Raw genomic sequence first — 72,089 nt, 5'->3', positions numbered from 1 at the left:
GACCCATATGACCCAATTATGATCAAAACTAAACACTGTGAGCACTTTTTTGATGTATATCCAATCCACTTTGTCATATGCTTTGGCTATATCCAGTTGCATGATCATGCCCGCTCTCTTGTTGCATGTTAACGAGTGAACCACCTCATGAGATTGAATTATGTTGTCCAGAATTTGTCTTCCTTCTACGTACCCTGTTTGTTCCCCAGAGATAAGCGTGGGTAGCAGGGGTTTGAGTCTGTTAGCCACAACCTTGGAAATTATCTTGTAGACAACATTGCATAAGGCGATGGGCCTATATTTCTCTGGTGTTTGAGCATTATCCTGTTTTGGAATAAGGGCAATAAAGGAGGTATTGAGAGCTTTCAAAATGGTCTTGTTCTGCCTGGAGTCTTCTACTATCTCTACAATATCCCTTTTAACAATATTCCAGCAGGCTTTGAAGAAATCCACATTAAATCCATCTGGACCTGGTGTCTTGTCATTTTGCATTTCCTTGAGGACCTCACTGATCTCCATTTTAGTTACAGGTCTATTGAGATTACAATTATCCTCTCTGGATACCAGTTTAGGTATGTGTTTAATTAAGTTCTTAATGAAAGGTTCTCTTCCTTAAAATTTTTCCTTGGCCATGTCCCGAAAATGCTTTACTTACACTACATCTATCTCCTCATGGGATTGATGAATTTGGCCATTCTCGTCCTTGATCGAAGAGATTCTATTGTGAGTTCTGTTGGTGATGGTAGATCTGTGGAAAAATTTAGTATTTCGTTCTCCTTCTTTTAACCATAGAACCCTAGATTTTTGTTTCCAAAAAATTTCTTCTTGTTTACACAACATTTCCCATTCTTGGTGATATTTCTCTGCTTGATCATTTTTGTCTTTATCAAAGCCATTCTTGATCAAAGCTTGATTGAGCTCTAGGATTTTGTTTTCCACAATTTTTTTACTTGTGAAAATATTGCCAAATTCCTTCTGGTTCCATTCCTTTAGCTACTGCTTGATGTATTTTAATCTTTTATGTAGCAGGAACATAGATGATCCCTGAATCTGCATGTCTTCAACCCACCATTTACCAATGTTTATGATGAAATTCGGGTGTGAAAGCCATATGTTTTCAAACCTGAACGGTTTGTTTCTTGGGGTGCCAATGCCCTTGATCTCCATTTGAATCGGCTAGTGATCTGAGCCTCCAAAAGGAAGAATATCTGCTATTATTTCCTTGTCTAGAAGCATGAGCTCTTCAGAGATCATGAATCTGTCTAGCTTGGAAGCTACCTGGGAATCCCCTCCTCTTTTGTTATTCCATGTGTAAAGACCATTGTTAGTCTCAATGTCCACCAGCTTCATGTTTTCATAAAAACATTGGAAATCTGAGGAATCTTTGTTTAGTGCTCTTGTACCCCCTTTTTTCTCCGAGAGAGATCTAATCATGTTGAAATCTCCTCCTATAACCCATGGTAGCCCTACAAATCTGTTTTGAAGGTCCACTAAGGAATCAATAAACTTGATTTTGTCATCTAACCTTTTAGGGCCATAAACATTCGTTACAAGATAAGTGTCCCTGTCTCCTACAGGCTGTATAACAACTGATAAATACTTTCTTGATGCCTCTGCATCAATAATACCTATTTTTTGGGGATTCCAGAGGATGAAGATACCCCCTGTTGTATTTTCTGCTTTGACTTCTATAAACTCATATTTGCTGAGCCACTTACTGTGGATTTGTCTTATCTTTTGAACAGAGCATTTCGTTTCTTGGACAAAAATTATATCCAGAGTTACCTGTTTTATTCTATTATTCATCATTCTTTGTTTTCTTTTGCTTCCTAGACCTCTGATGTTCCAAGTTGTAAACTTCATAATTACAGATTGGTAAAGGAGTAACTAGTTATATATTTCATCTTACCCGAGTCTATCATGAGCTTTCCACATTCCATTAATAGCTTGTTATGCTTTTTTCTGCCCCTTTTTTACCCTGGGTTTCTTGGAGCTAATCCTGGAGTTGATTTTATTTCTTTCATTCCATGGTTGCCCTGTCTTTCAATGCTGTTATCTTCTACCAAGCCCTTTGCCTGTGTTTTCCACAAGAATAACTGCTTTATACAGTTGCATTCTTCTTGTGGTAGAGATTCTACCCCACCCGTTGCTCCCTTACTAAAGAACCCTTCTAGATCTAGGTTTTCCCTATCAAGAATCTCTTGTAACTCATTGTCTTCCATTTCCATCTCGCTCTAGGTCATTTCCTGGTCCATATCCATCTCTGCTCCACTCATCATGATCCCTTTCTGTTTTTCCTTTACCTGTTCCTTTACCTGTTCTTATTCCTTCTCCTGCTTATCATATCCATCCTTCATTACTTGATTTTCAACTGCTGTATCTTCCTCTTCTTCAAGAACATGGAACTAATTCGACCTCACTTTTTGGTCTCCACTTTGGTGTTGTTTTGGCCCTTTTTTGTCGTTTTTACCTTTGTGAGATACTTTGTGAAAACCATCTGTTTCTTTCATTGTGTCAGGTTTGCTTTTGTTCTCTCCCTTACTGAGAGGGCAGTCTCGAAGAAGGTGCCCGTGTTCATGACATTTTCGACATCTAAATGGAATATGCTTGTAGTCAACCGTCTGCACCCATTCCTCATCATAAGCCTCCAATATGACCTCGTCCGGAAGTGCTCCAGATAGGTCCATCTCTACACAAATCCTAGCGAAGGAGGTATATTTTCCCCTTCTTGTGGCTTCAGAAGTTTTGACATACCTCCCTAATTTATTGCCTATGGCTGTTAGTGATTCTATTTGCCAATAATCCAGAGGTAGTGAATAGAGTCTTACCCACACCGGGACTAAGGTAAAGGTTTCCCGCTCCGGCACGAAGTTCATCATCCATGGCTGCATATAGAGCCCTGCTGTTGCATAGAAGTAGGGCCCACCTTCAAACACTCTGTCTTTGTCCGGGATGGCATGCTATAAATTCTCTTTCAATAAGTAAATGTAGATAAATTGAAAGGAAAATATTGGTGACCACCGCTAGAGGATGCTGTGAATATATAACAAGTCTGAGGTTTGATATTGCTATGAGTGTGGCAGTCAATTGTCTACAGGTGACTATTGTTTTTTTTTCATAATTGAGTGCGGCAGTCAAATGTTTACAGGTGACTGCAAAAAATATTTACATAATTTTATTTGTTAGGTCAATTGGCCAGGTTTGTCACAATTCAAAAACAATTTGCTCACGATACTTTATACAATTCTTATTTGATGTGGCCACATATTGACTTGCTCCTCCATGTGATATAACATTTTATATTGCTTGGGGTCCAAGCTCTCTTTATTTGTAGTCAAACAATTGAATCTTCATCATTAAGTAACAAGATAATGACTCAATGACTGTTTTTTCTGATAGAAGTTTTCGTGCGATTGAAAAGTTTTGATAAAAGTCTAGAACAATGACAATTTTCTAGGAGACCAAGGCATGATAATCACTATGTGATCTCAAATCCATTATGACAATAATTTTCTTGAAAACTGAAACATGATAATCACCACGTGAGGTAGATTTGTTAGGAAAATGATTTCCCACAAATAAAAATTAGATTTGACATTTAATATTGAGACTGTGCAAGTTGAATAAGGATGTCTATAATTTATTTTGTAGTTAGTATATATTGATTTTAAGCATTCATTTAATATATTAACACTAAATTGAAGATCTCAAGCTGCTGTGGTAGTTTTTTGGAGTAGCATGATCTGGATTATCCACAGTATTGTGTTTATTCTGTTGACGTTTCAAACCCCAAAGAGGGTCCATCATCAGGACTAAGATAGAATATGAATGATAGTTCCTTGAGAGAAGAATATTTTTGACCATAGTATAGAGAAGAACCTTTTTGACCATAGTATAAATAAACCTAGATGGAACTATCATTCATATTCTGTTATAGACATTTTTGTGCCTTACAGCATTGAGCATGAAATGTCCATAATCTAAGGGATCCAAAGTCCCTAAACATGTTGTTCCTACCCCTAGAGGAACAAGGCTAACAAACCACAGCAATTCACAGAAGTTCTCCACCAGAAACTGCTCAAAAACAAGTCAATTCAGGATCATTTCAGTGGCTACACTAGCTGTTTGCGCTGAATGTCAAAGCCAACACTGGCTACCTGCGCTGAATGTCAAAGGCAACACTGGCTACCTGTGCTGAGTGAGAGTGGACATGTGGCAAGTTCATTTCTCAAGGTGTCAGAACCTAGGAAGCTTCCAAAATGACACTTGCCTCAGGGAATTCAAGTGGTGATGAGTAAGAGGTTCCAAATCTCCAAGTGGAAGCAAGAACCTCCAAGTGGAATCAAGAACTGACAGAGGGAGAGGACACTAGTCAGATCTCAAGCTGACTCATCCTCTCTCCAAACATCTATATATGGATCTCTCCTCCATGAGATCTGGGGGCTGGAATTTTGTTATTGCAAAGAATTGCTGTTGGTTTGAGACTGGAACTATTGGGTGCTTAATGCTTTGAAGGGGGTGAAGATAGGAATTCCATTTGCTGGGAAGGAGATGCTGGATTGGAGCCCTCTGGGTTGTATCTCTTCCTGAACCTTGTTATTCATCAATAAAGCTATCTTGGTTTCTTCTATATGCTGATGTATTCTTGATGTATGATTGCATTAGTATGTTTAGTTTATTTCTAATCCTGAACTAGTTATGAATATGAATCCATGTCTTGTGTAGTGTTCTCTTCTTGTGATCTTGCAGAAACCTCTTGAAGCTGGGCGAGCGAGAAGGCAAGTAGCTGGGAACACTCAAAGAGAAGAGAGGCCGGATCGAGGGACAAACGGAAGACACCGGTTAGTCCATCTATCTCTCTTCATTCTTAATTCATAAAGGAAGAATACTAGAATAACTGTCTCTGTTTGTTGCTAAGGCACTGTCACACCTTAGGTGGATAGGATCGTCCTGCATAGGCATTTTTCCCCACAACATATTCTATCTTAGTCCTGATGATGGACCCTCTTTGGGGTTTGAAATGTCCACAGAATAAACACAATACTGTGGATAATCCGGATCATGCTACTCCACTAAATTGAAGATCAAGTTAAAAAGTTAAATGTATCTTCTGACTTTTAAATTTTGAAATTGAGATGAATTTATGCAATTTTTTTCATATATTTATTTAAATTTTTTAAATTGTTTTGAAAAAGTTATATAATTTTTTAATTATAGATTTTATCATTATTTTAATTTTAAGCTAGAGTAATGTGAAAGTGGTTTAGTATTAAGTTTTTTGGATGCCCTTTTAAATTTTTTTTTTTTTTTGTATTCTTAAAAAGTTATATATTAGAGATTTATCATGATATGGGGGCATATTCTCCCAAATCAACATTGTTGATTGTATTTTAGAGGGGTTTTGACATTTCTTAAAGTAAATGATTTCATTGCAAACATTGTAGTTTTCTAGAAGAGTCTAGATAATGATTTATTAAGTAATGTAATTGGATCTGTATCTGTTTGTAAGATTCAGAGAGATCTCATTGAGATATTAGGAATAGGTTATACCTAAAAGAGACATTCTAGGGTTATTTAAGCAAGTATTTTGGATCTTAGTCCAACATTAGGTTTATTCTTGGTTCATAAATTGTAAATTTTGAGCAGATGGGGATCAACCTTCTAACGTTAAATACCTATAGAGGCAAATGGCCCGGATTGTCTATATTTTCGTGAAATTATTAACAACTTACCTATATGTTTTCAAATGTTTTCTATATATACTCGAGGGGTCAAACAATCTGTATTTTCGTGAAATTATTAACAACTTACCTATATGTTTTCAAATGTTTTCTATATATACTCAGGGGTCAAACAACCCAAAACACTATGGATGCGCCCTTTGCACCTCCTCATGCAAATGCTAGTATTACTATTATTGTTAAACCTTGGAATTTACGAATAAATATTTGATAAACCTTAAATCTTATAAATAATATTTATTAAATATAAATCTTATTAACATTTTTAAATATTGTTAATAAAGTTGATTTAAAACATAATAATAAATACTAATATAATATTGTTATTCTCGTGATATAATCATATAAATTTTATCGTACTTATCTTATAAATCCCAAATTATTAAATTTTATTAATAAATAATAGTATGGTTATTTTAATGTTATTAGTAAATTTAAATATTATTTTGTAAGCTTGGTAGTTCCTCTATATTCATTCATTTGCAAAAGCAGGTTACAACCATGAAAGATGTTCGGTGGCCTCAACCTACCCAGAAGGGAAACCAGGTCTGTTGGCCACCGAAACGCATTGTAAGCCATCCAAAATCTGAAAGTCTTAAGTCTGTCACACAAGGCCTTATAGGCCTGAATGTATAACCAACAGTTTTTGTCTACTAAGCTACAATATTCAGTACTAGTCGACATATACAACAGGAAAAAAAACATCCAAAACTAAACTGAAATAACATCTAGTCCTAGGAGGACTTTGGTAGTTGGGTCCTTTGCACTGGACCCTGAAGTTCTGACTACAGGAGGCACACAATGTGTTTCTCTATACATCCCAGACGCATGTTCTGCTATTGAATTTGGAATTGAATCATGTGAAATTCCTTCTGAATTTCCTTGAAGCCAGGATCAGGTTTACCAACATCAACCGGTAAGTTTGTAATATCCCTCCTTTGCACTAAAACCACTCTGGTTAGACTGAGTTGGGTTAGAAAGAATGGTGGAAAAGCCAAAGAAGAATATTGCATTAATTATGTAAATGTTTTTTTATTAATAAATAAATTTATGAGATATATGTACTTGGGAATGAGACACCCAGAAACGAGATTCTTGCCAAAAAAATATAATAAAGATAAATCTCATTAATAAATGAGATTTGATATTTATTTCATGATAAGTAATCTAGAATAAAATTCTAGATAAGCTTAATGGATGGGAGAGAAAGATCCATTAAGTTGCTTAGCTGGAGAAAGATACTAAGCTTAGAAAATCCTAAAAGCACCGCGGGAGAGAAAGGTAGGCTTTTATGGAAAAGCCTAAGAAAGTGGATAAAAAGATCCACAAAAGCGAGACGCTGCTAAAAGAAACCTTGTCATGAAAGAAGTGAACTAAATACCCATTGAAGGGATCAACAAGAGGTTGTTGAATCCTGAGCACTCTCAACTCGAGGGTGGAATGGAGGAAGTCAGTTCTTCGTTGGGTGGAGGTGCTCGATTCCAAAGTGTCTCTCTATTGGCTACTCTAGTTTGATTATTCATGTTATACTATGTCATTCATGTGACTCTAAATGTTAGTATGTATTCTAGTAAATACCCTAGGATTTCTAGTAATAAATTAGAGAAAGTTGCGGTTCCGAATTGATAGTGGTGTACAGTGGAGGGAAAAATATTAAGAAAAATATATGAATGATTATTCTAGTCTGTGAATTTAATAATGGGTGAGCATGGGACTCTGCAGATGAACTGTTATTAGTGGTTGAATGTTATTAACATAGGCTAATAGTGGTTAATTGTTATTAACTCTTATGTTAGAAGCTTAAGCTATGAGTAATGGGGCGAGGTGTAATACTTATCACTAATAGAGCTCTCATTAGTCATTATGGGAAAAATCAGATATATATACTGAGTTGAATAATTACATCACTAGGAACAATAAGTACTTCTATATTCGTTAGAAACAGGGAAAATTTCTGGGTCCTAGTAATTGTAATCATTCCCTATATGCAGAATATTTCCTATGGTTATATTATAAATATTTTCATCTCGGATGCATCTACATTTTCAGTAGTAAAATGATGAAAATTACCAGCCATCAGTATTATACTATGAATTGGGTTGCATGTGTAAATATATAGACAAGTTATGAGAACTATATGTTTGGATATCTTCTAGGATTAATTACCAACTCGCCCTGCCACACCTGCATGGCTGGCTTAGTTCTTACTAACAATTTAGGATTTGTAAATTCACAAATTTATCTTGATTTCAAGGTTGATACGATATATAAATTTTGGTTAAATGGTGTGAACAGGGACATCTGTACAAATTATGTTTAAAGGAAAAGAGGATGGAATTTAGCATGTAATATGGTTATATGGTAAGAAATAAAGATTCTAGAATTTAGAAGCAGGAGGTAGCAAGAACGGTAATTAGATTGAATTCAAGATTTCACCGTGGGGTTAGAGTTTATAACTCACATTGTGTTTGGATGATAATGATAAGTGAATGGCTAGGTAGAGTAGTAAGGCTTACTAGGTTCGAACCCTAGAGGAGGTTCAAAAAAGATCCTGTGCAATGTACGAGAATAGTCCTGAAAATACTTATTAGACATAGTGGAGTACTGTTGGGACTCAGAAATGTCATATTTTCATCCACCTTTTTCTTCACCATTTTTTATATTTCATCATCCCATTAACCTTTTATCATATCATTTTCATACATACATTTGGGTTTCACCTTCCTATTTTCCATTTTATTCATTTTTGTATTACAAGTGAATTTATGATTAATTATTAGAAAATACACATATTTTTATATGTATCTCAAGAATATGTGAGTTTTGTGATGTGTAGGAAATATGTGAAGAATTAATATCTCCTCCACCATATTAAGGAGATAATTATGCAAGCCTTTTCCTAAGGAGAAAATCATGGAGGATTTGGTTGGCATATATCTTATCCAATTCCTAAGGAGAAAATCATGGAGGATTTGGTTGGCATATCTTATCCAAGATATGTGAGAGATTTATGGAGGATTCAAAGGGATCATATTTTGTAATAATGGGAAAGTAGTTAAAAATGCTTGAGAGATTTGTGGGATCATATCTTGTAATAATGGGAAATTAGTTGAGAGTGCTTGAGAGAATATTGGATATGTAATTATGAGAAGGTTATCTTCCTCATGTATATAAGAGAGTGCTCTCTCTTCATAATGAATAATGGAAAGAATGGAGATTAGCTTTAAGAGATAGTTTTGTAATCATGATTTGTAATTTGACTCTTGTAATATAATTTGAGATAGTTTTATTGTTGTGAGCTCACATATGTTGTTTGTCATTCAATTCTTCACATGTTGTATTGCTTTTCCTTTATGCAATTTCCTGCTTTCATAGTTAATGTTTCAATGCCTTCTTAGATTAATTTAATTCCAGTAATTTAGATTAAATTAGTTCCACTTCAGTCCTGCATATATAGTGCATATGTCTCGTAAGTCTATATTGCCCTGATCCCCAAAACCGATGAACCCTCATCTTTTAATGATTTTCGTCCTATCTCCCTGTGTAATTGCCTATACAAAATCATTGCCAAGATCATCGCCAATCGTATTAAGCCTATTCTGTCCTCCCATATTTCAGCTGAACAATTTGCATTCCTCCGTAATCGTCATATCCAAGAAGCCATTGGCACTGCCCAGGAGACTCTTCATTCTATCAAGTTAAAGAACCTGAAAGGGGTATCCTTAAAAATAGACCTTGCTAAGGCTTTTGACAAAGTAAACTGGCTATATCTCAAAATGATCCTTATCCATCTGGGGTTTCCACATCAATTAATAAATTGGATTATGGGATGTGTTTCTTCTGTCTCCTTTGCCATCCTCATCAATGGCGCAGCTTCGGATCGTTTTAACATCAACAGGGGAATCAGACAAGGCTGCCCTCTCTCCCCACTACTCTTTCTCATTGTCATGGAAGGTCTAAGCAGACTTATTGCGGATGCAAAAAGGAATGGGGAGCTGAGTGGTCTCAAAATTTCTGATCAAATTTCCATTACCCACCTCTTGTTTGTTGATGACATTCTCATCTTCCTCAATGGTAGTGTCAGAGATAGCACTACTTTTAATAATATCCTTCTTCTCTTCAGTAAAGCTACGGGTATGGAAATCAATAGGAACAAATCCACCAGATCATTGACGAGATGTTCGCAGCAAGAAACTCTGTTGGCGGTTCAGTTCTTTCCATTTCTGGAAATCAATCTTCTGGAAGGTATTAAGTATCTTGGATTCAGATTAAGGCCGGATGGATACAAATCGGAACACTGGCTGTGGCTCATTAACAAAATTGAGAATAGGATCAACTGCTGGCACCACCGCCTCCTATCAAAAGCTGGTAGATTACAGCTGATCAAATCTGTGCTGGAGGCCACACCAGTATATTGGATGTCCCTCACATGGATTCCGAAGGGCATTTTACAAAGAATTCAACAAATCTGCAACAGGTTCCTGTGGAATGGCAACAAAAAGGGTAGGATTTTTGCATGGACAAGATGGTCCCTTGTCTCCCTGCCTAAAAAATGGGGTGGGTGGGGATTAAAATCCATCTCAGATTTCGCTCAAGCCTTAACAGCAAAGCAGGGCTGGTCTCTACTCAAGATGGATAGTCTGTGGGCCGAAGTCATACATAAAAAATACATTTGGCCTTCCAATATCACAGACTGGCTTCGCAGACCCACTTGGAACCATTAGGGCGTTTCTGTGATCTGGAGAGCTACGCTTAGAGCTATGCCTCTCATCAAGGATAACCTATTATGGAAAATAGGTAATGGCATACAAGTTCGCATAGGGCTGGACCCTTGGCTTGGGTCAGGGAATGCCCATCTCTTGCCAGAAGACATGATTCGACACCTCAACAATATGGGCATCAAACATCTTGCTTAGGTTGATGACCCACAACGATCAACCATTTTCACTCAGGCTTGGCTATCGGATCAACAGTGGTAGTTGACTGATGAATGGGCGGACCATTGGCAGCGATACACACAAGCACTTACTGAATCCCATATTAAGCTACATGAGCACGAAGATGAACTCATCTGGGCACCTGCTAAATCAGGCATATATACACCAAAGCTGGGTTACTTAAAGCTCATAGAGGACAAGAAGCCTGATATACTTAAAAATTGGTGGTCGGACATCTGGCAGCTTCAAGCTCAGCCAAGAACCAGACTCCTTATGTGGAACATATTGGCGAATAAAGTTCCAATTGGGGAAAACCTTAAAAGAAGAACTTTTGCAGGTCCCACCTGGTGTGTACTCTGCAATAAGGCGGAGGAAACTACTTCTCATCTTTTCCTTACCTGCGAAGTCACCAACTGGATCTGGCAGCAGGTCAAACACTCCCTTAACATCACTACATACTGGCAAGCAGATGATATCCTCACAGCTTGGGCACATTGGTGGTCTGCTGTGCCTGGGGAAAAAGCAAGAAATCTTCCATTAGTTGTTTCCGCGTACATCTGGTTCAAACACAACGACATCATCTTTTCGGCTGGCAGACGCAACTGGCAAATTATTCCGCCATCCATCTGTGCAGCCTACACAGAAATCCCTTTCGAAGACAAATCCAATGCACACAGGCACATTATACCTGAAAATATAGACAGGGATTTGCCCTGGGCCTACTTCGATGGTGCCGCTTCGGCACAGGGATGTGGAGGAGGAATACTTTTACACTTAACTGATACACATTTCTTCCATCTGCGACTGGGTCTTGGTCTGGGTACCAACAATTATGCAGAGATCATCACATTGAGACACCTTCTTTACTTTGCACTATCTAAAAATTGCCGTCAAATTCAAATTTTTGGGGATTCTAAGATAGTGATTGATTGGGCAAACAATAAATCAGTCTGTCATACTTATTCTTTGAAACATATCTTGGAAGAAATTGTTTTTTTCAAAACATTTTTTGACCGGATCACTGTTTCTCATATCTACAGGGAAAGAAATACAACTGCTGACCGGCTCTCGAAAGAAGCGGCGGATCGGCATCTAGGCGATTGGATGATTGATGAACATAGTCTGGATGGGGTCCACAGATACTACCACCGCCCCTACATCGATGGCCTACATCAAGGGGACATCCTCCCCTTATGATTTTTTGATACATTTTGTCTCTTATTGTATAATTCGGCATGGCTTTGATAGACGCTATCTTGTTTAGTACTTGAACAGAGTTCACCTCTATATTATGCATAATTTTGAACCTCTATGTAATACTGTTTATATATTGTAATGGATACAGCCCCATCGTATCCATAGAGACACCAACAGGACACATATTGTAACTTTCAGAACAGTGGTATACCACTCTATGGCATATGCCTTGGCATCTACAGCATGTAATACCTATTATACCTCTTAATAGAAATTACGAACTCTATTTTCCCCGGAAAAAAAAGTCTACGGACCTCAGATTGACAAATTAAATAGTTGGGAAAGTACTACAACAGAATTAAACGAACACATTTTCACCCAACATTTTGGCGCCGTTGCCGGGGAGGCACGATGGATTGAAGTTTAGTTTGATTTTTCATGCAAGTGTGTTTAGACATGTTCCTAACTCCGAGGTGTTAAGGCAGTAAGATGTGGGGAACAACCTACGCATCGCATTCGAGATACCGTAACGGGCTCGACCTCTTATGGATCAGGGCATGTAGGGTGTGTTTACATTTATGCAAGTGTGAATTTCAATTTCTGCAGGTGTGTTTTATTTTCGCAACTGTGAAGAATGTTTGATGAATTCATGGTTCATGGTTATAATTGAAGCATTTGATTACTCAATTAATGGGTAGTCCTTGTAAGAGGGTTTAATTCAGTATTGAATTCAAGATTATTTCTGTGGTCCTTTTGTTTTTAATTCAATTTTTAGTGTGATGATTTTTTTTGTTTTTTTCAACATGATTTAACAATGAGTTTCAGCTTGGAACTACTCACTCAGATCCTAGCAGAAGTCGGGATCTCTTCTTCCTTGGAAGAGGAGATCTTGACAAGAATTAAAGGTTTAACTACTCCCTAAGAAATAAATGTAGATTCAACATCTAAAGAATCCTGCGTATCTGATGGCGAACAATCATTCAAACAGGAGATCGAGGAAGAAGAGCAGCAGATCGGAGAAGAAGAACAGGAGTTACAACATGATCTGAGTGAAAGAAACTGTGCTTATCAAAGCTTTATCGAACAATGGTTCCAGGTAAGTACTAGATTAGATTCATCTTTTTATTTTTTAGTTGATTTGCAGTTACAGCAACTAGACTCATCCACTCTCGAATATTTTCATTTTTCATTTGAAAAATTGCTACTGAATCTATTGTTGTTACTGCTACGTGAGTGGCTTCATTGGAAGTTTAATTACACGTAACTAATTTTTTTTTAATTAGTATAGAGTAGGTAGGCTTTCATTTTCAGTTTTGCTTAGAATAAGTATGCTCTCCTCCGCACTTAGTGCGATCACGAGGATCAGAAAATAGGGATGATTTAGACTAATTTCAAGAATAAATAAATGTTTTGCAATATGCTTGATCAAAAACATCTTTCAATATGCAAATCATTGTGTCCATTTGTTAAAAAAAAATTAAGTCTAGAGAAAGTTTAGTTTCTTTCTAAATTTTAGTTTTTCATTGATTATTAAAAAAAAAAAAAAAAAAACTAACCATTTTTGTTGTTAAAGATAAGGTTAATTTTTTTTTAGAATTTTAAATACAAAAATAATAATAATAATAATAAATAATAACACAGTCAACCACCGCACTCATAAATAAACAAAAATCTGAAGCCATGGGGATCGGGTGCTTGCCTTCAAGCCCGCTAAGGCATCTAAGATTCAACAAACATCAAAAGCCACAGAGGATGAGAGCGAAGGTGAGGACATCTCTGATGACAGTGAGGATGACGATTTAAATGGGAGTGATGATGAACCAAAGGAGAAGCAGAGTGTTAAGGCTTCTACACCAAAGACGCCAGTAACTCCTGATCGAAGACACTTTTTGTAGGAAACCTGTCCTTTTCTATTGATCCAGACCTCATTATTGAATTTTTCCAAGATGCTGGAGAGGTGGATGATGTTCGACTGGCTACAAAGGATGATGGTTCCTACAGGGGTTATGGACATGTGGAATTTGTAAGCGAAGAAGCAGCTTTGAAGGCATTGGGGAAAAATGGGCAGGATTTGCTTGGGCATCCTGTCAGACTTGATTTTGCCACCGAGCGTGGTGCTCCTAGATTGAAACCGGATTTCAAGAGAAATCTGGCAGTACTGTATTTGTTAGGGGATTTGACAAGAATCAAGAGGAGGATGATATTCGAAATAGCTTGTCAGAGCATTTTGATGATTGTGGAATCATTGAGAATATTCAAATTCCTAAGGACTACGAGTCAGGAACCTTCAAGGGGTTCGCTTCATTATCAAAGGCACTGTCGTTGGGTTTTGACGAGTTGTCTATCGAAGAGGCAATGGCAAGAAGTGGGGGGCGTGATGGAGATGATCAAAGAGGAGGCAGAGGCGGTGGGCAGAGTGAGGAGGCGGCCATCTCGATAGCAACCCCAATTGGGCTCGAGATCCCGAACGCAAAAGCGTAGGCCATGCAAGAAAGGAAAGGGCGCTGCGGCATCATCCTTAGCAGAGCTATTCCCATGGCAATCGCAGTGAAAATCTTGTGTAGCCACACTGTCCACAGGGATCTCCATGCGTCGCCCTCGCTCTCTGCAACGCCGATCGCTATGCCCTCAAACACCGAGTGGAAGCAGAGCGCCGATATCAACAACAAGCTCTCTGCCAGACGGTACCTAGATGCAGATGGTGCTCCTTCCTCTTTCGGATTTCCGACTTTCTCCACATCCCCGCTGGTTTTCCGAGTCTGATTAACCCACATGATCAGGCAGTCTGCTGACATTGTCATAAGGTATCCGGCGGTGGACAACATGAATGCAAATGGGTACTCCTTGTCACTCAATTTCTCGAATGTCTCGTTGGAATCGCTCAGGAAATGCATCCCTCCTGCAAACTGAGTCCCCAATATCAGAAGACTCTCATTCCATTTGCAGAAATAGGGAGAAATTCCCCCTGCAAAAGTCCATCCCGCTTCTTTCAGGTAAAACCCACTTTCCTGACTCCAGGAATAGTATGGTTTACAATATTTACTGATTTTAATTTTTCCAATTGTCTTATATATACATGGTGCCTTTTGTAAATCATTCCTGCTATTTGGCATTTTCTGCTTTGGGTGGTCGATTGTTGATGGTTTTATAGAAATTTTTCAGGCATTTTTTGATTTGGGTGGCATGTTTTTTTTAGCCCTGTAAAAAAATAAATAAAAACTTAAAAAAAAAAGCAAATTGCCCTCATTCATACACCAACTACTTGTTCCCTAAGCAATACAAAAGCCTTTTCAAATGTTTTTAATCCATTTTCCTGCAAACCAATAAAAACATTTTGAAAACGTATTGCACACTCAATGAGTACATTGCATATTTCTAGTTGGGGGGGAAATAAAAGTATGTGGGCAAGAGTTAGGATGCATATAATAACAAGTGAAATAAGATTGGTGTTATGTGTAGGTCAACAAAAAGCTTATGCAGAAAGCTCAACATTACGATGCGACACCTTTTCATCCACAATTACTGTAACTTCAAAAAATAATTTAAAAATGGACATGAGCTAATTTGTTTTTGAAGTCACTTCATACAGGAATGATCGATGGAGATGGCACACAAAGGTGATGATTTTTATGCAGGAATGGTGCAAATTCTTCACTGCACATATCATGACTTTTTCCACTACACAAAAATCCTTTTGTGCCATGATTACTCACCTTTTTCCTTCCAAACGCCTAGACCATCCTTATGTTGCAACCCATCTTCCATTTCCTTATCTTTCATGACTTCATGCACGCCTATTTTTCTGAATCGCATACATCCCTTTATCCTTCCCAATTTATTTTTGCCTTCTAGTTTTCCTTCTGAATAAAACTCATTCCCTTTCCATGATTACATTGCCTTGATTTCCTAGCCATGCTGATCCACACTGCTTGTCAGTGGGTTCTTTCCATTTATAGTCCTACCAAATCTTTTTGTACAAACTCGGGCTGACTAATGTGGGATTCCTTAAGGCCCACCTTTCAACAAGTCTTGCCCCATCGACATCAACACCTTATCTGGGAAATAGACTAGAGTTCCTTTTGAGTACCTAGAGGCTTGCATGCCTTAATGGCAATTTCTCTTGCCGGCGATCATGGGAATACATCAATGTCCCTTGATCTTCAGATCTTGCAAGTGGCTCGACCTCGACACATCCACTCGCACTTCGCAAGATGTACTCCGGTACCTTGGCACTTATTGACATCAATGGTGAGTTGCCTCGCATTGGTTAACGGCATACATCAATGACCGTAATCCAATGATTTCTATTCATGCTCGAACAACACATTCATTTGCATGTTTAGAATTGTACCATCGGGTTTGTAGCGGGTGAAGACTATACACTTTTTCACGACTCCCTCAACAGTTACAGCAGTATGCATTCTGATCTATGAGAGTACCACAGTTCCACTTTCAGCATTTATCTTTTCCATGATTCAGCATCAGCAGTTCAGATTCCTTCATTTCCCAGGATCCAGTTACAACAACATCAGTCACATTTTCCTAATCCAGCAGTAGCAACAACTACATTCCTATTGCATAGTTCATCATTCTTGGGTAAGTAGAGGTATGCTGTTTTCTAATATTTAATCATGCAATTCCTTATATGCTAAATTGAATATTGTGGAAAATTCCCTCACCATGCTACATTTCCTTTCATGAGCCATGCAACCAATTCAGTTGGGGGGGGGGTGGGGAGAACTATATTCACTACATATTCACTTCCATGATTCCATTTCTTCACCACTATCACTCCATTTACCATTCACCAACATTTATTTTCCAATGATACTTTGTTGCACTTTGCTTCATATGCTATTGGCATGCTTCATTAATATTACAAAAGGGCTTTCTTATGCACATTATGATTTCCAGTGAGTGTTTACATTATTATTGAAGAAAAGAGAATAGAAAATGAAATGAATGTTGTTAATACAAGAACCAACATTCTTTGTATTCATGGTTGTCACACAAGAACCAACCATAAGAAAATGTAAATTGTTACTCATGTCTTTCACATATCTTGGAAACATTCATTATTAAAAGACATCATCATGTAAAGCCAAAGTTCAAGATGCCAAATGTCCTTGAAAGATACCCATGCATGGTTGCATGAGGACATGCAACAAGTTCAGTTGGGGAGGATGTTGGGACTCAGAAATGTCATATTTTCATCCACCTTTTTCTTCACCATTCCTTACATTTCATCATCCCATTAACCTTTTATCATATCATTTTCATACATACATTTGGGTTTCACCTTCTTATTTTCCATTTTATTCATTCTTGTATTACAAGTGAATTTATGATTAATTATTAGAAAATACACATATTTTTATATATATCTCAAGAATATGTGAGTTTTGTGATGTGTAGGAAATATGTGAAGAATTAACATCTCCTCCACCATATTAAGGAGATAATTATGCAAGCCTTTTCCTAAGGAGAAAATCATGGAGGATTTGGTTGGCATATCTTATCCAATTCCTAAGGAGAAAATCATGGAGGATTTGGTTGGCATATCATATCCAATTCCTAAGGAGAAAATCATGGAGGATTTGGTTGGCACATCTTATCCAAGATATGTGAGATATCTATGGAGGATTCAAAGGGATCATATTTTGTAATAATGGGAAAGTAGTTAAAAATGCTTGAGAGATTTGTGGGATCATATATTTTAATAATGGGAAATTAGTTGACAGTGCTTGAGAGAATATTGGATATGTAATTATGAGAAGGTTATCTTCCTCATGTATATAAGAGAGTGCTCTCTCTTCATAATGAATAATGGAAAGAATGGAGATTAGCTTTAAGAGATAGTTTTGTAATCATGATTTGTAATTTTACTCTTGTAATATAATTTGAGATAGTTTTATTGTTGTGAGCTCACATATGTTGTTTGTCATTCAATTCTTCACATGTTGTATTGCTTTTCCTTTATGCAATTTCCTGCTTTCATAGTTAATGTTTCAATGCCTTCTTAGATTAATTTAATTCCAGTAATTTAGATTAAATTAGTTCCACTTTAGTCCTGCATATATAGTGCATGTGTCTCGTAAGTCTACGGACCTCGGATTGACAAATTAAATAGTTGGGAAAGTACTACAACAGAATTAAACGAACACATTTTCACCCAACAAGTACATTAGGGTTCAACTGAGTACTCTTTTTGTAATTGACAGATTATGGACCAAGTGAAACTGTAGTAACTAAGAAAAGTGTTTAGTGGGATTTTTGAAGGAAAATTCGGCATGTCACTTTTAGAGGGTAGTAGAGCGGAGTAAGTTAATTAAATAAAACCTAGCAGGGGATGGAAGAAGAAGATTAGCTCAATTCAACAATGATTACCTTGTAAATCTCTAAAAGAATCACAAGCACTTTTGTATGTACTGTTATGGAAACTAACTTAGTCCATTGAACATTCAATTGAAGCTAACTACTGGAAATGCATTTCACATTCACGGTTATGCAAACATGAATATGCTTATAAATGTAAATATTGAAGTAAACATTGTAAACCATACCAGAGAGTAATGTCTGTGATTTAAATCTAGCTTTTACCAACCAGCAGTAGGTTCTACTGTGCATGCACCGAAAATTATTCTTCTTACAAAAGTGTCGTAAATTAATTCTACGGATCCACATGTAACTATAACCATACAAAAATCCCAGTAGCATTTTAATGGGGATGTGATTTGAAATAGAACTGTAAGAATAAGTACATCTTATTATTAGATGCACATAATCATTATTCTCTACCCATTCACATATTCTCGCATAGATAAATGACATTCACCATAACTATAATTACCCATTCACATCTTCTCACATAGATAAATGACATTCACCATAACTATAATTGTAAGCCTCTACTTGCACACAATGAAGTGAACGAAAATATCAATTCTAAAATCAAGCCAATACAACATTCATACTGAAACATAGCAGAAACATTAAATAAATTATTAAGTGTGTATTAAGTTAACCCATCCTGGATTGTTATCCAACTCCTAGTAAGACGATAGAATTACGAAGGGTATCAGGAAATAAATCGATCTTAATAACCCCGTAGCTCAAACTCCATCTGTGGTGAGGGTAAAAGAAGGAGATGACTCGCTGAATATATGTTTAATACAGAACAAAAATTACCATACGTGTCATATATTAAGTGTAGTTCGTAAAAGAAAAAAATAATTCTCGGCTCCAGGGCACGACATTCGGGGCTATTGAGCAAAGTGAGCTTCTGAGCAGGGAAGAAATCTTGTGGCTCAAAACTGAAAGTAGCGAGGATAGTTTAAGAAGGAATTCTAAAGTCTTTTCTCTACACAAGAGCAGTAACATTTCCATGAAGTTAAAACTTAGGTAGGTTGACCGACATGTAGAGGGAAAAGCACCAAAGCACCAATTAGCATTCGCTGGAGCTGAGGAAAGCCTTGTTTTGTAAGTAAGGAAGATGGTAAGCATACCTGTGACAGTAAACCATTTGGAAGCAATAAATATCAATTAGAAAATAAAATTAAATGTAAAATAGAGAAAAATACTCTGTTTTAGGATGATGATAAGGGGAAGAATAACATTACTTCTATAGGTGCTGTGAAACAGAGGATTTCAATTCCTGCACTGAACAAAAATGAAAAGTACATAAAAAGAAGGGAAACCAAGGAAAATCAAATTATGCTTGGTTGAACTATATAAGTATGAAAAGGGTAGACAGGATTAAAATCCAATTAGCTTAACCTGAGAATGGCCAAGTACTGGGAGGAAATTCATCCTAGTTTCCTACTGTTGAGGTCGTCCCTCTGTCACAATGTGCTCCTTCCATCTTGCACCTGTAGTTATCAAAACACTGAAAATGAAAACCTCTCCACATACCAAATGAATAAATAGGGGAAACAAAATCTGGGAAGTGAATGAAGTATTGAGGTTAGCAAGATACCTGAAAATTACCTGGTAAGCATGTTGAAGACATTTGTGGTGGTTATATTCCTCTGTGAATGTAAAAAAAAGGGGATTTAATTAAATCATCTCAACATTGAGTGTCTGTGAACCAGATGGAAGCGCACTACTGAAATGGAGCGCCATGAATTTAGACACATCGAAAGATGAGGGGACGCAGTGGCAAATGTTACAGAGGCCACATAGCACCATTGTAGAAACCTTGGCTCGGGTGGCATAACAACAAAATAAAATGAGGGTAAGATGGGTGGAAGGAAACCTTAGGGTTTGTGTGAATATTCTGAGTCGTTTATGGATAGCGAACAATCTGGATCATTGGTGTTTCCCACCTCGATATTAGTGAGTTCCATGAGCTCCATGTGGCAGAACACTCGAATTCGCAAGGCAAGTACCTGTGTATTGAGTGGGTTGGATGTGGAGAACAACTAGGTCAAGTATTAATAATTCTGAGCTCGGTGGGAGTTGCTCGTGACATCTCATTGGTTGGGAGGAACATGCTCTCTCCCATAGTTTTCCCAACAAGTGCATTTCTTGTCAGTTAAATTGTTGTTGTATCTATGCTTTTATGGAATTCTCTTGAATACTATGCTATTGTTTTATTTATTTGTTTAGATTAAAAGAATTAAATGTCTCTAATTCGAGTTGCATGAACAATTGGTATATATCTATAATAAAATCCTAGGCACTAGTAATAAAGACATATCTTTGAGGGAAGCTTATTGAAGCCAAAAAAGTTCAATAATCATTCAGGAGATTACTAGTCTGGGCGAGAGACAAAATAATGATAAACTATAAGTTGATTTCAATATTAAAGTCTTGGTAGGATAAGGGGACATGGAATAAGAAAACATATTAAGAAATTTAGTGATCGATTTCTAGTGGTAAATCTAACGATCACTAAATCCCATTCTTGTAGGTACTTAATGATAGGAACAAGTTATCACCCTGAGGTTGTTGATGTGTAACACCAGTCATAAATTAAGAAAGAGGGTAATAGTTAAGGTTAGAAGAATTTGATTTGATAGAGAAATTACACCATGCAGTTATCATCAATATTTGTGTTAACATAGTTAGCAATATTCTATATCTTACAAATGAGAAAGAGATTGTTAATGTAAAACAAAATTATTATCTCTTGAGTAATATTATGTCGTTGTTGACTACAATTATAGAGACAAGGGATACAAAAATACACACTGACAAGGAAGAATACTATAATTGTAATGAGAAGAAATTGAGTAAATATTCAAGCTAGATGGCACACAGGTAGTGACCCTTTGAAATCCCCAGTATGGGTCTATCTTAACGAAATATTAGAGCTAAATTTGAACCAAAACACTTAGCCATTAACTGGTGTAATGGCACTAGAAAGATCTGTACAAAATGGTCTCTTGAGGACCATCATGCTAAAAATGGAAATATCTTTCAATTGTCTCTAAATATGTGCAGATTTATATATCACTATTATGCATAAGGCTAACACATAAGCAATAAGGACATTTTAAGGAAACTTTGACAAAGAGTATGCAAGATATTGACAAAATATAACTAAATTATATTTACTTAATCAAAAGATGTTACCAAGTTTTCTTATAGTACACGGGGGTGCAGGGTTAAGGCCCACTCCCATGAAATTATGATAAATTTAAAATAGTTACAAATGGTCATGAAGGGGCTCAAAAACTAAATCCCTTAAGGGAACAATTGTCCATTAGCCTTAGAAAGTTCTAAAAGGAAAATACACGAGTATCCCATTATGGAAAATAGAACGATACAAATATCAGATAAGCCTACCATGTGGTGCTAGTCCTCTGAGTTGTGGTTGCATAAACCAGCTAGGAGGTCCGAAGCTACGTAGTGTCCGATGTAGAAGGCAAGCTAAAATGTAGAAGCCATCTGAAAATATCTCAACATACTTGTGACAAAGAAAGGGGCCCTATGTCAGCATAAAAAAAGAAAGAGATATATAAGAGACATATAGTCATTAGATGGAAAGAAGTGGTAACTCTCAAATAATAGGTGTAGAAAATCAAATATCCGAAAAACCATGCTACTAGCAGCGCTTTAGCCGCGTGCAAGATAGAGAAGCATGTATTAGTCAATTCCATTATTTGGTCAAAATTTTCCATGAACATGATATCAATAAAAAATTAAAGAAGAGACCTGTGTGGAACCCTTAAGTAGAGAATTTAAACCATCAAATTATTTTTCCTTAACAACTATATTGTGGCCACACACTCTGAGTATGTTGATCCTCTAGAGTAGATAATTTGTGAATTCCATCTTAGTTGTAGCTATTGGTCATGTTCATCGCACTTCATGGAAAAAAGACCAAAATCCTGGTGTTCCATGGACCGAAACAAAAACCCCATTTTGTAGTTCGAACCAAAGGAGAGAAAATTTACAACAAATATATTAGAGGGATTCATTAAGAACACAATATAAGCATAAAAAGGGGAAATTATGGGAGACTGGTAAAATCCTCAATGAGAGAGAGAGAGAGAGAGAGAGAGAGAGAGAGAGAGTTGGGAAAAGCCACTGTCTTGTTATAGAGAACCTGGAAACAAGAGAAGGTGGCCAATAAACTACTGTAAAAATATCACTTATTGAATTCGCAATGTGTGTGAAGAAAACCAAATTGTTTACCCGAGGAAGAGTGAAACTCATAGAAGTTAAATGAAATTAGGACTCACAAACAAATCTTGCACCAGGGGAGTAAACTCCAGCGAAAAACGGGGATGGAGGAGTCTCAACACTATTAGAAAGTAAATCTCCCACATCCAACTGCCATAATAACAACGTGACTTGTTAGATAAAAATTCCAAATAAAGTTGCCCCAAGGGATAGCTCAAATGGTCGAGTTCCCGTTGCTAAGCACTTTCCCAGTTGGGAGGTCACAGGGTCAAATCTCCTCGACGCCCTCGGGGTTAGGCTTGTTAAGATTGGCCGACGGGCGGATCCCTTCGGGTGGAACTGCCTCGATATTTACTATGGATGTAGCGGCCACTCAGTGACCGTGAACCACAGCTTAAAAAAAAAAAAATTCCAAATAAAGTTGAAGAAGAATTGTAGATATACCCTTAGAAAAGTTGACACAAGATTTTAATCACTATTTCTACCGTAGGGGTCAAGGTTACTTTCCACTACAAGAACCAGAGTGTACGCATGGAGAGAGAGTGGATTTATAATTGGTAAATCGAAAGGGTATGGCAGCAACAGGTAGAACCCTATATCAGAACCAAACTGCTACCTAGATATACTCAAATGAAAATGAGTGAGAAAAGTGGAGATAAGCATCCACTATAGGCCTCCATGGTCAACCATGGCCATCCACTATCGTTCAATATAATTTACCATGGTTTGCCTATGTTCAACCATAATTGAATATACAATAGTCAATCATAGCGAACCATAATCAACAATAATCAACCATAGTAAACATCTAGATTAATTTATAATTAAGACATTATAAATGTATCATTAATATTATATTAAATTCTTATTAATCTTATTTAAATGTTATAGTAGTGTTATTAATGCTATATTAATATGTTAATATATATATATGAAATAAATATTTATATATTACTTAAGCATTGAGTAAATATTATATGAATAAACTAATTATTGATAAATATTTATGACTATATTTGTTAATGAAGATTTCAATGTTAATAATAAACCTTGATATTACTATTATTGATAAACCTTGATATTACTATTATTGATAAACCTTGAACTTTGTGATAAACCTTAAATCTTATGAATATTCTTTATTAAATATAAATCTTATTAACATTTTTAAATATTGTTAATAAATTTTATTTATTTAAAACATAATAATAAATTATATTAATAAATATTAATATAATATTATTATTATCATGATATAATTATATAAATTTTATCGTACTTATCTTATAAATCTTAATTTATTAAATTTTATTAATAAATAATAATATGGATATTTTAATGTTATTAATAAACTTAAATATTATTGTGAATAATTAACTAATGAAATTTAATTTTATTAATAAAATCTATTAAATATAAAATTCAATAATTTTTTTAACTCAAAATTTATTAAAAAATTTATTTTAGTATAAATTAATATTTTAATTATTATAAAGTAATATTAACAAACATTATTAAATGTTAAATGGATAATGTTTATTATATTAAATTAATATATAATCAATATTATATGTTAAGAAGAGATTTTTAAGTAGAAATTACATAGGAGAAAATTTTGCCGACGGGTTTCAACAAGCTAGTGTGGTTTATCATCAGGACTAGATGAAAATGCATATCATGGTACATGCTTAAATAGAGGGCGATGTAGAGATCAAAAGATCCTATAACGGCTAGTTTCTGAAAAATAATATTTTAATAATAATAATTAAGATAAAATACTATGCCTATAACGGCTAATATAACGACTAGTTTAATAATATTATTATTATAATTTATAATAATTATTGAGATAAAAGAATATTAATTAAGAAACTTTCTAAAAACATAAACATTAATAAGAAACAAACCATCAAAGTCAAACAAAGACAGGGAACCGAGTCAAAAATTATGATTCATGACCTGATTAATGAGTCAAGATCCTATAACAAAAATAATAATTAATGGAGACTAAAATCAAACCAAAGTAATCAAAGAGGGAGGGTAAAACATTTTAAGGATGAGAAAAGTGATCAAATGAATATTAACATTAAATGAAAATGCCTATATAGAAATAAAACAAAAAATTCATAAATAGAAACATCAAACCCTAAAAAACAAAATAATCTGCAAACATAAACATGTAGGAGGACACAAGAGGGGCCCAACTTCTGCTAATATTCCAACCATCATCTCTATTTAAATTATTGGGCCTTTTTTCAATTTCCAGGTCCCCCCTGAATTTACGATGATGGAAATGACTAACCTTGGAAATGACGTGGGTCTCCTCAATGAAGATGTGATGCCTAGATTTTTCTACATGTTCTGCCAAAGCAGAGGATTTGGTCCTGCCATGCTTGATGTCAGTTGCATGCTCACGAATCCTTTGATTAATCGAGCGACCAGTCTCACCAATGTAGGGAGTCCCACATGAGCAAGGGATAATGTAAACGCCTTTCATATTTTTGGGGTCCACAGGGTATTTAACGGATCTTAGGGAGCTTCAGATGGTATTTAGAGGCCTAAAGGTTGAAGGAACCTTATGCTTCTTTAAGATCCTCACAATATTTTATGTAGCTCCTTGGATAAAAGGGAGATGAACTCTTGGAATAAAACAATCCCTAGTTTCTTTCTTAGCCTTAGGACCTTTCTCAGCTTTGAGGAAAGCCTTAGTACACTGGTGTCTACTATACCCATTATTAAAGAAAACACTAAGGAGGTGTGATTTCTCCTCATTGAGATGATTATCAACAGAAACCCTTAAAGCTCTAGTCACTAAAGTATTGAGAACACCAAGATTTTGAGACAGGAAAGGATGAGAATTAGCATGAAGATATTGCTCTGTGTGAGTTTTATTCCGAAAGACTCGATGAGGAAAAGATCCATCTTCATTCCTTGAGAGGAAGGCGTTAAGGAAGGGCAGACTATTATTACTTTCAAATTCCATGGTGAAATTTATGGAATTAGATTGATTACTAAGATGAAGGAAAAAAATGTCCAACTCTCCCTTGCCATGGGACCAAATGACACAAGTGTCATCCACAAACCTCTTCCACATCCTCGACAGAAGACGAGAAGAGGCCAAGGCCTTTGATTCGAAATCCTCCATGAATGGATTAACCACCACAAGGGAGAGGGGGGAACCCATGGCGACACCACAAGTTTGTTCATAGAATTCCCCATCGAAGGAAAAGAAAGTAGAGGTTAGAAAAATATCAACTAACTTAGCAGTATCAGGATCTGTAATATGCTTGATGACCTCGATGGCCTCGATGATAGGGATACTAGTGTAGAGGGATACCACATCGAAGCTCACAAGCTTGTCATCGGGATCAAGCCTGAAAGCCTTCAACTCATTGGCAAACGAAGCAGAGTCCTTACAAAGGAATCTGTATTAACTACAAGGGGCTTAAGCTTCATTGCTAAATATTTAGCAAGAAGATAAGTTGGCCCTCCTATCGTGTTGACAATGAGTCTCAGAGGAGCCCCTTCCTTAGGGATCTTAGGAAGTACATAGATTCTGGGGTAAGAGGGCTACTCTCAATGAGCTTATTACTGAATGAGTTGACCGAGCTACTAGTCTTTATAGCAAGAGCCACACTTTTGGAAATATTATTCAAGGGGTCGTTACTAAGTTTCTTGTAGCTCCTGCTTTTCATGAGATGATCCAAAATATTCTTCCTGTAATCCTCTTTATCAAGAATAACCACACCACCATCATTGTCGGCTTTGAGAACAACAATATCTTTGTTATTGTTTAAGGACTTGAGAGCGTCAATTTCAAGCATACTGATGTTGTTCTTGGGGGGATTTTCCTTTCTAAGGACAACCACACAGTCTTGTCTGATGATATCTTTAGTGACTTCCGGTAAGTCTCTAATACCATATTCGATGTCACAGATGATATCATCGACTGAGATCTTTCTAGGAGTAAGGGAAAAATTCAAACCCTTCTCCAAAAGACTAAAGACTCGGGGTCAAAAGAAAAAACTAGAGAGATTGACTACCTTATTGCAAGAGGAAGGAAGAAAATTAGAACTAACAATTTTATTCAAACCTAAAGATCTAAAACTATTCCTATTATTATTATTATTAGAATTAAAAATATATTCATTAACTCCCTTATTACTATTATCATTATTATTATTATTATTATTAACTTCATTATAATAATAATTATTATTAATTCCATCATCATTATAATTTATTTTCTTCTTCTTCTTCTTCTTCTTATTATTATTATTAAGATCTTTTGGTCTCTACATCACCCTCTATTTAAGCACGTGCCATGATTTGCATCTTCATCTCATCGTGATGATGAACCACACTAGCTGGTTCAAAACGCGTCGACAAAATTTTCTCTTATGTGATTTCTACCGAAAAGACTCTTCTTAATGTAATATGGATCACAAAAGCCTGAATTTAGAAAATATTATATGTATTTTACACTAACCATAATATTATTAGAGTTATTACATAACCTGTTATGATTTTGTTAAATCTTATATATTTGGTAGAAGTTTAAATATTTTCAATAATCATTAGGTTACTTTCAAATCATAAATTTATATAATATATTAAACTAAATTAATTATCGAGTCAATATATAATATATTAAATTAAATTGATTATTAAATTATTTTTTAATAAATCATTTGATATCATATATTTTGCATTTTTAAAAGAAAAACTAATCAATGATGAGTCTAATCCTAACCCTCATCCTATTAGGATTTTTAGATAATTTGCAACTCTTTTGGCGATCAAAAGTTTAAATATTTTCTCGATGAGATCTTTAAATATTTTAACAACCATTTTGTGACTTCCAACCAAGTATCAAATTGATACTCTTATATTCAAACTCCTCGGAAAGAAAGGTGAAAAATAATGAATAAAATCTAAAATAATTTCTAATTGATATTGGTAATCAATATACTCTAAAAAACGAATACGCGATAAAAAATACCACCCATAATTGTTAAGTAGAATGCCCATGATTTTACTATGGTTACCATTGCAATGGTGGTTGTTGATGGTTAACCATGGTTTGACTATAGTTAAATGTCACCATCGACTATAAGTGCCCATGGTAAACCTTGGATGTAACTTACCTCATGCTCGCTCTAACTATTTTTTTTAATATCGATATAAGCAAATGCCCCAAAAGGTGCAAAGGTACACCGAAGGAATAGAAGATTTGAGAAGACCATATCACCACTTATCGAGCCCACTGCGAAATGCACGCACGTAAGGATTGTAAAAATATCCAATGAAAGAATCATGAGTCGATTCTTTGAGTGGAGTTAACATTCCTTATTTTCATCTACCTCCCTACAATTAAAATTTGACAAGTGGGGTGGGTCAACAATGTTCATCGTAATGACATGTGATTCTGTCTGTTTTTGCATTAAAAGGGTTTGAAGAAAACACAGAAACTAAAGCCCGTATGCTGAATAATTTCAACTTTGACATTGGAAACATAAATATTTCAAAGTTGGGCGTTCAATATAAGTGTCTAGAGGACACAATACGGAACATGGAAATCAAACATGAGTATGTGGAAAGAGTGGGATCTGCGAGATATTTTTTAGGGAGGGCGAAGAAAACCTATTTTTGGAAAAAATGAGAGAAAAAATAGATGCATTAAATATGTATTTATCTACAATTATTTTGTAAAACTAAATCCTTACCATTCACATATTAATTATTGATAATATTTTGAATGTTTGCCCCTAAATCAAATTAGCCCTCTTTTGTTAATGATATAAAATTATTCACTTAGAGTATAACATACATATGTTTGTTTGACTTGAATTGTAGATTTTTTTTGCTCATTCTTGTGAGAAATAAAATCCTCACTTTGTTGTACAACCAAATTTCTATCATTGTTGTAGATCAGGGTTGAGGCTTGTTTGGCAAGTGGTAGAACATGCATTCATTTATTTAACTCGAATTCTAGAATCTTTTGATGCCTTAGGTAAAATCTTGTTAAATGAAAGATTGAAGTTAACCTATTTTTCATTGTGAGAAACATATCTATGGCAAGACTTAGGACACATGTAAACATATCTATGGCACAATCATACTCTCCCATTATGTTACTTTTGAATTCTCCATTTTCTCCTTGGGATTTTTACGAGAATTTTTGGGAAGGTCCACCACGTCGACTTAACCATTAACAACTTTCATCTAAATAGAAAGAAGTCTCTAATACTCAAACACTATTTCATGATTATTCGCAAATAACTCATTTATTAATTTAATAAAATAAAATTTAATTACATAATCAAATAATTTCAATCCTAGCTTCCATGGCCATTAAACTCAAACAATAATTCAACAGTTTAAAAATAGTCATGTTTTTAAAAAGAAAAACATGGGGTGGCATAATGGCCATCCACTATCATTCAATATAGTTTACTATGGTTTGCCTATGTTCAACCATAGTTAAATATACAATAGTCAACCATAGTAAACTAGAGTCAATAATAGTCAAATTTAGTTATTCTCTTCATATCATATTATAGATTTTATCATACTTATCTTAAAAATCTCACTTTATTAAATTTTATTAATAAATAATAGCATGGATATTTTAATGATATTAATTAAGGTAGAGAGCAGATTTCTGCTCTTCATGCTTGGGTTACCAACTCGGTGATCCCATCAGAACCAAATCTGTTAGCACAGGTGGTCGTTGTTCTTGATCTTTGTGGTTCGGTTTCTGAAAGTTCATCTAATGGAGCTCTTCTTCAGACTTCTCCTCGGCTTCTTCAACGTTGTCCGTTCCTGGAAAAAATTGCGTCATATGATGTGATGACTTCTTCTGACTCCCATATGCCTTGCCTTCGATCCTCCCTTGATTCGGCCCCAACGTTTATGATTGGCACCATTCCCTGCGTCCTGCCCAATACCCCTTGCCAGGTTCCGTCATCCATTCCCTCTACTAATTCTCGGTCCCCTCCCTCCCCTTCACACCGACGCGGTGGAGTCACCTCCCCTTCCTCGTCACCCTCTCCTCGCCCGGTTGATAATTCTGATCTGGGTCTCTTGCTTGCGCCGCAGTGGAAGGTGATCCAATTTCATTGAACGGATCTGAAAGATCAACCTGCCCCCATCTCTCCTCTGGTCAGCATCCTCCTATTTCGGCCAATCTGCCCCTCATTATTCTCCGTCTATCCTCCAACCAACATCCTCCTATTTTGACCTCTCCTCATCTTCCCTCGGCCTTTCGTGTTCTTCCCTCGCCTTTGAGTGATGGGTCAATGGTTGACTCGGCGTTCCCAATTATTGGGGTTTCTAATTCTCCCTCGTTCTTTCAACTTTCTTCTGTTGATAATTCTAATAGCTATTTCTATATTAATAAAACTAATAATAATAATAAATACAATAATAAAAATAATAACAATGAATTTATTAATAATAATAATATATTTAATAATAATGAATTTAATAATAATAATAATAATAATAATAAATATAATGGTAATAATAATAATGAATATAATAATAATAATAATAATAATAATAATAATAATAATAAAAAATATAATAATAATAATAATAATAATAATAATAATAATAATGAATTTAATAACAATAATAATAGTTATAAAAAATTTGAACTTATTAGTAACAATAATAATGAAAACCATTATAATAATAACTATATTGATAGTATTAATCTTTCTTCTATTTCTTTAGATAATATTTCTAATGATAAAAAGGCTTCGTATTCAAGCAATAAGGTTGTTAATCTTTCCAATTTTTCTTTTGATTCCCATGTTTTTAGTCTTTTAGAAAAAGGTTTAAACTTTGTTGTAGCTCCTAGAAAATTTCCTATGAATGATATCATTTGTGACATTGAATTCGGGATTCGAGATTTACCCAATTCCACTAAAGATATTATTAGGCAGGATTGCGCGGTTATCCTTAGGAAGGTTAAACCCCCTAGGATCAACCTTAGCAAGCATGAGTTTGAAGCTCTCAAGTCCCTGAATAATAACAAGGACATTGTTGTTCTGAATGATGACAAAGGCGATGCAGCTGTCATTCTTAACAAAGAGGATTACTGGAAAAAAATGTTAGATCACCTTTGCAATAGCGGAAGCTACAAAAAGCTTACTAAGAACCCCCTGAAAATGTTTCTAAAACTATTACTTTAGCCATAAAATCGAGTAGCACTGTTAGGTCCCTTAGTAAGAAGCTTATCGAAGGCAACCCTCTCGTTCCTAGAATCTATGGTCTCCGCAAGATCCATAAGGAGGGGGTCCCTCTTCACCCCATTGTCAATACTATTGGTGGGCCAACTTATCTTTTAGCTTAATTTCTTACTAACAAGATTAAACCTCTTGTTGGTAGGTCTGAATCCTTTATTAAAGATTCATATTCGTTCGTTAACGAGTTAAAGGATTTTAGATTTTACCCTGAGGATCAGCTGGTGAGTTTTTATGTGGTATCCTTATTAACTAATATCCCCATCAATGAGGCCATTGATGTTATCAATCACATCACTGATCCCAATACGCCTTTTTAGTTAAAATTTGTCTCACCTCTACCTTAATTTTGAGGGTGAATTCTATGAGCAAAACTGCGGTGTGTCTATGGTTTCTCCCCTTTCCCCTGTTGTGGCCAATCTCTTCATGGAGGATTTTGAATCCAGAGCCTTGACTTCTGCTCTTTACCAACCTAAACTTTGGAAAATGTTTGTGGATGACACTTGCGTCGTGTGGTCTTACAGTAAAGAAAAGTTGGAGCTATTTTACCATCAACTTAATAATCAATCAAGTTACATAAAATTCACCATGGAATTTGAAATTGATGGTAGCCGCCTTTTCTTGACGTTCTTATCTCGAAGAAGGATGATGTTTCTTTTTCTCATCAAGTTTTTTGGAAGAAAACTCACACTGAGCAGTATCTCCATTCTAGTTCTCATCACTTTCCTGCTCAAAATCTAAGCGTTCTCAACACCTTAGCCACTCGGGCATTATGGGTTTCTAACAAAAATCACCTTGAAGATGAGAAAACCCACCCCCTTAAAGTTTTTAATAAAAATGGTTATAGTAGGTCTCAAGGCCTTAGGGATTTTCTAAATACTGAAAAAGGTCCTAAGAGGAAGATTGATCCCAAGGATTTGTCTTCTAGAGTTCATATTCCTTTTATTCAATGGACCACGGATAAAATCGATAGGGTCTTGAAGAAACATAAGGTTCATTCTTCTTTTAGACCCCTTAACACTATTCAGAGTTCTCTTCATTCTATTAAGGACCTGGTCAACCCTAAGGATGGGAAGGGTGTTTACATCATTCCTTGTTCTTGTGGAACTCCTTATATTGGGGAGACTTCTCGATCAATAAACCGAAGGATTTGTGAACATGCTGCCAAATAATAGCAAAAGTGCACTCAAACACGTAATTCTATTAATCAGAAAACAATAATTACATATTTGATTTTGCAAGAGTTTACACCCAAACAACCAAACACTCTTGCAATGAGCTATTTATAAGCTGAATGCCCTAACTACCTATAATTATGGATCACTTATTAAATAACAAGTTTCCATTTACAATAAATGTTATTCAAAACAACTAGCTAACAAATCTCCTAAAATAGAGCCTAAGATACAACACATTTGGAGAGTCATATCTTGTTACAACAATATACTAATTTTAAATGTCTCCATTAAATAATTAATCATTCTAGAATAATAATTATTAATTTAATATCTTAAATTAATAATTATTTTATTCCATCTTTATAACCTATGATAATATTTTATTTTTGGATCATCTATCATTCCCCCCTTTGATCCAAAGATACATTACAATAGATACCAAGTTCATCCTTGAACTTAGTAAATTTTATTCTGCCAAGTGGTTTCGTGAAAATGTCGGAGATTTGATCTTCGGAAGGACAATAAATTGGCTTAAGGACATCTTTGGCAATGAGAGATTTGATATGCTGATACTTGGTGTCCACATGCTTTGTCTTTGAATGAAAAACTAGATCCTTGGCAAGTTTGATGGCTGACTGGTTGTCAATGAATAATGATGTAGCTTCTGCTTGAAAAATGCCCAAGTCCTGCAAAATTTTACGCAACCAAACAATTTCACATGCTGCTTCCCATGCTGAAATGTACTCTGCTTCTATTGAAGAAGTGGCCACTGTAGCTTGTTTCTTACAACTCCAAGATACTGCTGCTGACCCCATGTTCATTAAATAACCTGATGTTGATGCTCGATCATCAATACTTCCGGTCAAGTTGGCATCAGAATATCCACCAAGTACAAAGTTTTTAGTCTTTGTGTAAAGAAGACCAAAATATTTTATTCCTTGGATATATCGAAGAACTCTTTTCGCTACATTCCAATGGCTGTCTCGTGGTTCCTGCATAGAACATGAAAGAATACTGACTGCATAAGATAGATCAGGACGGGTATTTGTTAAATAAATCAACCTGCCAATCAACTGTCTGTAAGTTGTACTGTCCACCTTTCCCCCCCTTAAAATTTTGAAAGTTTCAAGTTTTTCTCCATGGGGGTGAGAACAGGCTTGCAATCCTGCATGCCAAAGCGCTGAAGAACCTCTGCTGCATACTTACTCTAAGAAATGAAAATATGATGTGGATGTTGGAAGACTTCAACTCCAAGATAGTAGTGAAGTAATCCCAAATCTGTCATCTTAAAACCTGCATGTAACTCCTTTTTCACCTGTGTGATATGATCATCATGGTTGCCAGTAATGATCAAATCATCTACATACATAACAAGAATTACTAGATATTTTCCTTGTTGTCGCACATATAAAGTATCATCAGATTCACTTCGTTGAAAACCAACTTTCTTAAGATATTCATCCATCTTTGCATACCAAGCTCGGGGAGCTTGTTTTAATCCATATAAAGCCTTGATCAATTTGCAGACTTTATGTTCTTGCCCTTCAATTTCAAAACCTGGTGGTTGTGTCATATACACTTCTTCCTATAAATCCCCGTTGAGAAAAAGACTTTTCACATCCATTTGATGAACTTTCCATCCTTTCTGAGCGGCCAATGCAAGTGTTAATCGGATGGTGTTCCATTTAGCTGTAGGAGCAAAAGTTTCCTCATAATCAATGCCTTCCTGCTGCGCAAAACCTTTTGCGACAAGTCATGCTTTATAATTTTCAAGTTCTACCTTTTGATTATACTTAATTCTATAAACCCGTTTGCATCCTATGGGTTTAACATTTGATGGACAATTAACAAGTTTCCAAGTGTTGCTATCAATTACTGCTTGATATTCTTCAACCATAGCCTGTTGCCATTCTTTATGTTTTGCTGCTTCTTTGTACGTGGAAGGTTCAGTAAAATCATTTGCTATCAAGGAAAAATTGCCTTCACTTCTATGCACCCTTCTGGTGCCCGTTTTATTTTGCTAATCAGGCTTTACATCTTTCAAAAGTTGAACTGCCCATTTTGGTAGTTGGTGCTCACTTGTTTGCGATTTTGAAAAGTCTCTATCATTGTAAAGAGGATTAATATAAACTGATGTTCTTCATTCAGGTGAAGAGTCTAGAGAATCACTGCCAGAAGAACTACTGCTACTTTGAGATGTGAATGAACTTCTAGAAGACCCAGATAATGTTGTTGAAGTAGATGGATTGGATGACTCATCTTCAGAGAAAGGAAAATCAAGTTCATGCCAATTTGGTGAAGTTGGTTGACTTTGCATTTTTCCTTTTCTTTTACTGCCTTTAGTTTCTAACTCGTGAAGAAGATTTTCAATTTCTTCAGCACTCTTACTCTCTGTTTCATCAAAAATGACATCCCTGCTCACAATTATTTCTCCATTGGTGTTATAGACATTTTTGTGCCTTACAACTCTAAGCATGAAATGTCCATAAACCAAGGGATCCTAAGTCCCTAAAAGTGTTGTTCCGGCCCCTAAAGGAACAAGGTCAACAAATTACAGCTTCTCCTAAAATTTCTCCACCAGAAACTGCTCAGAATCAGTCAAATCAGGATCATTTCAGCTGCTCCACTAGCTAGCTGCGTTGCATAGCACCCAAGTACACTAGCTAGGTGCGTTGCAACGCACCTAAATGCACTACCAGGGTGCGCTGAGCGGGAAATGACAAATGGCAGTGTCATTCCACGAGGTGGACAGACAATGGAAGCTTCCAGAATCTTCCCCAATGACACTTGCCTCACTGAGTTCGACCAAGGATGAGTAAGAGGCTCTCAGTCTCCAAGTGGAAGCAAGAACTGACAGAGAGAAGCCACTAGTCAAATCATAAGCTGACTCATCCTCTTTGCATACATCTATATATGGATCCCTCATCCCAGAGATCCAGAGGCTGGAATTTTGTACATTGCAGAGAATTGCTGTTGGTTTTGAGATAGAGATCAGAGTATTAGGTGATTTATGCTTTGTTGGAGGTGAAGAGGGGATTCCTTTGCTGGGGGGTTGATGCTGGATCAGGAATCATCGGTTGTAACTCCTCCTGGACCTTCTTGTTATATCAATAAAACTATTTGAGTTTCTCCTACATGCTTGTGTATCAATGATGTTTTATTATATTTGCATGTTTAGCTTAAATCTGATCCTAAGCTATTTATGAATATAAATCCATGTCTTTGTGTAGTTTTCCTCTTCTGTGATCTTGCAGGAACTTGGTGAAGCTGGGCAAGTAAGGGAGCAGGTAGCTGGAAGCTGTCAAAGAGGAAAGAGATTGGATCAAAGAACTAGCGCAAGACACAGGTTGGTTCATCCTATTCCTCTTCGTTTATAGTTCATAAAGAAGAATACGAAAGTAGTTTTCTCTGTTTGTTTCTAAGGTACTGTCACACCTTAGTGGGATAGGGGCGTTCTGAGTAGACACTTTTCCCGTTAACAAAATGGCGACTCCGCTGGGGATCGTGTCTAGTTAGTTTGTTTGTGTTTCTCTTGTTGTTTGTTTCATAAACACAGAAGTAGCAATCGAACTGCATTTGCCATTATCAAATGCAAAGTAGACACTTGCTACTTCAATCCATTCACTAGATTTGTTTATGATTTGAACAGCTGATTCACAAATGATCTGATTACCCTTTGTGATAGCTCTTAGACCTCCTTTAAATCCACCCTCTGATTGTGCATTACTGATTGCTTTCACTCGGCCAAAAACCATAGATTAAACCGCAAACCGTGACCCAGAACCTGGATACAATTCTCGTTTCTGCCCCAGTGCAGGCACTGTGAAGAGATTATGCATTTCAACGCAGTTCCCGAGAGGGCTACCTGCGTTGCAATCCAGTTTCTCTGTGTAACAGGTGCGCTGATCAGCCTAGCCCTGTGCAGCTGAGGTTCTTTGCTTCATTTTTTCAGTTTTGTCTCTGATTTTTGCAGCCTGTGATCAGTGTGTGTCTGTTTAAAAACCCCTTTTCTTTGCCTTAATTCCGCCTCCTTTGTACAAAAAGACTGTAGATGTTCTTTGTGTGTTTGTTACATCATTTACAATTTTCCATTGAAAGAGTAGAATAGTCATACTATCGTCCTTGGATTTAGATCTGTCGTAAGTGTCGATTTTGATCTTAGGAGAAAGTTTATTTGCTGTTGACAGTCGATTATGCTTTTACTTTTGCCTTTGGTTTGAATTTGAGACTTTCTAGTGTCGAAACGAGTGTTTATTTCAAAATCATAAAGTGTCGTAATCATCTCTACCTTTTGATTTCGAAAAGAAGCTTGTTTGTGTTTGTCACTTGAAAGCAAATTCAGATTTGTACATCAACTTTCTTTTTAGGCATCAATATTAAGAAAGTGAAAACAAATACATGCATATGTGCATTTGCATATTGATAGTCCGTTTGGCTTGATTTAGGAAAAAGTGCATTTACAGTGTGCTCTTTGCTCTTTGAGAAAAGATTGTGTCTTTCTTTTCCCGTTGTAGCTAGGATTTTCATTGCTGAAAAGAGATAAAAATTTGCTTATCATCTTTAGATTGCATTTTAGGAATTACATCTACGTCTCGTGGTGATCCCAAAAGGCAAACTTCTAAGAAAGATCAACTTAAAATAAATTGAATGAATCTAACAACGCTTTGGAACTTAACGCCCAACAATTAGAGGTCTAGGCTAGAGACGTATTCCGGCGTCGTAAAGCCTGGTAACTGTTGTCCTCACTGATGGTTGGGTGATTCCTCCACTTTGAGACGATAAGTGCCAGTACGGACTTGTGCTCCCACGTACCGTCGAGTATATATTGGGAGACCCCTATAGGCTTAAAACCTTTTATCCATAGGAAGCCGTGTCGGCCGTTCTACTGATCGTAATGCACCGAACACAGCATTCGGGAAGATTGACTGCCGTACCGTAAAAAGTATTCTGCAGTTTTGCGATTGGTTTGGTACTCCCTCTACCTAGATCTCCAGAGCAGTCCCTTTCGTTCCTTTTCAGACTCCTTAACGGAAAAGGTCCATCTGAGCACTTGTCACTTCAGGCTCATTAAAAATCGAAGGAGACTAGAGTCATCTTTTGTTTTTTCTCGACTCTTAAAAATTGAAAAAACAAGTTGTGTCAAAGCGTCTAAAAATTTATTTTAAACGGAATATTCATTACCCTTTTCCCACGTTGATCTTAGGTTGAGAAGATGGAGTCTACCAACCAAGGAATTCCCCTTGGTGGAAATCCTAGTCCCTTCTCCTCTTTGGGAGATGTTGGTGCACCCCATATGGCCACATTGTCGCTTCCAGGACTAACAATTGGCTTGCCAGTATCGCTCTTCTCAACCAATGTCGTTCAGAACACCACTATTCCTGAACAATCGAATCAGCAATTAGACGAGTCCGGAGTTGCCCACCAACCTTCTACTTCCTCTAATTCTTCCTCTCCTCCTTCCTCTTCGCTTGATGGGGCTGGCAAAGCCAAAAGTCAAGTTCCTAAGGAGAAGAAGGAGAAGAAGAAGAAAGAGAAGAAGAAGAAGGAGCCAAAGGCGAATGGGGGAAAACGAGTGTCGTCTAACGAAAATCCACACACTGCACCGATCAGGCCTAAATCGCCATGTGTCATTTGCAAAGGAGAGAACTTTCACAGAGATTGTCCTTGCATCCCTCGGATACTAAGGGACTGGTCTCCTCGTTTGCACAATTCGGTGTCATCAACCTCTGATGATCATGTTGAAAGCACACCGTCAACTAGCGAAAGTGAAGCCCCAGGACAAAAAGGGAAAGCTAGATTTCCCTGTAAACTATGCGAAGGCAATCATGCCGTCCACCGTTGTCCCTTCTTAGACGAAGCGAAAAGAGTTTTGGATGATCGTCCGGTTTCACCGTTACGACTTCCTCCTGGATATAAAAAACTCTTGCCGAGTCCGTCGCTAGTTGAGAATCCAGCTGGCCCACTCAAGTGGTCGGCTGAAGCGTCTATCATCGAAGATAAACCATCTGAATCCATACCAGACGAAAGTCAAAGGGTCGAGGCGGCAGTTGACCCGGTTTTGCCTTCAGAGGTTTTATCTTCGGATGATACAGTCACCGAAGAGAACAAGGATGACACCGTCCAAATTCTTTTCATCAACACAGACTCCGACGAACATGGGGGCAATCTACCCATTCCCTTACCGCAGGAGGGAAGTTCGTCAGAGCCATATCCGGCCGCCTACTCGGTCCCACCTCCAAGCAACCTAGTTGTCTCCTTCGACTGGAATCAACTAGGCAGACCCCGTTTACTGGCAAGCATACCATTCCGAATTATCGTTCAAATATATAGAATGGTTATGGCTGGTACCATCATAGATGAGAGGGCTTATGTGAGTATCCTTTCCTCTACTGCTTGGAAAGCGCTTGGTTCGCCATCGCTTTTGCCTGAGATGAGAAATCTGACAGGCTTTGATAAAGGAACCAGTCGACCTTTAGGGATCCTTCCCGATGTGCCCATAACATTGAGAAGGAAGACAGTTCAAATGAACGTAATGGTTGTTCAAGGACCCTTGGATTATAACCTAATCCTTGGACGAGACTATATTTATTGCATGGGAGCCATCGTCTCCTCACTCTTTAGAGTAATGTGTTTTCCGCACGAAGGAAGAGTGGTCAAGCTTGTAGACCAGCTTTCATTTCCCGGATCACGCATAGCAAATAGTCATATACCATCCCTAAATGGTCTCTTAACGCAAGAAATGTCTCAATCTCCAGTCCGTCCTCCCGATGAGCGCGAGTAATTCGGAGGGATATGACTGAAACCCAGGGGGCATGCATCCTGGTTTGCTTCGGCAGGAAAACTTCGGGTATAGGGTAGGTTTCCGCGGGAGAATATGACTAGTCTGTACCCCGTCCGTCGGTGGAAGAGGGGTTATTCTAGAATAAGATTCTCTTGTCAAAGTTATGTGAGTTGACGGAGCTGAGTCACTCACCCTTGTTTATATCGGTAGACATCGCCGAAGAAGTGTTTTGTTTGCACCGCGAATAGAACAATCTTTGGGTAACCTGTAAGAGGTAGGCCTTTCCTGATAGAACTAATGTTTTGTCTGCAAATTGAGGGGTAACCTTGAAACCATATTTTATACCTGGGGGCATGCAAACCTTTTGGAGTGCAAGCGAGGGGCGGCCATTTATTTTTTAAATTTTTAGGACCTCTAACCCTTTAAACTCGTAGGATTAGTCGTCACCTAACTTGCATAAAGAAAGGATGTGGGGCGAAAATCTAAAAATTGCCATTTTTATATGAGACTTTCTTATCATATGACTGGATTAATCGAGCAGTTTTAGCACATAGTTCAAGCTCGTTAAAAAATAAACATAAGACATGAGCAAGTGTTTCCACCCGCGTTTAAGCTCGTTAAAAAATGAACTATTCCCTGGTAAATAACCACCGTGAATGAAGCATTTAAGCCATTAAAGCCTTGGTCGTGTTTGCACCGTCACCTCCACTTTTCCATTGGCCGATCATTCACCTCCATTTGATTGTTTACCCATTTTGAGGAACAGCTGCGAAGAGTGATTTCACTAGCCATCCTTGTGACACTGCCGTGATTGGAAAATTTCAACCCTTACCTGGAATCAGCTGCTACCCATTTTATCACTCGTTCCTCAAAAGATGAGTCTTCTTTAAGCTCTTTTCAACTGACTCGTAAAATATGAAAAGATTGCCGAGTTTTGGCCTTCCAGCTCGTTAAAGTGACCGGAAGCGCTATCCCTCCTCTAGATTTTAATCTTTTTGGACCTGAGGGATTATTGCACAAAAAGATCGAGCGCTTGTTTTGTTCGGCTCGTTAAAACTAGCAAAAATTCATCCCTTCTGTATTGTTTTATACTTTTTCGGACTTAAGGGATTAGATGCCGAAAAAGGAATTTCGGAGTTACCTTTACGTGCCTTTTCAGACTCTCTAAAAATGAAAAGGACCGAGTTATCTTTGTCGTTAAACTCGTTAAAAAGATTAATAGCGACAAACTTGTCTTTAGACGAGAACGAGTTTCACTATCGCTAGGCTCGTTAAAACATAGCGATGGGTTTGCCCGAAGGGAAAATTATAGAACAAGCATATGTTATCCTCCTCAAGCTTGACAAAAATAAAGAGGTAGTGGTCAGCAATGACTGGGGAAAAATTGGGAAGAAACTCAAAGAATCTTTATTGGTAGCAAGTCGCTCTTGAACATGACACTTCCACTCCGTGCCTGAGTCGAGTTGGGTTGTTTCATTCACCGGTCACATCACCATGGTCATGCCATACCATCCACATTTGGGGTAAATGCTACCAATCCATCACATAAGTGTCGCCGACATGTTCAAGAGAAGTCATCCAGAGAAGTCACCCGTGTCCCATCCACTACCTTACATTATACTTCATTCCTTCATGACTGCCATCCTGAACCATATATCGTCAGATCGTTTTCACCTCCATCAAAATCGTTTGCTCCGTTCTGTGTCATTGATGTGGGATTCATTAAGGCCCTCTTTGACGGATCGCTTCTTGTCGACTCCAGCTCATTATCCAAGAAGTTGATCTAGGAACACCCCCTTCAGTACTTTGAAGCTTGCATGCCTCAATGGCAAGTTTCTCACTTCCGGCGACAGGTATACATCAATGACCTTCGACCGAAAGATTTTGCATGGTGTTCGACACCAAGTCCTTTATTCACACCATGTGAATTGTACTGCAGTACCTTGAGGGTCATCATCATTATCGGTGATTCCTCTCGCGCTTGTTAACCCTTTACATCATTGACTGGTAATCAAGCGATGTCTTTCCATGTTCGACTTCAAATCATTTCTCACATGGATCGACTCGTACTTCGAGTGAAGATCGGACGAGATTGAAGACCCCGGATCTAGTTTCATCCATCCGAGCTGCGATATATATTCAGGAGAATAAAGACATTGAAATGTACAATGTTGCAGCACAGATAATCATCCTACCAAAAGGATGATGGCTCTATCAGAATCATCAGTCTACCATCAGACGATTGTCTGTCCTATGTACATGAAAATGAATTTATAAAGCTGAGCATGGGAATGCCCGCCTCAGCTAGATCATGAAAACAGTATGAAGATAATGTATTGTATTGTATCTTATTACAGGTCTCCTCCCAGCATTGAAAGAACTTCGGATCCTCCTAATAAAGCATTTCACCCGATAAACGGCCTCATACTTTAGGGGGCAACTGTTATAGCCATTTTTGTGCCTTACAGCTCTAAGCATGAAATGTCCATAAACCAAGGGATCCCAAGTCCCTAAAAGTGTTGTTCCGGCCCCTAAAGGAACAAGGTCAACAAATTACAGCTTCTCCCAGAAGTTCTCCACCAGAAACTGCTCAGAATCAGTCAAATCAGGATCATTTCAGCTGCTCCACTAGCTAGCTGCGTTGCATAGCACCCAAGTACACTAGCTAGGTGCGTTGCAACGCACCTAAATGCACTACCAGGGTGTGCTGAGCAGGAAATGACAAATGGCAGTGTCATTCCGCGAGGTGGACAGACAATGGAAGCTTCCAGAATCTTCCCTAATGACACTTGCCTCACCGAGTTCGACCAAGGATGAGTAAGAGGCTCTCAGTCTCCAAGTGGAAGCAAGAACTGACAGAGAGAAGCCACTAGTCAAATCATAAGCTGACTCATCCTCTTTGCATACATCTATATATGGATCCCTCATCCCAGAGATCTAGAGGCTGGAATTTTGTACATTGCAGAGAATTGCTGTTGGTTTTGAGATAGAGATCAGAGTATTAGGTGATTTATGCTTTGTTGGAGGTGAAGAGGGGATTCCTTTGCTGGGGGGTTGATGCTGGATCAGGAATCATCGGTTGTAACTCCTCCTGGACCTTCTTGTTATATCAATAAAACTATTTGAGTTTCTCCTACATGCTTGTGTATCAATGATGTTTTATTATATTTGCATGTTTAGCTTAAATCTGATCCTAAGCTATTTATGAATATAAATCCATGTCTTTGTGTAGTTTTCCTCTTCTGTGATCTTGCAGGAACTTGGTGAAGCTGGGCAAGTAAGGGAGCAGGTAGCTGGAAGCTGTCAAAGAGGAAAGAGATTGGATCAAAGAACTAGCGCAAGACACAGGTTGGTTCATCCTATTCCTCTTCGTTTATAGTTCATAAAGAAGAATACGAAAGTAGTTTTCTCTATTTGTTTCTAAGGTACTGTCACACCTTAGTGGGATAGGGGCGTTCTGAGTAGACACTTTTCCCGTTAACAATTGGTCAAAAGACGATACCCTTTATTCTCATCAGAATAGCCAATCATTGTGCATTTCAAACTTCTGGAGTCAAGCTTAGTTCATTTTTCTTTCGGAGCTAAGGCATAACATACTAATCCAAATACTCGAAGATGTTTAACTCGAGGTTTAAAAACAAACCAAGCTTCATAAGGTGTGATTTCGTCTAAAGAAGCAGTTGGAGATCTATTTCTTAAGTAGACAGTTGTATGTATTGCTTCTGCCCAATATGTTGGACTTAACTTCTTGAAAGTTAACATGGATCTCGCCATTCCTAACAAGGTGTGATTCATTCTTTCAACTACTCCATTTTTCCGTGGAGTGTAAACATTAGTAAGATGTTGTCTTATGCCATATTCACTGCAATAAGTTTTGAATTCATTTGAAGTGAATTCTCCCCCATTATCTGTCCTAAGAGTACCTATCTTTTCTTTGACTTCATTTTCAACAAGTTGGTGAAAAATTTTAAACTTCTCAAATGCTTCTAACTTTTTCCTCAAGAAGTAAACCCAAGTTGTTCTACTGAAATCATCAATGAATAGTAAGAAATATTTGCAACCACCAAATAAAGTTTGTAGTGGTCCACAAACATCACAGTGAACTAGTTGTAGCCGTCTGTTTGTACGCCATGAACTTGTTGGAAAACTTTCTCGACTTTGTTTGCCATAAATGCAAGCTTCACATTTTGCATTTTCCCTTTTGAAAGTGGGAATTCCTTTAACCATTCCTTGTTTCTGCAATTGAGAAAGAATCTCAAAATTTAAATGTACATATCTTACATGCCATAGTATTATAGGTGAAATACCTGTAGTCACTGCCCCTGCAAAATCAGAATGCCTTGGAATAACTGTCCCTTTCATCTGTAACAGTTTTCCATCTTCATAACCTATCATGACAGTTTTCAAGCTCTGTTTGACTGAATTAATCTTGACTAAACCATCTTCCATAATCACCTGATGTCCTGCTTGTCGAATTGTGACTAAAGAGAGCAATTTTTTCTTAAAAGTTGGTACATACCATACATTGGAAATCATTTTTTCTCCAATGCCAGGGAGAAAAACTTTAACTGCTCCTTTTCCATAAGGAGTATGTTTTGTATCGTCTGCAAGAAAAATGGAATTAAGTTGGCAATCTTGAAAATTACAAAAAAATCACGTTGATAAGTCATGTGCTGAGTTGCCCTTGAATCCAAGGTCCAGGCATCTTCATAATCACTTCTAATATGAGAAGAAAATTGTGAAGATGGCGAGGAAGTAAAAAACATATTTTGAGTTATCATCATCTTGATCATTTACAAATTGCACTAAGTGCTGCTGAAACTTGGGAATTTTATTAAGAGATGTTCGACAATCTTCAGCATAATGGCCAACTTTGTTACATCTTTGACACACAATTTGACTTAAGTCTCTTCCTCTTCTTGAAGATTGTCCTCTGCCTCTGCTTTGACTTCTATTTTGAGATTGTCCTCTACCTTGATTATTATTTCCTTGTCCTTGAAAATTGCCTCTTCCTTGGTTGTTTCCTCTACCTTGAAAATTACTTCTTCCTGAACTATTGCCTCTATTCAAGTTTTTTCCTTTGCTTTGGCTTCGACCTTGACTTTGTACATTATGTGCTGCTTGATTCGGATTGAAATTCCCTCTGCCTCTGCCTCAAGAACTGTTAGTTGATGATTTACTAGTGCTGGCTTCGGTGAAAAAAACATCTTCACCAACTTTCTTCTTCTTCCCAAAGGTTTTATCATGTTGGGTCAACATTTCATAGAGCTCATCAAACTTTAGTTTCTCTAATTTCCCAATTAATTATAGAGTCTTCAAAAAATGCGTGTAGGAAGAAGGAAGTATAGCAATTACAATTGTGACCATAAAGCTATCATCTATTGCTAGAAAACCAACATTAATAATTTCCTACCTAATATTCTTAAGTCTTGAGATATATTCAAGAACATCACCTCCTTCAGTTAATTTTTGTTGCAAAATTTTTATTGTAGATCAACTTTCTTTGATTAAGGCTGAGTATCAAAGAGGTCTTTAAAATTTTTCAAAGCAGACCATGCATCTGTAGCATTTTCTATATGGACATACATTTCATCATTGACAAAAGATTTAATAAGAGCTAAGGCTCTGGAATTATTAACTTCCAATTTTTCTAGTGCAACTGCATCTATGGGTTTATTCGGCTTAATATCACCATCACATATACCCTACCATAATTCATTATAAATGAGAGTGCTTTCGATGAGGCGTTGCCATGTTTTATAGGATTTTGTACCTTCAAGTTTGTCGAAATCAGAAAACAAATTAATCAACTTTGACATTGTAGCGTCGAAGCTTCGTACCAAGAATCAGACTCAGAAGAAGAAATATCAAGATGGGCAACACAACATGGAACACACCATGAAAAAAACACGATCTATTGGGGCTTGACCTTGACCCTCGTATAGTCATTGAAGTAAGAGAAAAATGACTGAGCTTTGCACTTGGCTCTAGTCAATTTCTCAAAAATTACAAGGTAACTTTCAAAATTTGACTTTTACAATGATGCTCTTGCAAAACTTGGTAAAAAAAAGTTACCCCCCCTCAAAGTAAAATTACTTTGAGTTACACTTATCCCTTCAAAAAATTACAATTGAAATCCCCTTATTACTCCAAAAATTTACAAATCACCTTATTACTCCACAAACAATAAATTCCCAAAATTAAAAAATCACTAGATCTCCCCAAAATACAATATGCATTATATTACAAAAAAAACTTTATGATCTAATCTGAGAGGCTTCACTCTAGCTTTACATTGGCTTTGCTGGCTTCTTCTGCTGGTTGGCTTCTTTGATCCATAACAGATCCTCTCCTCTCAAAGGGACCTTGGCTCACGCTGGAAGGTGGTATTGTGGAAACACTAGATCCATATCCTAATGACTCCGTAGGAACCGCATTTCGACCAGAAAAACCTAAAGACTGTCCAAGGCTGCTTTACAATTACCTTGGTTCACACTGGAGGGAATCGTATAGGGATTTGATCCATATACAGATGACCCAATGCCAGCCGTATTACCACTGCCAAATTTTGACGTATACAGTTCTTGGGCCCTTCTCTCGTAATGAGGAGTGGCAAATGAGTTTGTCGAAACACCAGTCACATATGATGATGCTCTAACATGATTGTTATGAATTTATCCAAAATTCAACTTATAGCTTTCCTGAAGTCTTCCATCATAATTAACTTCGACCACATTGGACAATGGAACTGCAAAACGAACAGCAGGGGCACTAGCGCTTTACAATGATGATCCAATAGATTTTCAGCTGCTCGCTGGAAATTGACTCAATCGCTAGCTACAATGCCCAAGATTGACAATGAAATGGTCCCGTCGAAAGGACGCTGAATATAGAAACAAATTACAGGCAATCCAAGAGATCAAAAAATAGAAACCGAAACACTGCCAGAGGTTTATAAAAAAGTATGAAGTAATTCACAAATTGACTAGAGACGCTGATTTCTGCGAACAAGAAATGGATTGAATCAACCTCGATCGGCTTCGGCTTCAGGAAAGTGCTGACGCAGCGGGCGGAGAAAATGGCAATCTCCCCATTGGATTATGGCACCGATTTGACTGGAGCCAGGGACATCACCTACGCTATCTTGGCGGCGATCAAAGAGGCTTGCTTTATTTCATGGAATGATTGAAGAAAATTGCACACAATAATAATCAAACGTACATACCCTCTAGCAAACGATCCCGTTCATTTCTTCAACGCTTTCAATATTATACTCAATAAAAAAAAATATCATCCAACATTGCATTAAATTATAGCATGGGCATATGTTCTAGCATCAAAGAATTAACAGAATCAATTTGCAGATTAAAAATCTAAAATCAGTAAGAATTTTTTTTGTTTTGTTTGTTTAACACAAAACTGGACAATTTCGTACCAATCATTTGCTGATCAATTCAATGGAGTTTTCCAAAAACTTGTAGAGCTGAAATCTCCTCCTCACATCCACTGCAACATTACTGGAGCTCTGATACCACAATAATGGCAGAAGTGTCCTTAGACACGTAAGTTTATTAATCAGAAAAAAATAATTACATATTTGATTTTGCAAGAGTTATACACCAGAACAACCAAACACTCTTGCAATGAGCTATTTATAAGCTCAATGTCCTAACTACCTCTAATTATGGATCACTTATTAAATAACAAGTGTCCATTTACAATAAATGTTATTCAAAACAACTAGCTAACAAATAGAGAGTCATATATTGTTACAACAATATACTAATTCTAAATGTCTCCATTAAATAATTAAACATTCTAGAATAATAACTATTGATTTAATATTTTAAATTAATAATTATTTTATTACAACTTTATAACCTATGATAATATTTTATTTTTGGATCATCTAACACCAACATCAAGCATGGTAGGTCTCGCTCCTCCGCTACGGCAGAGCATGCAGAAAAAACCAATCATCACATCTGCATCAAAGAGGCTAGTGTCATTGCGAGGATCAACCATTTTCATCATTGTAAACTTAGGGAGTCCTTAGAAATTGGAAAGAGGAATATTAATTTAAATAAGGATGATGGTTTGAGTATCAACCGACGCTACATTCTTGTGCTTTCTTCCTAAATATTTGTTTATTTATTTAATCATTTTAACATTGTTAATCCCCTAAACAATTTGATTTTTACTTTTTAATAGTAGTTTTATTTTTATAATATTATTATCCACCTATTATTTATTTTATGACTCTAAAATCTTATATATATATATATATATATATATATATATATATATATATATAAATAATTTTAATATTTGGGGATATGAATAAGTTTAAACCATTAATTTTAATATTTTTGGAATATTATATATAATAATAGGGTGATAAGGGGTTATAAAATGTTTTAATAAAAATTAATTAATTTATTAAATCAACATATTATAATATTATTTTATCAAAAATAAAGAACTTTTTAAATTATTTAATTAGATTCCTACAAATTTTTTTTTTGGTCAAATCCGTGACTTATTTTTGCCCTTAGTCAAACTAGGTGTTACTCGATAATGGCTAGTTAGCAACTCTCTACATCTATTTATTACATTACCTGGATCTCATTCCTCATCTTGTCCTGAAGATGAACCACACTAGCTAGTTCGAAATGCGTCGACGAGAATATCTCTTATGTGATTTTTTCCGAAAGATTTCGTTAAAAACATTATTATTATTAAATCTTAAATTTTATGAATAAATAATTAATAAAAACTATTAAATATAAATTTCAATAAATTTTTTAAATTCAATTTTTATTAAATATTTTTTTAATATAAATTATTATTTTTAATTATTATAGATGGATAATAATAAACATTATTAAATATTAAATTAATTATGATATATTAAAACAAATTGATTATTATATCAATATATAACATATTAACTTAAATTGATATGGTAATTTGATTATTAAACTATTTTTTAATAAATCATTTGATATGATATATTTTGCATCGTTTAATAGTGTTTAGATGTAGATATATAACTTAAACTATATACCAAAATGAAAGTTCAATTCTTATACATGGTACATGGGATGGAACGATATTGAGAGGTTAAGAGTATACAATATTTTAGGTGTCGATATAAAGAGTTAGCATAAGTGTGTAATTCACATCATTGATTTATCATTAATGCTACCAAGAATTATCGACATCATGGTTATTGTAAACGCCCTATGATTATTGGGCATTAGGGTTTTAGGTTCTAAGTTTAGGCTTTAACAATATGTTTTAATATTAGGTTTCAGGTTTTACGTCTAGAGGTGTTAGCTTTCAATATTAGCTTTTAGGTTTTACATTTTAATATTGGGTTTAATATTATTAAAATTTATATTATTAAATGTTTTCAAATCTTGATAGTGATCGACCAAGGATGACCTTAGTTGACTAAGGTTGACAATGTTTGAATTTGGTCAACCATGGTTGACTATAATTGAATATGGTTGATCGTGGTTTATACTATGGTTAAACATGTGTAACATTTTTAAAACATCCTTGACTATTTTTTACTATGGTTAATGATTCTTTGGCTATGATTGACCATGGTTGACAATGGTCTTCCATGCTCACCCTTTTTAAACATCATTGGCTATGCATGACTATGTTTAACAATTGTTTGACTATGGTTGACCATGGTTGACTATAGTTTCCCATGTTCACCATGTTTAAACATCGCTAACTATGTTTTGACTATGAATGAATGTGGTTAATGATTGTATGACTATGGTTGTCCATGCTTTTAATATGGTTAATCATGATTGACTATAGTTGAACATGGTTTTACTTTCACTAACCATCATTTGACCATGGTTTTCTCATGTTCAACCATAGTTGAATATGATTGATTATAGATGATCATGTATTGAATGTGGTTTGACTGTGATTTCCCAACTCTTGATTATGGTTTGTTTATGAATGCATATGTTTAACAATTGTTTAACTATGATTGACAATGGTTGTCTGTAATTGTCCACGTCCACCATGTTTAAATATCACTAACAACGTTTTAAGTATGAATGACTATGGTTAACCATTGTATGGCTATGGTTGACCATGTTTTGAAAACGATTAATCATGACTGACTATGGTTCAACATGGTTTTACTATGATTGACCATCATTTGACCATGGTTTTCCTGTGTTCAACCATAGTTGAACATGATTGACTATAACTTACTGTGTATTAAATGTGGTTTGACAATGGTTGACCATATTTTGAATATGGTTTGCCTATAGTTGACCATGATTTGATTATGGTTACTGTTAGCGCTTGAGATTTCACCCTAGGCTGAGGAAGATAAACCTTCAAGGCTACATCAAACCATTTCACCTCGTAGCTAGCCCTACGAGGTATGAGAAGGCTCTCTCGGGTCAGATTCGATAGATCTTTCAATATGATTAGGCTGACCAATTAAGAATAAGGATTTTAGGCTAGTAAATTGATAGGGGGTTTGGATTTAATGATTTTTGGGGTTTTTTAATGGAATGACGGGGCTTTTCTGGGCTACATGGGCAAAATCACAGCTTCAAACAGAAAAATATAATGACTACACAGGTTATCAACTGAGGCAAGGTAGGCATGCAATTTAACACCAAATCTGGTTTCAAATGGGATGGCAAGACTGGTGAGGAGCTAAGGAGGGCAGACAATAACTCTGAATCCTCCTTAAACAGTAGAAAACATCGAATGCGAACAAACTTATAGGAGGAGCATATAATACTATGAATTCCTGCCTAATCACTTCATTTGTTCAGCTTGAAAGGGTCATGAAATGAAATGGAACATACTGATTACATATGAGACAAAGGGACAAACTTATGCTAAATCAACATACCACATGAATCTCAGCAAACAGAGCTTTGAAATTCCATTAAATTCTCTGCAGAAAACTGTACAATACAAAGCTCTCTGCTTCTCCAGCAGCTCCCAGCGCTCAGAAAAAACTCTCCCCCTCTCACTTTCCTCTCTCCTTACAAAATGAATTTGTTTTTATAATAAATACATTAAAAGTAAACTGCTGCCCAAAACAGAGGCGCTGTTTTAACTAAAGCCATAAAAATAGAGGAGAATCCTCCATCTGCTCCTAAAGATAGAAAAGCCTTCCATTATTCCAGCGACAACTAGCTGATGATAGAAATAGGTAATCGCACTTTTGAATGCCACTTTGCAACGATTGCCACGTAACTGATAGCTTTAATTCATATGCAGAAGGTTCTATAAAACAACGACTTATGTATAAACAACTCAATGCGGTTTAAAATCCTCTGATGGCCATTTAAAGATATCAACTGGGGCGTAGATCCACCTGGAGATTTAACTAAAGCTATTAATAGAAGATCGAATCTTATTTCTCTATTACGCAGGCTCCCATTGATGACACAATTCTCCCATGTTCACAACTGGCCAGCCACGCGGTCTTCTACGGTTTCAACACTTGTAAGGCATTTTGAAATGCTTGTATTTGGAAAGCAAGCTGTAGTTTCCCTAAAGATAACACCATTATCTTCTCGGCTATCTGATCCATTAGTCTCCAGTCGTTGTTTTGAGGGAGTAAATTCTCTTTCATCAAAATTATTGATTTGCTCTTCCTTTTTGGATAAGAAAGAAGGCATATTGTCGTGACTATGTTCTTCAGTGTCATTAAGTGCATCAGCATAGCACTGAAACAAATTCAGTTAAGAACTGGTCTATCAAATCTGGGCACAGCATTTGATTCCATAATACTAGAACCCACTCTCCCGATTGGTTCAAGTTATATGCCTCTGCCATAATCAGCGCTTCCTGAAATCGGCACTGTTCAACAAGAGCTCGCCGTGCATTTGTTTCAGAACGATTAAGCCACATGGTATCTGGCATTCGTATTTGGAGGGAAACTAATGATGCTTGTGCACAAGACCATCTTGCTTTATTTCCTGCATCTATGCTTGAGTAAACTTCAGCGGCTTCTACATAGAAGCGCATCATTTCTAACAACTCCTCACTCTGTTCTTTATCACGACGCTGAAGCCATTGATCTAGGGCCTTTTGTGCACATGACTCCAACAGAGCCGACATTTCATGTTTCATATCAAAATGATTGTATACCATGGCAAATGCATCAAGATCATCAGGGTTGAAATGCTTCAGAGCTGAAAGAACAGCCATCCGGAAACCTCTGATAGCTTCTGCCGATTCTGTTGTTGCATCTGCCACGGCATATTTTTGAAGAAGGAGCTCAAGCTGACCATTTTCAATGAGAATATCCAGCATGAAATACAGAGCATGGAAATTCCCAACTCCTGTCACCAAGCGAGCCAAACACGAAAAATCCCCTTCTGCAACATATGACTCAACTCGTGTTGCTGCAAGGGCCACAAGAACATCCACTCCATCAAGACATGCAGATGTCTTGTAGAAATGGTACGCCAAAATGAGTAACTCAACCTCACAGGCATGAGGCATGTCATGACCAGTTATGACCAACCGCATTAAGGCATGCCCAAGTTCTGGCTCAGAAGGACACAATTCTGCCCACTTTAAGAAATCAGAGGCTCTCCATAAAAGAGGAGCAGGTCCTTCCTCTCTTTGTGATGATTCCATGTATCCACCACGGTGTGCTGCCAAAAGGCCCTTCAAAAATGATTCTGCAAGAATACGTGCAATGCTTGCTGCCGGCATTGAGTGAGTCTCAACAAGAAGTTTAGCTTCCTCTAGTGAATCTTGGGCTTTGAGAGAAAGAAGCTGAAGAAGTTCAATTGGCTGCTTCTGGAATGCTTCAGAAAATGACAGCTCTAGAAAATTGGCAATCTTCACCACCGCTATTATCCTCTTGCATAAACCTCTTCCACATCCTTCACAGCATTTAGTTGCAATCACTTCTAATACCTCTAAAGGTGTCCTCATATTGATGTTTTCTGTTACATTCAAAAACTGGAGTAATGCAAATGCCGGACACTTGGTCATTGGCAATGTAACATATCCATTCATATTAGGATTGGAAATCTCTGCAACTTTCAAAGCTTCCTCTATAAGTAAGAGCTCTGATGGTACATATGTTGGTGAAAGTTTGTGTTGGAGCTGTTTTGCTGCAGCTATTTGACCAACCTCTAGAAGTGATAACACAGCCCTTTCAAGTTCTGCTGCTACGACCCTTTCTTCCCATCCTGCAAGAGCTGCCTCTATCTTTATATTTTCCTCAAATGATGGAAAAACACCCCCATGTTCATTACTTCTGATAGGAGATATAGAAGATAATAGATTATCTTCAGTGTCACTCTGACCTCTTTCTGCACTATCAAGTGGAGCTCGTTTATGAAGTACATACCCTCTGTTCCTTCGTTTTGGTTTTGAGCCACCACCAGACACATTAGTGAAACTAATGTCTACTATGTGTGGATTACGATTATCTGACTTGCTAATTTCCTTGTTATCAATTTGATCTGTAGATCTTGCTCTGATGATGTTCAAGTGACTATCCATTATTGCAATGATACTTGCTGTGTGGTCAATGACACTAGCATTATTTCCTATATTACATTCCTGGTTTGACCTCAAATAAACATTTGGAATCTGAAAAATGGCCTTTCCATTCTTCATCTCTGCTTCAGATTCCACAGCTAGAAGCCACACTCTAGTTTCAATTTCTCGAAGCAAATGTAAGGGATAGACCGGCTGCGACTGTGTCATGCTGCCACTTAACCACTGTAATGCAAGCAACAGCATTCCATGCAGCTCTAATGCTGGAACATCCTTTTCAATAGCTTCTGCATGCTTCAGGAAGAACATACCCGCCTGCAATGGGGGAAAGGAGTATTTAAAAAAAAATCTTGACAGTGGCCCCACAAAGCAGCCTGTTCTTCTGGCACATCCCATAAAAACTCTTTCCACTCTGCCACCATGGCCTCAGCCACATGAATCTCTTCACTGTCATCCAACTGCAATGGAGCTGTAACACCATAAAGACAACCAAAATATATACCTGCATTTTGCAATACCTGCTCTCCACAAAATATATATAAATGATGCTTTGAAATTGTGTTTGTGCAGGTAGGAGTTTTTGAAGTTTGCTGCTGCCTTAAGAAGAGCTGAAGATAAATTACATAATCTGAAAAGCAACATTAATGATTTCTTCTTCAAAACCTGGTTTTGAAGAAGAATCAATCTCTGATATAAGACAGAGTCTAACATCGGCTCCATTTGGGATGGCAGCTGCAGCTTCCTGGAGGTGCCAAGAACCGCAGAACTTTGGGAGAGCAGACCGTGCCTCCACCATTGGGCAATGGAGTCATCATCAACAAATCAACACAGCTGAAGACTTATTTTCACACTGAAACTGAACTCAAACAAACTAAAAGCCAACTGAAACAAGATGCTGCCCTTGTGGCTGCTTATTTATTTACAAAACCTACTCTAATCTGCTGTACAAACAATAGATCAAGTAATGCTAAAATGCCAAATTAACCACTCGAGTAAACCTGACAATGAAGCCGCTTGAGAATGCTGCCACGAAGTCACAGATGCAGTTGCCGGCAGCCCTTCATGCACATGTTGATCCTGGTCACCGAGAAGACAGCCCGATCTGTCAATCAAACTGAAAAATGTGTCCATGTAGGCCGCAATAGGATCACGGACAACGGCCTCTGTAGGCTGCCCCAACTCTGCAATACATACTTCCAACTGCACATTGTCAATGTATACCTCTATAGGCAAATCTGTTATTTCTTGTTTCGATGGAGGAAGGATTTCCAAGAACTTTTTAGGGTCTTGGAAATCATAAGACTGAATTTTCTCATCGAGATACTGAATCTCATTTTCAACTCTTTCAACAACTAACTCATAAAATCTAGTTTTGCCTTCAAGATGAAGCTTCGGAGATTTCACACATCGAAAGAAAATACTGAAAAATTCTTCATTAATTTCAATATCTGCTAACATCTCTCTAACTCCATCTAGAACTTCACAAAGTGCAGGGTCTGCCACATACCCTACCATTGCATGAACATATCAACAGGCACTGGAATGTCTGGATCGAGTTGGAGTCGCCAGGTGAATGATTTAGACTTTCAAGTGTCTGATCGTTGTCCACTATCAACAATCAGATCTGAACTTGATATATGTACTGGGGTAAAAATGCAAATGAAGTGTTCGTTTTCACAAGCTCACGGAGATTGACTGAAGCAGCGTTTATCTACTAACGCTGATGTAAAACAAGAGCGTTTTCGAAGGCTTCTGGCGTAACTTCAGGCTCCGTCTAAGACTTGCGAAACTCACACATCAACACACAAACAAGTTTGTTCTCCCCAGTATGGTCGCCAATATGTTAGCGCTTGAGATTTCACCCTAGGCTGAGGAAGGTAAACCTTCAAGGCTACATCAAACCATTTCACCTCGTAGCTAGCCCTACGAGGTATGAGAAGGCTCTCTCGGGTCAGATTCGATAGATCTTTCAATATGATTAGGCTGACCAATTAAGAATAAGGATTTTAGGCTAGTAAATTGATAGGGGGTTTGGATTTAATGATTTTTGGGGTTTTTTAATGGAATGACGGGGCTTTTCTGGGCTACATGGGCAAAATCACAGCTTCAAACAGAAAAATATAATGACTACACAGGTTATCAACTGAGGCAAGGTAGGCATGCAATTTAACACCAAATCTGGTTTCAAATGGGATGGCAAGACTGGTGAGGAGCTAAGGAGGGCAGACAATAACTCTGAATCCTCCTTAAACAGTAGAAAACATCGAATGCGAACAAACTTATAGGAGGAGCATATAATACTATGAATTCCTACCTAATCACTTCATTTGTTCAGCTTGAAAGGGTCATGAAATGAAATGGAACATACTGATTACATATGAGACAAAGGGAAAAACTTATGCTAAATCAACATACCACATGAATCTCAGCAAACAGAGCTTTGAAATTCCATTAAATTCTCTGCAGAAAACTGTACAATACAAAGCTCTCTGCTTCTCCAGCAGCTCCCAGCGCTCAGAAAAAACTCTCCCCCTCTCACTTTCCTCTCTCCTTACAAAATGAATTTGTTTTTATAATAAATACATTAAAAGTAAACTGCTGCCCAAAACAGAGGCGCTGTTTTAACTAAAGCCATAAAAATAGAGGAGAATCCTCCATCTGCTCCTAAAGATAGAAAAGCCTTCCATTATTCCAGCGACAACTAGCTGATGATAGAAATAGGTAATCGCACTTTTGAATGCCACTTTGCAACGATTGCCACGTAACTGATAGCTTTAATTCATATGCAGAAGGTTCTATAAAACAACGACTTATGTATAAACAACTCAATGCGGTTTAAAATCCTCTGATGGCCATTTAAAGATATCAACTGGGGCGTAGATCCACCTGGAGATTTAACTAAAGCTATTAATAGAAGATCGAATCTTATTTCTCTATTACGCAGGCTCCCATTGATGACACAATTCTCCCATGTTCACAACTGGCCAGCCACGCGGTCTTCTACGGTTTCAACACTTGTAAGGCATTTTGAAATGCTTGTATCTGGAAAGCAAGCTGTAGTTTCCCTAAAGATAACACCATTATCTTCTCGTCTATCTGATCCATTAGTCTCCAGTCGTTGTTTTGAGGGAGTAAATTCTCTTTCATCAAAATTATTGATTTGCTCTTCCTTTTTGGATAAGAAAGAAGGCATATTGTCGTGACTATGTTCTTCAGTGTCATTAAGTGCATCAGCATAGCACTGAAACAAATTCAGTTAAGAACTGGTCTATCAAATCTGGGCACAGCATTTGATTCCATAATACTAGAACCCACTCTCCCGATTGGTTCAAGTTATATGCCTCTGCCATAATCAGCGCTTCCTGAAATCGGCACTGTTCAACAAGAGCTCGCCGTGCATTTGTTTCAGAACGATTAAGCCACATGGTATCTGGCATTCGTATTTGGAGGGAAACTAATGATGCTTGTGCACAAGACCATCTTGCTTTATTTCCTGCATCTATGCTTGAGTAAACTTCAGCGGCTTCTACATAGAAGCGCATCATTTCTAACAACTCCTCACTCTGTTCTTTATCACGACGCTGAAGCCATTGATCTAGGGCCTTCTGTGCACATGACTCCAACAGAGCCGACATTTCATGTTTCATATCAAAATGATTGTATACCATGGCAAATGCATCAAGATCATCAGGGTTGAAATGCTTCAGAGCTGAAAGAACAGCCATCCGGAAACCTCTGATAGCTTCTGCCGATTCTGTTGTTGCATCTGCCACGGCATATTTTTGAAGAAGGAGCTCAAGCTGACCATTTTCAATGAGAATATCCAGCATGAAATACAGAGCATGGAAATTCCCAACTCCTGTCACCAAGCGAGCCAAACACGAAAAATCCCCTTCTGCAACATATGACTCAACTCGTGTTGCTGCAAGGGCCACAAGAACATCCACTCCATCAAGACATGCAGATGTCTTGTAGAAATGGTACGCCAAAATGAGCAACTCAACCTCACAGGCATGAGGCATGTCATGACCAGTTATGACCAACCGCATTAAGGCATGCCCAAGTTCTGGCTCAGAAGGACACAATTCTGCCCACTTTAAGAAATCAGAGGCTCTCCATAAAAGAGGAGCAGGTCCTTCCTCTCTTTGTGATGATTCCATGTATCCACCACGGTGTGCTGCCAAAAGGCCCTTCAAAAATGATTCTGCAAGAATACGTGCAATGCTTGCTGCCGGCATTGAGTGAGTCTCAACAAGAAGTTTAGCTTCCTCTAGTGAATCTTGGGCTTTGAGAGAAAGAAGCTGAAGAAGTTCAATTGGCTGCTTCTGGAATGCTTCAGAAAATGACAGCTCTAGAAAATTGGCAATCTTCACCACCGCTATTATCCTCTTGCATAAACCTCTTCCACATCCTTCACAGCATTTAGTTGCAATCACTTCTAATACCTCTAAAGGTGTCCTCATATTGATGTTTTCTGTTACATTCAAAAACTGGAGTAATGCAAATGCCGGACACTTGGTCATTGGCAATGTAACATATCCATTCATATTAGGATTGGAAATCTCTGCAACTTTCAAAGCTTCCTCTATAAGTAAGAGCTCTGATGGTACATATGTTGGTGAAAGTTTGTGTTGGAGCTGTTTTGCTGCAGCTATTTGACCAACCTCTAGAAGTGATAACACAGCCCTTTCAAGTTCTGCTGCTACGACCCTTTCTTCCCATCCTGCAAGAGCTGCCTCTATCTTTATATTTTCCTCAAATGATGGAAAAACACCCCCATGTTCATTACTTCTGATAGGAGATATAGAAGATAATAGATTATCTTCAGTGTCACTCTGACCTCTTTCTGCACTATCAAGTGGAGCTCGTTTATGAAGTACATACCCTCTGTTCCTTCGTTTTGGTTTTGAGCCACCACCAGACACATTAGTGAAACTAATGTCTACTATGTGTGGATTACGATTATCTGACTTGCTAATTTCCTTGTTATCAATTTGATCTGTAGATCTTGCTCTGATGATGTTCAAGTGACTATCCATTATTGCAATGATACTTGCTGTGTGGTCAATGACACTAGCATTATTTCCTATATTACATTCCTGGTTTGACCTCAAATAAACATTTGGAATCTGAAAAATGGCCTTTCCATTCTTCATCTCTGCTTCAGATTCCACAGCTAGAAGCCACACTCTAGTTTCAATTTCTCGAAGCAAATGTAAGGGATAGACCGGCTGCGACTGTGTCATGCTGCCACTTAACCACTGTAATGCAAGCAACAGCATTCCATGCAGCTCTAATGCTGGAACATCCTTTTCAATAGCTTCTGCATGCTTCAGGAAGAACATACCCGCCTGCAATGGGGGAAAGGAGTATTTTTAAAAAAAATCTTGACAGTGGCCCCACAAAGCAGCCTGTTCTTCTGGCACATCCCATAAAAACTCTTTCCACTCTGCCACCATGGCCTCAGCCACATGAATCTCTTCACTGTCATCCAACTGCAATGGAGCTGTAACACCATAAAGACAACCAAAATATATACCTGCATTTTGCAATACCTGCTCTCCACAAAATATATATAAATGATGCTTTGAAATTGTGTTTGTGCAGGTAGGAGTTTTTGAAGTTTGCTGCTGCCTTAAGAAGAGCTGAAGATAAATTACATAATCTGAAAAGCAACATTAATGATTTCTTCTCAATTTCGTAATCTTTGTTACAATACTGACCTTCCTAGCCTTTTACAATGTCAAAATTATAGTGAGCTCGAGAGGCTTCTCTCCAAGCTTTTTGAGCATAGGAATAAAATATTAAATCAAAATAAATAATTTGTTTCTTTAGGTCCGATAGACCATTGTTTGGTCTCAGCGGACGTTAACCATCATCATCATCATCATCATCATCATTAAATATAAATCTTATTAACATTTTTAAACATTGTTAATAAAGTTGATTTAAAGATGTTCGGTGGCCTCAACCTAGCCAGAAGGGAAACCAAGTCTGTTGGCCACCGAAACGCATTGTAAGCCATCCAAAATCTGAAATTCTTAAGTCTGTCACACAAGGCCTTATAGGCCTGAATGTATAACCAATGATTTTTGTCTACTAAGCTACAATATTCAGTACTAGCCGACATATACAACAGGAAAAAAACACATCCAAAACTAAACTGAAATAACATCTAGTCCTCAGAGGACTCCACAGGAGCTGGGTCCTTTGCACTAGACCCTAGAAGTTCTAACTGCAGGAGGCACAAAATGTGTTTCTCTATACGTCCCACACGCATGATCTTCTATTGATAAGGGAATTGAATCAACTGAATTTCCTGGAAGCCATGATCGGTTTACCAGCATCAACCGGTAAGGTTGTAATATCCCTCTGTTGTAGTAAAACCACTCTGGTTAGACTGAGTTGGGTTAGAAAGAATGGCGGAAAATCCAAAGAAGAATATTTCATTAATTATGTAAATGTTTTTTATTAATAAATAAATATATGAGATATATGTACTTGGGAATGAGACACTCAGAAAGGAGATTCTTGCCAAAAAATAATAATAAAGATAAATCTCATTTATTAATGAGATTATTTCATGAGAAGTGTTAAACACACATGGACAGCAAGAGAGATAGGAAGGATAAATCATGCAGTACATTTTTTATTAACATCAGATATACATTTATAGTACAAATATGTGACTCTTGGGTTTCAGATCCCAAGGTCTCTTGGACTGCTTTTGTCCATTCGACTTCCACACTAACCCATTAGGATTAGGTGTCCAACATTCCCCCCCTTAATCCGAAGGGTTATGTATGAGTCCAAGAAGAGAGCTGTAATACAAAATGTGCAAAAAATGCATGGCAGCACTAGGCTGAATGTGCTCTATGAAATGTTGGTAAAAAAGGACGGTGGTTTAAGGATGACCACCAACACTGGAACGCTTAGTGCAGTTCCCGGAACTCTTCCAAAACTGGCAAGAAGCTGGAGTCTTCTGCTAGAGGAAGTGTCCCAGATTGCCAACTGAAGGCATGTTCAGGGGCATCTTTGTCTCTGGCTACAACTCTGAAACTGGTGTGGCAGGTTGTGGCTCAGGCTCGCTTGATGTGACTTTGAAGCTTGTAGATGACCATCATTTTCCCCCCTGTCAGATACAAGGTGAGAAGATGGAGAAAACTCAACTGCAAGACTATTCAATATTCTGGAACAAGTTCTGACATGTGTTTGGAATATCTTCTTGGCTGTTGATGCCCATTACCAAGAAGCGATCCATCCAAGATGAATCTTTGTTCTTGCAGGACGTTTGTTTTTGAAGCATCTGTGTGAAGAATGGTTGGTTTTATGACAGTGCTTACATGGATGAAGATCAAAACAGTGATCTTTCAGATGGCCAACTCGGTCACAGTGTTGGCATTTCACGATCTGTTGTTGTTGTTGCTGTGGAAGAGGCACAGAATCTGGAACAGCTGAAGCTGAACTGTCATGAGAAGCATGTGAACTGTCATGAATGAATCCAGCACTCTGAAACTGAATGGGCTTGGCATAGTTTGGAATATGAAAGGACAAGTCCTTGTCATATCCAAGACCAGTTCTGTGCTTGTTGTGGACAAGCTTTTCCCAAGGTCTGATGATGGGCTTGGGAAGTGCAGACTGAGTTTCTGCATCTGCATATACAACTGCTGCTTTATTTGAATGAACTGTACCATTATTAACATGCTACTGATGGGTGGTTGTCTCAATGTTCTGAACAGAAACAGGTTCAGAATGGTGTAGCTCTTCTTGCTGTAGCTGTGATTCAAGCTGCAAAAAGTCGATCTTTTCTTGTGCATCATGCAGGCAGGTCTGAATGTCACAAAGAGTGTCTTTGCTACATTTACCTTCCCACCAATAGTGGAGTGTATTAGTGTATTCAGTAACTCTAATACATCATGAAATCTAGCCATTGTCTCAACAAAGAAATGAACACTCAGCAAGTCTAGAAAAACCCCAGCTATTGAAGATTTCAAAAAATTAAGAATATCAGTTTGAAAAAGGCACTCAACTAATTCCAGCTAAGAATTTAGCCAATCACTAACAGATTTGTGTCCAGCAAGAATGAGAGGCTCAAAGTCCTTCCAACACAGATACAATAGATATGTTTCACCCTTAAAATGCTCAGGTATACCAAGATACGCTTTGTATGGATGCACAACTAAATGACTTCTTCCTTCTTTGAAATTCGAACTTCAACTACAAGAATGGATTACATATACCTCTGATATATCAACTCTAATAATAACAGAGATCTGAAGTAGAATATACCAGCAAATGTTAGGAAGAACAGTGGCTGCAGATAAGTGTTATAACATCAAAGAAGCTCCATCATTACAGAGAAAACACCACAGTGATAATATATGCAACTTATTCAGCTCCAAGACAGAAATAAATATGGAGTGTTTTCAATATATACACAGCCAATGAGATGAGGAAGTTTGAGACCCTCTATAGCAAAGGTACATCACCAAACATCACTTCCAATAGTCTATACTCATTAAGATTTCAAGCACAGGTATAGTGATATGCTGCTCAACTTGCCACTCTAGGATTAGCCTCTGGTGCTTGAATCACTTAATCACTGTTTGACTTATCCAACCTGAATGCTGATTTCTTGCACATAGAGAGATTCACAAATCAAGGTTTTCAAACCACCCATCATGAACAATCCCTTTGCTTCTCTAGACCTGAGCCCATAACCAGATTTACTCTCAGCCCTTAAAAACCCCGCATTATGTCAAGTTACACTCACAAATGATGTACTCACTAAAAAAAAAACGTTCAATGCAAACCATCCCTGTGGGTGTTAACAGTACATAGCAAACTCACATGCCGCAACATAAATGAATTTTAAATCACTATGTTCAATCAAATCGGCATCATCACTTGCCGAAATACTCAAATCCAAACGCCATTATTGTGTAGCCCAGATCATCTGAAAATCACCTTGCAAACAACATAAAAAACATACTGCGGAATTCTATCAATCGGGGCTCCCCACTCCTCCTGGGAAAATACAAAGCAAGGGCAACAACCAACGGTTGCAGAAATGCCTGCACATAAAATACATGGGCTATGCAAGAGAGGGAAAACTCACCACGGCGCCAGCTCAACTGTCAGGCCAGGTCACGAGGCTTTTGGATTGATAGCTGTTATGCTGCAACAGGGTCTTCGCTTAATAAGACACTCTGCCAGACCAACAGGCTTACGGAGGCAGTGGAGACCTTCACTCATCTGCGTACAGCTAAATCTATCACCACCATCGAATCTTCGAGACGGAGGCCGCCTGAAACCACGCGTTTTAATGTATTTCTGGTTTATCGATGACAAAGAGCGGGGCACGATAACGTTGGTTGAAAACACCCATATCAAGAGAAGGCAAAGAGCGGGCCTCCCTCTGCATCCGCCAGATGTACAGCTCCAAAATTCAAATCAAAAGGCTCCACAAACAAGGCTTCAAATCAGAAGAAGCCTGAAGCATAAATGATCATCCACAAACTGCTCCATCAACTGATCCTAATGCCGCGAAATTTCAACTTAAAGAACAACAGGAGGAGCAATATACAAATTCTCCCTCGTTTCAGGAAAAGGGGCTGAACAACAACAACATCCACTTCAGTAAACCAAACAGTTACACAAAACCTTCAATCCTGACAGAACAATACCATCATGTAACCCATTTCCTCTCTCTGCAGCACAACAACATGAACAACTATGGTGGTTTTCCACAGCTTATTATGTTAAAAAGCAGTTACAGTGAATCTTGAAATAGCCTATCTCTGGCAGCCCGCCATTGTAGCAACAACCAACGAGTAATGATGTTCCACCGTTCTCGCTCACACAATTCTGCAATATTGATACGCCTCAGAAACCTAATCGACAGCTTGTTTCTGCCACGAGAATAGCCAGATCCTTCACTGAATAGCGGAAAATTGTCAACGATTCCGCCTCGATCACTAGCACTACCAATCTGAGACTTCACAGGGAGCCTCAAATCGCCGGGAATTTTCCAGATAGCTGGAACGATGAATATTAATGGAATGAAAGCCGATATAAAGTTAACCAACACCCATTCACTCGCCTTTAGAAGCTCGAACCTTGAATTTGAGTTTTACCACTTGAGAATTTCAACCAACACAATATTCAGTAGGGACCCGGAGACGACGGTAGGAAAACCGAAGCGCGGTGATTCAAACCTGTGACGTTGACGGGGAGGTGTTGGAGCCTCAAGATTAGTTACAACGTGTAGGGAAAAAACTGAAGCATTGAGGCAATGCAGGAAACATTATGCTAGCGGTTGTAGACCAAAGCTTCAAGATGAGGAAGAGAGCCCAGGGCTGTGGAGCGCTCAGTGTTATAATGCCTAAAGAATAAAAAACCCCTGCCAAAATAATCAAGTACCCAAAAATCACATCTGATAGACAAAGGGGCGTTTCTGAGTGGAGACAGAGAGGAGTAACTCACGATGAATATTAGGTAGCTATTGAGGCATAGTTGCGCTTTTGCAATGGTAGTGACCACTTATTTGACTTGTAAACCCTCACAAAAATAGGCTACAACTCCAGGAAGAGAGAATTTTCTAACTGCTGCCAATAAATAGTGATGGCAGAGAATGTTTCATGCAAAAAAAGAAAGGCAGAGAATGCTAGTGTAACGCTTGGCAAAGATTTGACAGTCTGAGCACAGAACATTGATGCAGAGAATTCTCATAGAAAATAACGTATATCATCATTGCTGGTAAATGATATGAGCCGTTTCCAAATTTCTTTTAAGAATTATATGTATCAGCAGCATAAAAATCGGTAAAGAATCACATGCATCGTTAATAGGGATGGCAGATAATAGGTGGCACTACAGGTTGAAGCGATAGATTTGTTATGCGCAAGGAGGTCTGAGACGCTGACAAGCCAAAACGGTTGAAAGACAGAGAATGAGGGCATAACTTGCCATAAATTTAGTGGACAGGAAAATGTCTGCAGTTCTGACATGCAAAGAGAGGCCACAAAACAAGTGGCTCAAATATGAGCAGGGCAGGAGATCACCCGCTCTGATACCATGTTAAACACACATGGACAACAAGAGAGATAGGAAGGATAAATCATGCAATACATTTTTTATTAACATCAGATATACATTTATAGTACAAATATGTGACTCTTGGGTTTCAGATCCCAAGGTCTCTTGGACTGCTTTTGTCCATTCGACTTCCACACTAACCCATTAGGATTAGGTGTCCAACAAGAAGTAATCTAGAATAAAATTCTATATAAGCTTAATGGATGGGAGAGAAAGCTCCATTAAGTTTCTTAGGTGGAGAAAGATACTAAGCTTAGAAAAGCAGAAAAGCACTGTGGGAGAGAAAGGCGGGCTTTTATGGAAAAGCCTAAGCAAGTGGATAAAAAGATCCACAAAAACGAGACTCTGCTAAAAGAAACCTTATGATGAAAGAAGTGAATTAAATACCCATTGAAGGGATCAATAAGAGGTTGTTGAATGCTCGACACAATCACTCTGAGATCGAGGGTGGAATGGAGGAAGTCATTTCTTCATTGGGTAGAGGTGCTCGATTCCCAAGTGTCTCTCTATTGGCTGTTATGGTTTGATTATTTTCGTTATACTATTTCATTCATGTGACTCTAAATGTTTGTATATATTCTAGTAAATACTCCTTGATTGCTAGTGAGAAATTAGAGAAAGTTGTGGTTCCGAATTGATAGTGGTGTGCAATGGAAGGAAAAATATTAAGCAAAGTATATGAATGATTATTCTAGTCTGTGAATTTAATAATGGGTGAGCATGGTGTTGAGATTAATGTAGAACTCGCTTAATAGAGAAACAGTTCAAACTCAAACCTAGATTAGGATTTTGTTCCTATTTTCTAGGATTCTGTTCAACTTCCCTAAATGTGTGTTTGGTGTATATATTTCTCATGTAATCAATTGTAAGGCAGAGCATGTTCTGTAGAGGCAGTCTTACAGGTGGTGTTTCACACCTGTAAGCTTCTCATATTTGAATTAATAAAGTTCGATTCATATTTTGACATAGTATCAGAGCTACAGAGCTGAAGATGCCTGTACCCTGAATGGAGAGAGACCGACGTGTTTGAGGCGTGATCAACGTAGAAAATCACACGGACCTTGAAAGGTGAAAACATTGTGTGCGTGACTTTTTGTTGTTTATTTCGCAAGCGAGGACTACCGAGTGGTTGGAGGGCACGTTTTTCGCTACTTCATGCAAAGAGAGGAGGTTAGGACTGTCGTGGTCGAGTATTGGCATCTGCACATGTATGCTTGGTTGTTGGTTATCCAGAACCGATGATAAGCAAGCCTCTTCCCACAAGTGGCTATAGTTTTCTGCGGCTTAAACGAGTTCCTTGAAATATAATCCGGCCATGATCGGAAAGAATTCGCCGATGAGTAGGGTGCAAGAGCAGCTTTGAGCACGGATCGCTGCTCCAGGAGACCACGGCTTGTGTGGTTGACGATTCAAATCCACGTGGAGGAGAAAACTTCCAGCGACGTGAAGAGATGAAAGGCCGTGGAGGAGGCCGCAGGACATCTTGGCTGTAGCAGAGGAAATATGCGTTGGTGCAAACGACGCTGACAGAACTCAACGAGGAAGTCGGACTACCATGGAGGAGGAGAAGGAGGCCGCATTTGTACTGCACCAGCATGTGGATTGGAAGTGCGTGAAGGCTGCGAGGAGGTGTTGTCTACGTGGAGCTTGCAAGGTAGTGAGCAAGAATTCTCCATTGATCGCAAACATTTTTTTTTAGCGCTGCCATCTGTGTGAGAAGAGGTGTCTGATTCATTGCATTGCTAATTCAGAGACTATGTTTGTTTTACTCAAAATGAAAAACAAAACAAATTCGGAGAGGGTGTTGAACCTGCGTGTTCCTTCTCGGGATTCCTTTTTTTTGTGAGTATGTTTAAGTTGCAACCCGAGTTTGGATTTATTGGTTGGTCCATGGTTCATCAATAAAACAATGGTACTGTGCTTACGAGGATATTGGATTAAGTTTCTAATTAAAGTTAAAAAAAATTCTTTAATTAAACAAAAGGGCTTATTGTTTGATAAAGGGGGCAAATTTTTTAAAGACAGATCTGGGCTCATTGGATCTGGAGTTTGGTAGTGTTTTTTTTTAAGAAGATCTGAGGTTGTTTTTTTAATTGTTTGGGCTGAAGTATTTTTCTATTCATTCAACATGAATAATCAATTAGCAGAAGCTTACCTCAATGAAAACAACAAGCTGAATGGATCCAATTACTTTGGTTGGAAATTCAAGCTGCAAACCATGCTTGAGGGACATAATGCATGGAAAATTGTGAATAATGATGAGGTGAACCCAAACCTAATTGCAGGAGGAACAACAACAACAATCCAAGCCTGGGACAAGCGGGAGACTAAGGTGAGAATGCTCCTGAAATTGTTAGTCAAATATTGTGTTATTCCCCATATCTGTGATTGCAAGACTGCACGAGAGATCTGGAAGATGCTAAAGGATCTCTATGAGGTCAAGAACACCAATCGATTGTTGTTCTTGAAGAGAAAGATTCTTTCCATCAAGATGGAGGAGAATGAGACAGTTGTAGCATTCAGTTCGCGGATCAAAGAGCTCAAGAACAAGCTGGGTGATATCGACGAAGCCATGTTAGATACAGATTTGGTCACGATTACCATGAACGGTATGAATGACGAGTATCAGATGTTCATCACTGTCTTGAATGCAAGAGAACAATCCCCCATTTTTGAAGAACTGATAGGGATCCTCATACAAGAGGAGGAAAGGCGACTGACTCATAAACCTCAGAGTTCAGATCTAGCCTTAAATGGTGAAGAAGAAGCCCTTCAGAGGAAAGCCAAATGCAGCACAGAAGTGCAGCGCAGCCCCACAGAGAAGGATGCCCTTCTCAAGGTACATATTTCAATAAAAATGACTCTGTGACCAAATGTTTTTATTGTTGTAGAATCGGCCATATAGCCAGATATTGCATGAAGAAGAAGTTTGATGAAGGTTGGAAGAGACATAAACAGCGTGCGAGTCATTTTTCTGATGAGGAATAAAGTGAGAACATCAGACTGTTCATATATGACTCTGCACTTTCAGCTAAGGATGATGAAGCAGATACTTGGTTTGTGGACTTTGGTGCATCCATCCACATGACACGGAACAAACAGTGGTTTGAAGACTTCAAAGAGACCAGTAGTGGAGAAAACATCTATCTTGGCGATGATAGAGGGTACCAAATTAAAGGATATGGTAGTATTCCTATTGTTTTGCGTGATGGAAATATTAGACATATCCATAATGTTATGTATGTACCCGGGATAAAAAAGAATAGGATCTATGTTTCTACTGTAACTCATCAGAATCTCAAGGTAGAATTTTATAAATCATATTGTGTCATTAAAGACTTGTTGTATTCTATGAAGCCTATTGCATCAGGTATTCGTGTGGGAGGATTGTACAACCTAAATGTCAAAAGCACACCACAACAGGCATTGACATCATCAGCCATGACTACAATGGACTTATGGCATCAAAGGTTCGGCCATATTAACTTCAATGATTTGCTGCTTTTACAGAAAAGAGGTATGGTCGAAGGTCTTCCTGTTTTAAAACCTGTTCATATTTACTGTGATGCATGTGCACTGGGGAAGATGCACAGAGATGAATTTTCTATGAATAATTCAAGCAGTTCAGAAGTATGGTTGAAAAGCAAATAGGTAAATGCATCAGGATTCTCCGCTCAGATCAAGGGGGAGAGTACAAGAAAACTAGTGTCCTCAAATACTGCAAAGGTAATGGGATACAACAATAGCTTACAGTACCCCACACTCAACAAAACGGGGTTGTAGAGAGGAAGAACAGAACCCTTGTGGAGTGTGCTCGCAGTATGTTAAAAGGTAAGAATCTTTCTAACGGCTTTTGGGCTGAAGCAGTTAATACTGCATTATATCTAAAGAATAGGAGTCCAACAAGAAGTTTAGATATCAAAACTCCTTTTGAAGCTTTATTTGGTTATAAGCATGCAATTAAGCATTTGAGAGTTTTTGGCAGCAAGATAGAAAGAAACTGGATTCAAAGGCCATCAAATGTATTTTTGTTGGGTATTGTACAGAATTTAAGGCTTACAAATTGTTGAATCCCTCTACTCATAATTTTTTTGCGAGCAGATATGTAGTGTTCCATGAGCAGGTTAATGATGGAAGCCATGAGAGTGCTAATGAAGAATGGCATGTGCCACGCTTGTTGGTGGAAGAAGGAAGTGACGAATCAGGTGACAACAATGAGCAGCAGCAACAGCAGGAAGGGAAAGAAGATGATGTAGCTGTCAAGCCAAGTCCAAAAAATGATGACCAGACAACGTTTAAAGCTACCCCACCACTAAGGAGGCAGATGCGACTTTGTATAGACAACTGGTTGGGAGTCTAATCTACTTGACTACAACTAGGCCTAATTTGGCTTATGCAGGTAGATGCGACTTTGTATAGACAACTGGTTGGGAGTCTAATCTACTTGACTACAACTAGGCCTAATTTGGCTTATGCAGTTAGTGGATTGAGCCAATTTATGTCAAAGCCCCTTGAGAGCCATTGGGTTGCAACAAAAGGTGTTTTAAGGTAATTGACATGTTTTTCAAACTCTAATTGGGATGGAAATGTAGATGAGAAACGATCCATAATAGGCTATGCATTTAGCATTAGATTCGGGGTCATTACTTGGAGTAGCAAAAAGCAGAACATAGTATCTTGGTCTTCTGCAGAAGCTAAATATCAAGCTATGTGTGCAACGACATGTGAAGAAGTTTTGTTGAGGAGACTTCTCCTTGATGCTCGAGAAGAATAGAAGGTTGCAATAGTGATCAAATGTGACAACCAGAGCTCCATCAAACTTGTAAATAACCCAGTATTCCATAAGAACACAAAGCATATTGATACATAGTTTCATTTTGTCAGGGAGAAAGTTCAGTCAAAAGAAATCCATATTGAATATTGTAATAGTTGTGACAATGTTGCTGGTATTTTTACATATCCGTGAATCCATTTCTCCATTAGGGGGAGTGTTGAGATTAATGTGAATCCATTTCTCCATTAAGGGGGATGGGAAAAGGAGATTAGCTCACATCAACAACAATTACATTGTAAAGCTCTAAAACAATCACAAGCACTTTCATATTTATTGTTATGGAATCTAACGTAGTCCATTGAACATTCAATTGAAACTAACTACACGCAAGGCATTTCACGTTCATGGTTATGTAAATATTGAAGTAAACACTATAAACCATACCATAGAGTAATGTCTATGATTTAAATCTAGCTTTTACCAATGAGCAGTAGGTTCTACCAAAAATTATAGTAAATTAATTCTACTGATACACTTGTAAATATAACCATACATAACCATACAAAAATCCCAGTAGCATTTTAATGGGGATGTGATTCGAAATAAGACTATAAGAATAAGTAAATATTATAATTAGATGCACACAACCATTACTCTCTAGCAATTCACATCTTTTCGCAGAGAAATGACATTCACGATGACTATAATTGCAAGCTTGTATTGCACACCATGAAGTGAACTAAAAGATCAATTCTGAAAGTAAGACAATAAAACATTCTTCTCACAAAGAAATGACATTCACGATGACTATAATTGCAAGCTTGTATTGCACACCATGAAGTGAACTAAAAGATCAATTCTGAAAGTAAGACAATAAAACATTCATACTGAAACATAGCAAAAACATTAAATAAATTTTGAAGTTAACCCATCTTGGAGTATTATCCCATGCATGTTTAACTATTTTTAAACATCCATCGCTATTTTTTTACCATGGTTAATGATTCTTTGACTATGGTTGACCACTGTTTTCCATGTTCACCCTTTTTAAACATCATTGACTATGAATGACTATGTTTAACAATTATTTGACTGTGGTTTACCATGTTTGACTATAGTTGTCCATGTTCACCATGTTTAAACATCGCTAACTATGTTTCTACTATGAGTGTGTGTGGTTAACTATTGTAGTTGAACATGGATTTATTATGATTGACCATGGTTGACCATCTCTTGACTATGGTTTGCCTATAGTTTACCATGATTTGACTATGGTTACAATTGCAATGGTGGTTGTTATGGTGAGACATGGTTTAACTATGTTTAAGGCTCACCATAGGCTATGGTTTGACATGTAAACTTGTAATTTACATCATGCAATATCAAATTGAAACCATATATTGAATCCCTTAGGTAGTTGAAAATAGACCTCTTTATTGTACTTGAAAAAATTAACATTAAACCAGGTACTATGCTAGTGTATAAAAAATTCACATACATCCATTTCTAGATATAAAAACCTTATAGCTTATTATATTTCTATTTTAGATTTATTACCTAAAATTGACTGTAGTGAACAAATTTATTATTTGATAGAAAGCATATTTAATATAATAACAGTAGCAGTGGCAGTAAAGAGGAAGCCCACAAACATGCAAACTCTAAAAAGAATGTTGAAGTCTGTCCAAAACATAATTAGCACACTTCTTCACGTCAATGTTGATGTAAAGTACTCTCTTAATACAAAGTACAAATGTCTATCCAAAACCTAACAAAACATAACCTAACCTAGTTAGCAGAAAAATTCTTAATGGCAGCTCAATCACTATATCATTCCAACATATGAATAGACTTTCTGGATAGTTGTTTTAATCCCAAAAATGCAGCATAGCAAAACAACTAATGCATCTCTTATGCATCTATAATCTCCCACCCCTCATCCAGATTCACATTATCAGGATCAACGGGATAACTCTTATGTGGCTGCAATCGTGCTGGACCATTGTGTTCACAAGCATTATCCTCCTCATGCAGAATAGCTTCGTCTTTACCTTTTTGTACTGTCTTATAGTTTTCAGCAGTAATTACAGGTACATCTGGCTGAACAGCTACTTGCGATTCGGAGATTGAAATAATTTCTGGCTGTTCTGTCTTTGGTTCGCCCAAAATTGAATCCACTCCCTACATGCAAAGAAAAATAAAAATATTGTGAAGCTATAATGTTCAACAAATATTCAATGGCTTGTGAAACTATAGCGTTCAAAGGAAATTTAATTCAACTGAGCAAATAACAATTGAAACAAACAAACAATTACAAGTAATACATGAGCAAACAAGACAAAATAACAGAAAAACTACAAAACTTCAAGCTTACCGACTGTTCTACGGCCGCCTCATGCTGGTCCGTCAAAGCAGACAGGGCTGATGACGCTAACGACGCCGATCTTTGTACGGCCTTCTCAGGCTGCAGCTCCATCAAGGCAGACAGGGCGGCGGTGGCCTCCTTGAGCACAATTGATGAAAAGTACTCAGCCTCAGGGGTGAGGGAAGGAATGGGAACCGAATTTGAAATTGGGTTTAAACTACTGGACGCATCAGTGTCTTCAACTGGAATAGTAATAACGGTACTGGACGCATCATCATCTTCAACTGGAATAGTAATAACGGTACTGGACGCATCATCATCTTCAACTGGAACTGTAATGACGGTAGTGTCTTCAACTGGAACAGTAATAACGGTATCGTCATCTTCAACTGGAACCGTAATGACCGTGGTGTCATCAACTGGAATAGTAATAACGGTACTGGACGCATCATCATCTTCGACTGGAACTGTAATGACGGTAGTGTCTTCAACTGGAACTGTAATGACGCTTTTGGAGGGGCAGAGGCTGTGAACGCTCAGCCGGCGGCAAGAGGCACAAAACGTCTTTTTGTTGAAGCTGTCAACGCCCAGTCCAAAGTAAAAATTGTCCAGACAACCAGCAGTGTAAAACCCCAGCAAACCTTGGTTGCTATAAGAATGGTAAAGCCCGCGGTAATGACTCATATAGCCCAACCCACTGAACAACGAGCCGTAAAGACTGTCATAACCTTGCGGATAGAGAATACCGTAGCGAGAGTTGAATTCGTATGGACAGTTATTCCGCAACACGCAGAACCGTGAACCGAAACCCATGATTCTTTGAGAACCGGAAGAGAGTTTAAAAAATCCGTAAACACCAAATCTCCTGAAATAGGGTAACTTGTGGAATGCCAAAACTCCGAGACTGTTAGGGTATAATTTCCCTCGGGCCAGACCCGATATTGATAGATAGATAGATAGCGAAACCTATCATTCTATTTATACAAAATAATATTCTGTTAGGGTATAATTTCCCTCGGGCCAGACCCGATATTGATAGATAGATAGATAGCGAAACCTATCATTCTTTTTATACAAAATAATATTCGAAACAAATAATTGTATGTGTAATTATATGATAATAAAAATTTAATTATGAGGCCGACAAGAATTTAAAAAAAAATAATTAATCACGCCTCTCTTATGGCACGTTACACCGGTTTTAATGGTCATACTCATCTATACCATTGTATTTGCTATTCAAATTCCATCCACAAGCAACTACTTAGTGAGACATAAGCCTACCATAAAACCCTTCTATTTCAAAAATCCCTGAATCCAAAAGTTGAGACTCAAGTTACCAACTTTCCTCATGCCCAACCCAAGATAATCACCAACATAGTGTCCTATACTTGGGGCTTCTATGATGGAGCCTATCACGGGCAAGAACAACTCAACAATATTAGGTGTGTATTAATACTTTAGCCATAGTCAATTTACAATGTTTAAATAACATCACTAAACCATTCTCATGGCCTTGAGGTCCCATATGATGCTAGGCTTGACTAATGAAATGTTGTGGAAACTTATACAAACATCTAATTCCTTAGAGATATATATTCAATATAGGAAAAA

The 72,089-nt window shown here is 37.5% G+C and overlaps 3 pseudogenes; all 3 read right to left on the bottom strand.

Moving 5' to 3' along the window:
* Positions 1-14,262: 14,262 nt before the first annotated feature.
* LOC149218145 (zinc transporter 11 pseudogene) lies at positions 14,263-14,995 on the bottom strand (annotated as a pseudogene).
* Positions 14,996-50,433: 35,438 nt separating this feature from the next.
* Positions 50,434-55,432, bottom strand: LOC149218144 (uncharacterized; annotated as a pseudogene).
* A 37-nt stretch (positions 55,433-55,469) lies between these two features.
* On the bottom strand, positions 55,470-61,175 carry LOC149218143 (uncharacterized; annotated as a pseudogene).
* Between the last annotated feature and the right edge of the window lie 10,914 nt (positions 61,176-72,089).

The sequence above is a fragment of the Pinus tabuliformis genome, chromosome Q (assembly GCF_031772625.1).
Source record: "Pinus tabuliformis cultivar Carrire ecotype Pingquan chromosome Q, CPIR1, whole genome shotgun sequence".
Lineage (NCBI taxonomy): Eukaryota > Viridiplantae > Streptophyta > Pinopsida > Pinales > Pinaceae > Pinus > Pinus tabuliformis.
This window is presented reverse-complemented; position numbering and strand designations above follow the sequence as displayed.